The 68,976-nt window shown below is 36.8% G+C and overlaps 2 protein-coding genes across 3 annotated transcripts in view; both read left to right on the top strand.

The window, feature by feature from the left end:
• The window catches only part of EAF2 (ELL associated factor 2), a 45,968-nt gene extending 22,311 nt beyond the window's left edge, over window positions 1-23,657 (top strand). The window contains exons 5-6 of the mRNA XM_007450501.1: window positions 12,125-12,385; window positions 23,472-23,657. Coding sequence (XP_007450563.1) covers window positions 12,125-12,385; window positions 23,472-23,518 — 308 coding nt within the window. The 3' untranslated portion in view covers window positions 23,519-23,657. The remainder of the gene's footprint in view (window positions 1-12,124; window positions 12,386-23,471) is intronic.
• Window positions 23,658-29,547: 5,890 nt separating this feature from the next.
• Window positions 29,548-64,349, top strand: SLC15A2 (solute carrier family 15 member 2). 2 transcript variants are annotated; one of them, XM_007450499.1, is made up of 22 exons: window positions 29,548-29,681; window positions 31,525-31,612; window positions 32,216-32,357; window positions 40,322-40,414; window positions 41,516-41,615; window positions 43,446-43,536; window positions 43,822-43,899; window positions 49,374-49,456; window positions 49,878-49,964; window positions 50,138-50,227; window positions 50,457-50,501; window positions 51,577-51,609; window positions 52,336-52,424; window positions 53,546-53,627; window positions 54,203-54,337; window positions 55,278-55,442; window positions 55,596-55,642; window positions 57,222-57,332; window positions 58,018-58,114; window positions 62,401-62,547; window positions 63,122-63,226; window positions 63,573-64,349. In XM_007450499.1, the coding sequence occupies exons 1-22, from the start codon at window positions 29,577-29,579 to the stop codon at window positions 63,747-63,749; spliced, it is 2,190 nt and encodes a 729-aa protein (XP_007450561.1). In that variant the 5' UTR covers window positions 29,548-29,576; the 3' UTR covers window positions 63,750-64,349. The 2 variants fall into 2 exon arrangements, with proteins under 2 accessions (XP_007450561.1, XP_007450562.1); XM_007450500.1 differs by lacking the exon at window positions 40,322-40,414 and having other exon boundaries at window positions 63,573-64,012.
• The last annotated feature ends 4,627 nt before the right edge of the window (window positions 64,350-68,976 follow it).

Here is a 68,976-nt window from a genome sequence, read left to right as displayed (position 1 = left end):
ATATATATATATATATATATATATATATATATATATATATATATATATATATAGTTGTTTTAACACATTTTTTACCAGAGACGTATTGCAGCCACAGGTGTTAGTTTCTGCAAAAAATCCCTGGTCAATAATGTGTTAAGTTGCTGTTCTCTTAATTTCAAATGTATTTCCAATATCCTGCATTTGTGCTCTCCTTGTCTCACGATTGCTGGTTTTGATATATTTGTGTATGGATGATATCCTAGCTTTACTGTATGTTTCTCTTTATCTGTGAGCTTCTCTTGTTTCTAGTTACGGGCTTTTCTTTTCCACCTAGAGAAGTTTCTTTAGCATTTGTTGTAAAGCTGCTTTGGTGGTGCTGAATTCTCTTAGCTTTTTCATGTCTGTAAAGTTTTTGATTTCTCTGTTGTATCTGAATGAGAACCTTGCTGGGTAGGCTATTCTTAGTTGTAGGTTTTTCCCTTTCATCACTTTAAATATATTGTGCCACTCCTTTCTGGTCCACAGAGTTTCTGCTGAAAAGTCAGCTGATAAACTTATGGGAATCCCCTGTATGTTATTTGTTGATTTTCTCTTGTTGCTTTTACTATCTTCTCTTTCTCTTTAATTTTTGTCAATTTGAATAATATGTGTCTTGGTGTGTTCCTCCTTGGGTTTGTCCTGTATGTGACTTTATGCACTTCCTGAACTTTAGTGAGTGTTTCCTTTCTCATGTTAGGGAAGTTTTCAGCTATTGTCTCTTCAAATATTTTCTCAGGCCCTTTCTCTCTCTCTCTTCTCCTTCTGGGCCCCCTATAATGCAAATGTTGGTCAGTTTCATGTTGTTCCAGAGACGTCTTAAACTGTCCTCATTTCTTTTCATTCTTTTTTCTTTATTCTATTCTGCAGCAGTGATTTCCACCATTCTGTCTTCCAGCTCACTTATTTGTTCTTCTGCCTCATTTATTCTGCTATTGATTCTTTCTAGTGTATTTTTCATTTCAGTTATTGCATTTTTCATCTGTTTGTTCCTTAAATCTTCTAGCTCCAAAAAGCCATTTTTGTCACATGCAGAATTTCTTTCTGGACTCAAGTCTCACAACATAAGATGTACAGTGGCCAATACATGTATGAAAAATGGATCAGATTCACTAATGCTTTCAAAGTTCAAATTTTAAGATTAAAAGATATTTTTTTCTAAAATTTAATAGTTTTATTCTTGCAATGTCTGACACTGTGCAGGGGTTACAAGAGTATGCCTAGAAATGAATAAGCTAAAAGTTTAACATAATTTCAAGGAAAAATGGATAAATTCACTTCATAGTGGGAGATTTTTAGTATATCCCTTCTCAGTAATTGATAGATTCAGGCAAACCCCAGATTAATAAGATTTGCAAAACACCATTAAGAAACTTGAACTAAGTAGATATACATAGCACTTCCACTGTTTGAGATGTATAGGTTTTTCAAGTCCATGTGAAATTAAAAAACAAAACAAAAGAAAACTGACCATGTGCTACATAGCAAAGCATCTCAACAAAAAAAGACATTTTGGGACTTCCCTGGTGGCACAGTGGTTGAGAATCTGCCTGCCAATGCAAGGGACACAGGTTTGATCCCTGGTCTGGGAAGATCCCACATGCCGTGGAGCAAGTAAGCCGTGCATCACAGCTACTGAGACTGCACTCTAGAGCCCTTGAGTCACAACTACTGAGCCCGTGCACCACAACTACTGAAGTCCAAGTACCTAGAGCCCATGCTTCACAACAAGAGAAGCCACCACAATGAGAAGCCCACACACTGCAAGAAAGAGTAGACCCCGCTCGCCAGAACTAGAGAAAGACTGCACGCAGCAACAAAGACCGAACGCAGCCAAAAACAGATATTTTTCTTTTTTTAATTGAAGTATAGTTGATTTACAATCTTATTTTAGTTTCAGGTGTACAACATAGTGATTCAATATTTTTATAGATTATAATCCACTTAAAGTTATTATAAAATAATGGCTATATTTCCCTGTGCTGTACAATATATCCTTTTTAAATTTTATTTTATACATATTAGTTTGTATCTTTTAATCCCATACCCCTATCTTACCCCCACTCTCCCCATGGGTAACCACTAGTTTGTTCCCTATATATGTGAGTCTGTTTCTGTTTTGTTATACACGTTTTGTTTTATCTTTTAGATTTTATATTACACATATAAGGGATAAGATACAGTATTTGTCTTACTCTCTCTGACTTATTTCACTAAGTATAATACCCTCTAGGTCCATCCATGTTGTTGCAAATGGCAAAATTTTGTTCTTTTTATGGCTGAGTAATATTTCATTGTTTATTCATTTATCTGTTGATGGACACTTAGGTTGCTTCCGTATCTTGGCTATTGTAAATAATGCTGCTATGAACATTGGGGTGCATGCATCTTTTCAAGTTAGTGTTTTTGTTCTCTTTGGGTATATACCCTAGAATGGGATTGCTGGATCATATGGTAATTCTATTTTTAGTTTTTTTAAGGAAGCTTTATACTGTTTTCCATAGTGGCTGCACCAATCCACATTCCCACAAACAGTGTACTATGGTTCCCTTTTCTCCACATCCTTGCCAACATTTGTTATTTGTAGACTTTTTGATGATAGCCATTTTGACAGGTGTGAGGTGATATCTCATTGTGGTTTTGATTTGCATTTCTCTGATGATTAACGATGTTAAACATTTTTTCATGTACCAGTTGGCCATCTGTATATCTTCTTTGGCAAGAGTCTATTCCAGTCTTCTGCCCATTTTTAACCAGGTTGTTTAGGTATTTTTGGATATTGAGTTTTATGAGCTGCTTATATAGTTTGAATATTAACCCCTTATTAGTCATATCATTTGCAAATATTTTCTCCCAATCAGGAGGTTGTCTTTTCATTTTGTCGTTAGTTTCCTTTGCTGTGCAAAACTTTTAAGTTTAATTAGGTCCCATTTATTTTTGCTTTTGCTTCTTTTTTCTTAGGAGACAGATCCAAAAAATATTACTACAATTTATGTCAAAGAGTGTTCTGCCTATGATCTCCTCTTGGAGTTTTATGGTTTCAGGTCTTACATTTCTGTCTTTAATCCATTTCAGGTTTATTTTTGTATGTGGTATAAGGAAATGTTCTAATCTCATTCATTTACATGTAGCTGTCCAGTTTTCCCAGCCCCACTTATCGAAGAGTCTGTCTTTTCTCTATTATGTATTCTTGCCTCCTTTGTCATAATTGACCATGAGTGCATGGGTTTATTTCTGTCTATTCTTTTCTACTTATCTATGTGCCTGTTTTTGTGCCAGTATCATGGTGTTTTGTTTTTATAAATTTATTTTATTTATTTATTTTTGGCTGTGCTGGGTCTCCGCTGCTGCACGTGGGCTCTCTCTAGCTGCAGTGAGCGGGGGCAGCGCTTCGCTGTGGTGCGCGGGCTTCTCATTGCGGTGGCTTCTCTTTGTTGTGGAGCGTGGGCTCCAGGCATGTGGGCTTCAGTAGCTGTGGCGCGTGGGCTCTAGAGCGCAGGCTCAGCAGTTGTGGCACACACGGGCCCAGTTGCTCCACGGCATGTGGGATCCTCCCAGACCAGGGCTCAAACCCGCATCCCCTGCACTGGCAGGCAGACTTCCAACCGCTGCGCCACCAGGGAAGCCCTATCATGGTGTTTTGATTACTGTAGCTTTGTAGCATAATCTGAAGTCAGGGAATGTGAAACCTCCAGCTTTGTTCTCTTTCCTCAAAACTACTTTGGCAATTTCAGGTCTTTGTGGTTCCATGTGAATTTGAGGGTTATTTGTTCTAGTTCTGTGAAAAATGTCATGAGTATTTTGATGGGGAAAGAGATATTTTTTCATTTATCTGCTTGGTAGTAGCTAAAATAATTGTCAACAACCAGTACTGGTGAGGATATAAAGGGAAACAAATGTGTGCATACATTTTTGAAGAAACATAAATTGACATATATTTTTTTGTAGAGGAATTTTTCCTGTAAAACACTTAGAACAGGGTCTAGCACAAAGAAACTACTATATAAGGTTTTGCTTTCATTATCATCCTTATTTGCTAGTAACTGTTAAATTTAAAGTGTGCCTATTCCTTACCTAGAAAGTCTAGAAATTTCTCTTATTGTAAAACTTGTACAGATAGATACATAATTACATAGGTATACCTATATCAGTCACATAAGAGTGCTCAATGTGGCATTTTTTTATACTAAGGAAAAAACAGAAAAATCCTAGGTGCACATACAGAAGGGTTTACAATGCTACACATCCCTATTAAAAAAGAGCTAGTGCACATTTTAGTAACAAAGAATGATATCCAAATATATTATTAAGTAAAAATGTTTTTACTTATTATACAATGTGTGTGAGTGTGTATGAACCATTTCTGAAAACAAAATGTGTATATAGTTGCAGATGCATAGACGAACTTGGAAGAATTATACTAAAATGTAAGCATTATCTTTGGGAGTTTGGATTATAGGAACCTTTCATTTTCTATGGTGCAAATTGTTATTTGAATTTTTACTATGAATTTATTATTTTTCAGATAATGATTATTTATTGAGAAGACAATATAATGTAAAAACAATGTTAATATGAAACCACTCATAATCTCACCACTCTAATGCAACTATGTTAATTTCTGCCTATATTGTATATATTTTTAATATGTATTTATTTGGTTACCCTGGGTCTTAGTTGTGGCAGGCAGGCTCCTTAGTTGTGGCTCACCAGCTCCTTAGTTGCAGCACATGGGCTCCTTAGTTGTGACAGGAGGGCTCCTTAGTTGTGACAGGAGGGCTCCTTAGTTGCGGCTCCAGGTCTCCTTAGTTGTGACTTGCGGGCTCCTTAGTTGTGGCATATGGGCTCCTTAGTTGCAGCAGGCGGGCTCCTTAATTGCAGCTTACCACTTTGGTTTCAGTTTTTTTAAAAATTACAGAAGTTTCTTTCCTTTCCAACACATTCTCTTCCTTTCCCTGTCTATCTATGCACATGTCTGAATGTACTCTAAAGGATTTATATACTTTGCTATTCCTTGAAACAGTTTGTATGTGGTAAATTTTTCTAAATTTCTTTAATAACGATAGGTTTGTTCAGTTTCTATTTCTTCAGTTTGGTAATTCATATTTGTCTATTCATTCAGTTTTGGTAATTCATATTTGTCTTGAAAATTATTAGTTTAATTCACATTTTCAAAATACTAGCATAATTTGTCCATAAAATCTCTACAATGTCTGTAGTTATGGCATGTTTTTATTCCTAGCACTGATTATTCATGCCCTTTCTCTCTTTTGCTTAACCAATATTTTTAGAATTTGATACATTTCATTAGGCTTCAGTGAACCAGCTTTTGGTCTTGGTGAGACATAATAAATGTGGTGACTAAGAATGACATCTTCAGAGTCAGAGTACTCTCATTCAAATCCCAGCTCCATCACTTATCAGCTGGGTGGCCTAGGGAAATTTACTTAACCTCGTATTCTCTCTGTGTATGTTTTCTCATTTTTAAAATAGAGACAATAATTAGGATTATTGAGAGGATTAAATGCAATAAATATATATAAAGTACCTAAAGCAATTCCTGGCACTAGGAAGTATTCAAATATTAGTTATTATTTTAATTTTTATTGTTATTTTCTTTTTCCTTTTTTTACTCTTTCATTAATGTATGCTCTTTAAAAAAATATTTCCTTCTTTGACTTGCTTTGAGTTTGCTATGTTTTTCTTATAATTGGATGCTTAGTTCATCTATATTGAATTTATCTTTTGTATGCATTTAAGAGTATAAATAGCTTTCTAGGTATCACTGCATCTAGTAAATGACTAACACTTCCATGGTAGTTAAATTCTAAAAATTTTTGTAATTTCAGTTCTTAGACAATAAATCATTTATAAGAATGTTTTGTGGTTTCCAAATATTTGGAATTTAAGGAAAATCTTGGTCAGGCTTAAAACAATGACAACATATTTTCTGCACATAAATCTTCAATTTGTGTAGGGCTCAGTAGGGATAGTTCATAGCTGTTCTAGGAACAGCTGGTGTCAGCTGGACTGACTTGGGGTCTAGCAGCTGGAATCATTTGAAGACTCACTTATTCACATCTGCCAGTTGTTGCTGGCTTTTGACTGAGACTTTGGGGGTTGTCAGCTGGAAAAGCTACGCATTGCCTTTCCAAGTGGCCTGGGCTTCCTCACAACATAGTGGCTGGGTTCCAAGAATAAGTGTCGAGAAAGGGAGAGTGGAAGAGAGAAAGGATACAGAGGAGTGAGGTCAAAACTTTATCTTTTTAATTACACAGGCTCAGAAATCATGTAGGATCACTTGTGCGGGTGTGTTTCTATGTGTATCTGACACAAAATCTTCATGTATTTAAAGTACAGTTTGCTAGATTTTGACATATGTGTACATCCTAAAATTACAACCACAACCACAATCAGGGTAATGAACATATTTATCACTCTAAAAAGTTTCCTCCTCCTCCTTTGTAATCCCTCTCTCCCACTCCTTCCCACCCCATCCATTCCCAGGTAACTACTGATCTGCTTTATGTCATTATCATTAGTTTGCTTTTTCTAGAAATTTGTATCAGTGGAATCATATAGTATGTCCTCTTTTTTGCATAGATTTTTGCACTAAACATAATTATTTTGAGAATCATCCATTATTGAAGGTTGTATCAATAGCTCATTCCTTTTTATTGCTGAGCAGTAATCTACTTTATGGATATACAGGAATTTGTTTATCTGCTCAACCTGAAGATGGACGTTTGGGTTGTTTCCAGTTTTTGGCTTTTACAAATAAAGCTGCTATAAACATAACATACAAGTCTTTGAAAAGACAAATGTTTTCTTTTCTCCACAGTAAATATGTAGGAGTGAAATAGCTGGATTGTATGATAGGTGTGTATTTAACTTTTTAAGCAACTGCCAAAATGTTTTCCAAAGTGGTTGTACTATTTTACATTCCTACCAGCAGTGTACATCTATATCAATGCTTGTATCAGTTTTAATGCGGTGTGTAGTGGTATCTTATTGTGCCCTAATTTTTTTAAAAAAATAAAAATTTTAAAATTTATTTTATTGAAGCATAGTTGATTTACAATGTTGTGTTAGTTTCTGGTATACAGCAAAGCGATTCAGCAGAAAAACCTGAGTGAACTTTTTGGCCAACCCAATGTGTATACTAGTTTGCATCTGGTAATCCCAAACTCCCAATCCATCCCTCTCCACCACCTCTCCCCCTTGGCAACCACAAGTCTGTTCTCTGTGTATATGAGTCTGTTTTTGTTTCATAGATAAGTTCATTTGTGTCATGTTTTAGATTCCACATATAAGTAATATCATATGGTATTTGTCTTTCTCTTTCTGACTTACCTCACTTACTATGATAATCTCTAGGTCTATCCATGTTGCTGCAAATGGCATTATTTCATTCTTTTTTATAGCTGAGTAGTATTCCATTGTGTGTATATGTGTGTGTGTGTGTTTGTGTGTGTGTGTGTACACACCACATCTTTTTTATCCATTCATCTATCAATAGACATTTAGGTGTTTCCATGCCTTGGCTATTGTAAATAGTGCTGCTGTGAACATAGGGGTACTCGTATCTTTTTGAATTATGGTTTTGTCCAGATATATGCCCAGGAGTGGGATTGTTGGATCATATTCATTGTCACTTTAGTTTGCATTTCCTTAATGACTAATGATGTTGAGTATCTTTTCATGTCCTTATTTGCCATCATTATATTTTCTTCAGGCACAATGTCTATTCAAATCTTTTGCCATTTAAAAAATTGGATTATTTATTTTCTTATTAGACTTTTAGGAATTCTTTATATATTTTGAATACAAGTTCTTCATCAGATACATGCCTTGCAAATATTTTCTCCCAGTCTGTGGATTATATTTTTTCATTCTCTTAACAATGTAATTTGAAGAGCCAAAGATTTTAATTTTGAATACATGCACTTTATCCATTTTTTTCTGGATTCTCCTTTTGGTGTCATATTGAAATTTTTTGCTTAAACCAAGATCATAGTAACAAAGGTTTTCTTTCATGTTTTCTTTTAGAAGTTTTATAGTTTTACATTTAGGCCCATGCTTCATTTTGAGTCAGTTTTTGTATATGGTACATGGTATGTATCAAAGGTGTTTTTTTTGCATGTGGATATTGAATTATTCAGCACCATTTGTTGAAAAGACTTTCCTCATATATTTGCACCTTTGTAAAAAAGAAATCAGTTGTCCATATTGTGTGTGTCTATTTCTGGACTCTTTATTCTGATATATTGATCTATTTGTTTATCTTCATGGCAATACCATATTGTCTTGATAATTGTAGCTTTATAATAAGTCTTGAAACCAGGAAATTTTAGTCCTACGACTTTGTTCTTCTCTTACAAAGTTGTTTTGTGTATTCTAGGACTCTTCCATTTTCATGTGAATTTTAGAATTAGCTTCTCAGTTTCTTAAAGAGCCTGTTGAAATTATTATTGGGATTGCACTGAATCCATAGATCAATTTGTGTAAAATTGGCATCTTAACAATATTGAGTCTTCTGACCCATGAACACAGTATCTCTCTCCATTTATTTAGATCTTTAATTTCTCTCAGAAATGCTTTATGGTTTTCAACATACAGGTCCTTCAAATATTTTGTCAGAATTATCTATAATTATTTAATTTTTTAATAGTTATTTAATTTTCAGAAGCTATTATAAATGCTCTTGTTTATATGATTTTAATTTCTAATTGCTCATTTCTAGTACATAGAAATAAAGCCGATTTTTGTATATTGTCCCTGTGTATTTAACCTTGCTAAACTCACTATTCTAGAGCTTTTTTGTAGATACCATCAGCTTTTCTACATAGACAATCATGTTATCTGTAAATAATGACAGTTTCACCTCTTCTTTTCCAATCTGGATGGCTTTTATTTCTCTTTCATGACTTACTGCACCAATTAGAACCTTCAATACAACGTTGCCTAGAGGTGGTCAAAGTGGAAAACCTCTTGTTTCTGATGCTGGAGGGAAAATATTCAGTCCCTTACAATTATGTATGATTTCAGCTGTAAGCTTTTCCTAGATGTCCTTCATAAGGTTAACTTATATTTCTATTTTGCTGAGTTTTTATCAAGAATCACTGTTGAAATTTCTGCTGTTTTGAGATGGCTTTTATTTTTCAGTTTTTAATATAGTGAATTATATGGATTGATTTTTGAAAGTTTGTATTCCTTGGAAAACCCCACTTAATCATGATGTATTGTCCTTTTAATATAGGACATTTCTTAACCTCAGCAATAGTGACATTTGGAGTTGGATGGTTCTTTGTCAGGGGCTGTCTTATGCATTGTAGGATGTTTAGCAGCATCTCTAGCTTCTACCCACTAGATGTTAGTATCACCACTTGCCCCCAGTTGTGACAACCAAAAATGTCTCCAGATTGCCAGATGTCTCCCTGGGTGACAAAATCATAGCTGGTTGAAAACCACTGTTATATATTATTAAATTTGATTTGGTAAAATTTTCTTTAAAAATTTTGTGTCTGTTCATAAGGGACATTATTTTTTTCTGGTAATGTCTTTGTTGGATTTTGTATCAGTAATTCTGGCCCTAAGGAATGAATTGGAAAGTATTTCTTCCTTTTTAATTATACAGAAGCATTTGTATCGAACTGACATTATTTCTTCCTTAAATAACTGGTAGAATTCACTAGTGAAGTTATCTGTCACTGGAGCTCTGTGTGTAGGGTGTGGGGAGGGTTTTAACTACAACTCAGTTTTTTTTAGAAGATTTATGGATATTCTGGTTATCTGTTTCTTCTTGAGTGAAATTTAGTAGTTTGTGCCTTTCAAGGAATTGATCCAGTTCATCTAATTTATTGAGTTTGTGGACATAAAGTAGTTCACAGTGTTCCTTTCTATTCATTTAATGCTGTAAGATCTGTAGTGCTGTCACCTCTTTCACTCTGGATATTAGTAATTTATATCTAGTATCTTCTTTTTCTTGATAAACCTGGTTGAGTTTGATCAACATTATTTATCTCAAGCAGTCAATTTATGTTTCATTTATTTTCACTTTTTTTTCTGTTGTCTTTCTTGTTTTGTGCTTTTGCTATTTTTTCCTTCTGCTTACTTTAGTTTTAATTTGCTCTTCTTTCTCTAACTTCTTAAGGTACAGCTTAGTTCATTTAATTGAGACCTCCTTTCCCCCCCAGTATAATCATGTAATGTTTCAAATTTCTCTCCAAGCTGTGCTTTAGTTGTATTCCACAGATTTTGATAAGTTGTGTTTTTATTTTCATTCAATTAGACATATTTTCTGAAATCTTTTTGATTTTGTATTTGACCCATGGGTTTCTTAGAAGTGTGTTTAGTTCTCAACTACTTGAATATTATCTAGGTTCCATTTATAAATTTTAAATTATTTTGTTTTGATAGAGAACATACTCTGTATAAGATGATAGAGAACATACTCTGTATAAGATCAGTCTCTTAAAATATATTGTGGAACAAGATGACATAGACTTATCTATTTCTGCTTCTCCCCACTAAGTAAAACTATAAACCCTGGAAATAATGCAAAAGACAATCAAAGGAGAAATCTGAAAGATGGAAAGAGGAAGGTAATCTGGTTAGGGACCCAAGGAAGCACTAGAAGAACAACATATTCAGGGCATCTTGTAACCTCCCCCTTCAGAAGATGGCAATTCAGGCCCAGCATGTCCTGACTCCAGCTTAGTTACAGAAAGCATCTCAGTTAGCTTATTCTTCTCCCAGATTGGAAGGGGTATCCAACAGCAGCAGGCTAGTCAAGACAAGTGTTTCTACCACAATACACAAACACACACACACAAAATGGTAACTATGTGAGATTATGTGTTAACTTGATTATGGTAATCATTTCACAATGTATATGTATATCAGAGCATCATGTTGTACACTTTTTATATGTGCAAGTTTTTTGCCAATTATACCTCAGTAAAGCTGAAAAAATTCATCTCTATGTATTGTGTTGCATTACATGTACTGGGGGAATAAGAAAAGAATTGGAGGTCAGTTTCTAACAAAACAGATTTCAATTTTTACAATTTAAAACGTTCACATTCTTTTTTATATTTTATTTGAGTTACATGGGTAATTAAGTATAATGGCATAAGTAAATATAGTATTTAAGTTTAGATATTGCCTATGTCTTTTACTTTTCATAATCCCAACATTGAATATAGCTCAGCTTGATAGCAGAGGAGCTTTTTATTTTACTTTTTGGGGCGTCTGAGAACTATGTGTATATGTTGTCCAGACATAGGACAGGGAGAAAGAAAGACTACCAGAGAAGAGCTGGGAAAGAAAGGTTTGGGTTCAGGGATGCAATTTTTGCTAGAAAAGTTGACTTTTAAAAGAGATTAATTAATTAATTTATTTATTTTGGCTGCATTAGGTCTTTGCTGCTCCACGCAGGCTTTCTCTAGTTGGGGCGGGCGGGGGCTACTCTTCATTGCAGTGCACAGGCTGCTCATTGTGGTGGCTTCTGTTGTTGCGGTGCACAGACTTCAGTAGTTGTGGCATGCGGGCTCAGTAGTTGTGACTTGCAGCACCTAGAGAGCAGGCTTAGTAGTTGTGGCGCATGGGCTTAGTTGCTCCACAGCATGTGGGATCTTCCCGAACCAGGGCTTGAACCCATGTCCCCTGCATTGGCAGGCGGATTCTTAACCATTGCACCACCAGGGAAGTCCTGACATTTTTTTTTTAACTCTTGGTTGGTTAGTAACAAAGACCACACTCAAGCTCTAACAGTAGGTGAGTTGGTGTCAAAATCTAAAATGCCAGTTTCCAAGCAGAATTTTAAAACATATATGGTCACAAGAAAGTGTTAGAAGTGATTATTCCTGGAGAGTAGGATTAAAGGAACTTGAGGAGGGGGTAAGAAGAGGGATTTTACTTTTCATTTTCTACTAGTAGAGGAGCTTTTTAAATAAAATGCTTTAAATCTGTAAATGTATGTTTAGTCTTATTTATTCCCCATCAAGTTTGTTAGAAACTGATACATTCAAATTTTATTATATTTATTTAATATTTATAGTTAATATTTATTTACGCTAACTATTAACTTCTGTTTTATTTTCAGAACTGAAGGCAGAAGCTAGTCTAATGGACCAGATGAGTAGTTGTGATAGTTCATCAGATTCCAAAAGTTCATCATCTTCAAGCAGTAAGGATAGTTCTAGTGATTCAGAAGATGAAGAGTGCAGATCCTCTCCTTCTGATCCAGGGAATTATGTCTCAGAACATCCTACCATGTCTACCATGCCACAGTGCAGGATTCCTGAGATAGTGGCTGGTCATAATAAACATCATGACAGCAATGGCCTCCTGATGAATACTTTAAGTAAGTATACATAAGCCTGCGTAATTGGAAAAGTAAGAATTCACAGTGGAGCCATACTGATTATGGTCTAAAATTTGCATACAGAGAAAGACTTCTTTTTTATTCATTTGACAGTATTACCCATTACCTTCTTTTCTTCAATTTATTTTTTTATACAGTAGGTTCTTATTAGTTATCTGTTTTTTACGTATCAGTGTATATATGTCAATCCCAATCTCCCAATTCATCCCACCAGCACCATCGCGCCCCACTTCCTCCCCTCGGTGTCCATATGTTTGTTCTCTAAATCTGTGTCTGTTTCTGCCTTGCAAACTGGTTCATCTGTACCATTTTTCTAGATTCCACATATATGCGTTAATATACGATATTTGTTTTTCTCTTTCTGACTTACTGCACTCTGTATGACAGTCTCTAGTTCCATCCACATCTCTACAAATGACCCAATTTCGTTCCTTTTTATGGCTGAGTAATATTCTATTGTATATATGTACCACATCTTTTTTATCCATTCATCTGTCAGTGGGCATTTAGGTTGCTTCCATGACCTGGCTATTGTAAATAGTGCTGCATTGAACATTGGGGTACATATGTCTTTTTGAATTATGGTTTTCTCTGGGTATATGCCCAGTAGTGGGATTGCTGGGTCATATGGTTATTCTATTTTTAGTTTTTTAAGGAACCTCTATACTGTTCTCCATAGTGGCTGTATCAATTTACATTCCCACCAACAGTGCAAGAGGGGTCCCTTTTCTCCACACCCTCTCCAGCATTTGCTGTTTGTAGATTTTCTGATGATGCCCATTCTAACTGGTGTGAGGTGATATCTCATTGTAGTTTTGATTTGCATTTCTCTGATAGTTAGTGATGTTGAGCAGCTTTTAATGTGCCTCTTGGCCATCTGTATGTCTTCTTTGGAGAAATGTCTATTTAGGTCTTCTGCACATTTTTTTGATTAGGTTGTTTGTTTTTTTAATATTGAGCTTCATGAGCTGTTTATGTATTTTGGAGATTAATCCTTTGTCCGTTGATTCGTTTGCAAATATTTTCTCCCATTCTGAGGGTTGTCTTTTCATTTTGTTTATAGTTTCCTTTGCTGTGCAAAAGCTTTTAAGTTTCACTAGGTCCCATGTGTTTATTTTTCTTTTTATTTCCATTACTCTAGGAGGTGGGTCAAAAAAGGTCTTGCTGTGATTTATATCAAAGAGTGTTCTACCTATGTTTTCCTCTAAGAGTTTTATAGTGTCCTGTCTTACATTTAGGTCTCTAATCCATTTGGAGTTTATTTTTGTGTATGGTGTTAGGGAGTGTTCTAATTTCATTCTTTTACATGCAGCTGCCCAGTTTTCCCAGCACCACTTATTGAAGAGACTGTCTTTTCTCTATTGTATATCCTTGCCTCCTTTGTCATAGAGTAGTTGACCATAGGTGCATAGGTTTATCTCTGGGCTTTCTATCCTGTTCCATTGATCTATATTCCTGTTTTTGTGCCAGTACCATATTGTCTTGATTACTGTAGCTTTGTAGTATAGTCTGAAGTCAGGGAGTCTGATTCCTCCAGTTCCATTTTTTTCCCTCAAGACTGCTTTGGCCATTCGGGGTCTTTTGTGTCTCCATACAAATTTTAAGATTTTTTGTTCTAGTTCTGTAAAAAATGCCACTGGTAATTTGATAGGGATTGCACTGAATCTGTAGGTTGCTTTGGGTAGTATAGTCATTTTCATAATATTGATTCTTCTAATCCAAGAACATGGTATATCTCTCCATCTGTTTGTGTCATCTTTGATTGCTTTCATCAGTGTCTTATAGTTTTCTGCATACAGGTCTTTTACCCCCTTAGGTAGGTTTATTCCTAGGTATTTTATTCTTTTTGTTGCAGTGGTAAATGGGAGTGTTTCCTTAATTTCTCTTTCAGCTTTTTCATCATTAGTGTATAGGAATGCAAGAGATTTCTGTGCATTAATTTTGTATCCTGCAAATTTACCAAATTCATTGATTAGTTCTAGTAGTTTTCTGGTGGCATCTTTAAGATTCTCTATGTATAATATCATGTCATCTGCAAACAGTGACAGTTTTACTTCTTCTTTTCCAATTTGTGTTCCTTTTATTTCTTTTTCTTCTCTGATTGCGGTGGGTAGGACTTCCAAAACGATGTTGAATAATAGTGGTGAGAGTGAACATCCTTGTCTTGTTCCTGATCTGAAAGGAAATGCTTTCAGTTTTTTCACCATTGAGAATGATGTTTGCTCTGGGTTTGTTGTCTGTGGCCTTTATTATGTTGAGGTAGTTTCCCTCTATGCCCATTTTCTGGAGAGTTTTTATCATAAATGGGTGTTGAATTTTGTCAAAAGCTTTTTCTGCATCAATTGAGATGATCATATGGTTTTTATTCTTCAATTTGTTAATATGGTGTATCACATTGATTGATTTGCATATATTGAAGTATCCTTGCATCCCTGGGATAAACCACACTTGATCATGGTGTATGATCCTTTTAATGTGTTGTTGGATTCTGTTTGCTAGTATTTTGTTGAGGATTATTGCGTCTATATTCATCAGTGATATTGGTCTGTAATTTTCTTTTTTTGTAGTATCTTTGCCTGTTTCTGGTATCAGGGTGATGGTGGCCTCGAATGAATTTGGGAGTGTTCCTTCCTCTGCAATTCTTTTGGAAGTTTGAGAAGGATGGGTGTTAGCTCATCTCTAAATGTTTGATAGAATTCACCTGTGAAGCCATCTGGTCCTGGACTTTTGTTTGTTGGAAGATTTTTAATCACAGTTTCAATTTCATTACTTGTGATTGGTCTGTTCATAGTTTCTCTTTCTTCCTAGTTCAGTCTAGGAAGGTTATACCTTTCTAGGAATTTGTCCATTTCTTCCAGGTTGTCCATTTTATTGGCATAGAGTTGCTTGTAGTAGTCTCTTATGGTGCTTTGTATTTCTGCAGTGTCCACTGTAACTTCTCCTTTTTCATTTCTAATTATATTGATTTGAGTCCTCTCCCTCTTTTTCTCAATGAGTCTGGCTAAAGGTTTATTAGTTTTGTTTATCTTTTCAAAAACCAGCTTTTAGTTTCATTGATCTTTGCTATTGTTTCCTTTGTTTCTATTTCATTTATTTCTGCTCTGATCTTTATGATTTCTTTCCTTCTACTAACTTTGGGCTTTATTTGTTCTTCTTTCTCCAGTTCCTTTAGGTGTAAGGTTAGATTGTGTATTTGAGGTTTTTCTTGTTTCTTGAGGTAGGATTGTATTGCTATAAACTTCTCTGTTAGAACTGCTTTTGCTGCATCCCATAGGTTTTGGATCATCGTGTTTTCATTGTTATTTGTCTCTAGATATGTTTTGATATCCTCTTTGATTTCTTTTTTTTTTTTTTTTTTTGCGGGACGCTGGCCTCTCACTGCTGTGGCCTCCTCCGCCACGGAGCACAGGCTCCAGACGCGCAGGCCCAGCGGCCATATCCCACGGGCCCAGCCGCCCCGCAGCATGCGGGATCCTCCTAGACCGGGGCACAAACCCCCGTCCCCCACATGGGCAGGAGGACTCTCAACCATTGCGCCACCAGGGAAGCCCTCCTCTTTGATTTCTTCAGTGATCTCTTGGTTATTTAGTAACGTATTGTTTAGCCTCCATGAGTTTGTGTTTTTTACATTTTTTTCCCTGTGATTGATTTCTAATCTCATAGCACTGTGGTCAGAAAAGGTGCTTTGTTATGATTTCAATTTTCTTAAATTTACTGAGGCCTGACTTCTGACACAAGATGTGATCTATCCTGGAGAATGTTCCGTGTGCACTTGAGAAGAAAGTATAATCTGCTGGTTTTGGATGGAATGTCCTATAAATATCAATTAAATCTATCTGGTTTATTGTGTCATAAAGCTTGTGTTTCCTTATTAATTTTCTGTCTGGAGGATCTGTCCATTGGTGTATGTGAGGTGTTAAAGTCCCCCACTATTATTGTGTTATTGTCGATTTCCTCTTTTATAGCTGTTAGCAGTTGCCATATGTATTGAGGTGCTCCTATGTTGGGCGTATATATATTTATAATTGTTATATCTTCTTCTTGGATTGATCCCTTGATCATTATGTAGTGTCCTTCCTTGTGTCTTGTAACATTCTTTATTTTAAAGTCTATTTTATCTGATATGAGTATTGCTACTCCAGCTTTCTTTTGATTTCCATTTGCATGGAATATCTTTTTCCATCCCCTCACTTCAGTCTATATGTGTCCCTAGTTCTGAAGTGTGTCTCTTGTAGACAGCATATATACAGGTCTTGTTTTCGTATCCATTCAGCAAGCCTGTGTCTTTTGGTTGGAGCATTTAATCCATTCATGTTTAAGATAATTATCGATATGTATGTTCCTATTACCATTTTCTTCATGGTTATGGGCTTGTTTTTGTACATCCTTTTCTTGTGTTTCCCACTTAGAAAAGTTCCTTTAGCATTTGTTGTAGTGCTGGTTTGGTGGTGCTGAATTCTGTTAGCATTTGCTTGTCGGTAAACCTTTTGATTTCTGTGTCGAATCTGAATGAGATCCTTGCCTGGTAAAGTAATCTTGGTTGTAGGTTCTTTCCTTTCATCACTTTAAATATGTCATGCCACTCCCTTCTAGCTAGTAGAGTTTCTGCTGAGAAGTCAGCTGTTAACCTTATGGGAGTTCCCTTGTATGTTATTGTAGTTTTTCCCTTATTGCTTTCAATAATTTTTCAGAATAATGAAAAATGATTTTACTTTTCTGCATTTCTCTGTACCTGATTCTGTTTCTGTTTCATAGATAGGTTCATTTGTGTCATCTTTTAGATTCCACATATAAGTGATATCATATGGTATTTGTCTTTCTCTTTCTGACTTACTTCACTTAGTATGATAATCTCTAGTTGCTTCCATGTTGCTGCAAATGGCCTTATTTCGTTCTTTTCTATGGCTGAGTAGTATTCCATTGTATATATGTATGTATGTACCACATCTTCTTTATACATTCATCTGTAGATGGGCATTTAGGTTGTTTCCATGTCTTGACTATTGTGAATAGTGCTGCTATGAACATAGGGGTGCATGCATCTTTTTGAATTATAGTTTTGTCTGGGCACATGCCCAGGAGTGGGATTCCTGGATCATATGGTAATTATATTTTTAGTTTTCTGAGGAACCTCCATACTGTTTTCCACAGTAGCTATACCAACTTACATTCCCACCAACAGTGTAGAAGTGTTCCCTTTTCTCCATACCCTCTCCAGCATTTTTTTTTTTTTTTTTTTTTTTTTTGTGGTACGCAGGCCTCTCACTGTTGTGGCCTCTCCCGTTGTGGAGCACAGGCTCTGGATGTGCAGGCTCAGCAGCCATGGCTCACGGGCCCAGCTGCTCTGCGGCATGTGGGATCTTCCTGGACCGGGGCACGAACCCGTGTCCCCTGCATCGACAGGCGGACTCTCAACCACTGTGCCACCAGGGAAGCCCCGCTCCCATTTGTTTTTGTTTTTATTTCTGTTGCCTTGGGAGGCTGAACATGGCCATTCTAACAGTAAATACGTAGAATCTTACAATCTAAAAATGAGAAGCAGGCATTCTTTTAATAATATAAACCATTTATGGAAATTACTTTCTACTAGGACAAATGAAATAACACATTTAAAAGAATTCATATTTTATTGATCGTATCACATGGCTATAAAACAATGAGAATATAAATAAATAACAAAAATAGTTTAAAATACATGCTTCGAAACTTTGGAGCACATACCTAGTGACTTACACGTTAAAAGGAAATTACAGAGCTTCCCTGGTGGCACAGTGGTTGAGAGTCCGCCTGCTGATGCACAGGACACGGGTTCGTGCCCCGGTCCGGGAAGATCCCACATGCTGCGGAGCGGCTGGGCCCGTGAGCCATGGCCACTGAGCCTGCGCATCAGGAACCTGTGCTCTGCAACGGGAGAGGCCACAGCAGTGAGAAGCCCGCGTACCACAACAAAAAAAAAAAAAAAAAAGGAAATTACAATGAAATTATAAAATATTTTTAATTAAGCAATATCAGAAATATCTCAACAATTTTGGGGTGCAACCAAAATGATAGAGGGAAATTTGTAGCCTCAAAATGTTCTTTTTTAAAAAACATTGAAAATAAATGCATGAAAGTTTCACCTTTAGGAACTAGAAGAACAATAAAACCTTAAAACAGGGAAAGAAAGTATTATAGATTAGAATTGAAATTAGTATAATAGATAGCAAAGAAACATTAGAGGGTCAACAAGACTAAAAGTTATTTCTTTGAAAACTTATAAGAAGACCAACCTGTAACTAGGGCTGATGAAGAAAAAAAGAGTAAAACACAGTATTAGAAATGAAAAAGTGGTTAAAATTATAGTATGTTTCTATTTTTTTCATTATGAAAACTTTACTAATATTTTATCCCAGTATATTTGGCATAAAAATGGATGATTTTCTAGGAAAAAAGTATAATTTACCAAATCTGACTCAAAAAGAAGTGGAAAGTCTGAAGAAACCATTAACAATTAACGTCTCTTCCTCCTTCATCCCATCTCCATATCCCCAAGATGCTAGAAAATTGAAGATAATTTTACAGATGAATTTTAGCAGATCTTCAAGGAACAGACAATTCTTATCTTCTACAAACTGTTTCAGAGAATAGAAGAGTAGGGGAAGCAACCCAATTCATTTATAATTCTAGGGTAATCTCAATATCAAAACTGAACAGGAACAAGACAAAAAGCATTATAGACCAATTTCGCTTAAGAACATGGATGTAAAATTACTAAATAAGATATTAGCAAATTGAATAACCACGGTACTTAAAACAAGCAAGCTAAATCATGACCAAGTAAAGCTCATCACAGAAGTGTAGGAAATGTTCAATATCTGGAATTATATCAATATAATTTACCACATTAACAGATTATAGGAATAAAGCCATATGATCATTTCAACAAATTTGAATTTAACAACAGTCAGTATTTATTAATTTTAAAACTTTTACTGAAGATTGAATATAAGGGAGTTTCCTTAACGTTATAAAAGTTAATCACAAAAAACAAAACTACTGCCAACATTATACTAATAGAGACTCCAGAAGCATTTCCGTTAAAGTCAGGAAGAAGACAAGGAGGACTAATATCATGATTTCTATTCAACATTGTACTGAAGGTTCTAGAAAATGTGGTTAAACAAGTTAAAGAAATGAAAATAAGAATCGGAAACAGGAAATAAAATGATCCTTATTTGTAGACAATGTAATTGTCTATATAGAAAATCCAAAGGAATCCACAAACTATAGAAATAGTAAAAGAATTTAGAAATATTTTGGATGCAACAATGATATGGAAAAATCAGCAGCAATCTTGTTATACAAGTAGTAACCACTTAGAATTTCTTTCAAAAAAATAGTGAATTTCTTTGCTTGATATATTTTATCCAAACTTTAAGTTTCCTAAGAGGAAATAAACCCTTTATTATTGTTACTGCAGTCATCCCATTTTCAACCTTAGCAGACTCAGCACCCTCTTTTATAACATATATTTAAGTCCCCTTTACTATTCTGAAATGAATTTCATAGCTTAATATCATCTAGGCACATATATCTTTGAAAATAATTAATGTAATATTAAGACAAAGTAAAAATAGTCTATAGTAAAGTAATAGATATTCTACTTTGTAAATGTTCAGGCCTGGTGAGACAACATAACAAAGTGCCATATGTTTGCACTTACTTTTAATGAATATATTTGGAATTAAGGGAAGCAAGGCAATATTCAACTCATATGTCAATATTTTTTCTTTTTATTTATCTTGTTAAAATAAGGACTGGAAAGGTATATACATAGATATTCATAGAATTGCGTATACAGATAAGTTTTGAGGTGCTGTACTGCTGACCCAAAGCCAATGAGCAACATAGATATCACTGTGTTTTCAGAAACAAGTTTAAAAAATCTTTGTAAAGGTCTCAGAAAAAAAGTAAAGTCTTCTTTCAGTTTACATGATAGTTGCATCCTTGTAAATTTCAGAGAATTTTATGTCTGTGCAAAAGGATACTTTTAGTTTATAAAAATGCAATTAGTTCTGGCCTTAAAATTATAAACAGACCTCTCAAGTACATGAGTATCCCACTGGACTTTCAAAAGTTTTACAGAATGTAGAAGGGTTCTTTATTGTTCACGATTGGTCCTTGCATTACAAGACGTTTAAGATTCCTAAGTTCCCTGTTCACTAAATGCCACTAGCAATCTTCAAATCACTGGGACAAGAGACCCGTCACGCACATTTCTGTAACATCTCCTAGGGGGCAGTATTGCTCTCATTGAGAAACATTGGTTTAGGTATCTGAATGCATTTGCTATGGGTATACTCTTTTTTCCAAGTCATAATTACCATTTTGATTGAAAACATATTTCCTTTACTAAGCATCTCATATTCAAAGGCTAATCTCATATCTTCAAAACTGAACATTTCAACCAACAGCATGGTAATGCTGTGCTTATAACCTCCGTAGTATGAAGTCTATTAAGAAAAACGGAACTCAGGACATTTGGGTTTGTGTCACTTGAGAAACTCATTTTATAGGCATCACGTCAGGATAAACATTCTTATGCCATACAATAGTTGTATAATAAATAGAAACTTAAGCCTTGAATATAAGAAAACGGTCATGTGAACCAGATGCACAAATGAAGCTTTAGCAGGTTTCTTTATCAAGTGATGTAATTAGTTCTGGATTTCATGCAGTGGACTGAGGTATCTTGCAACAGTTTATATATGGCCTAAAAAGTACTCATCTTAAATTGGATATTAGCTTCAAAATACTCCAGCTTTTGTTGATTGTGGAGTAGTTTAAAAATACAAGAGTTTGTTAACCATTGTAATTTACCACCCAAAAGATTTATCCAATCCTATAGCTTCAAATAAACCCCCTGTAATCAATGACTCCCAAATCTTTTGCGGCTGCAGCCTCTACCCTAAGCTTCAGACTTGTATATCCAATTGCCTATACCATATATACTTGAATATTTACTAGGTATTTCAAGTGTACCTTGTTAAAAATTGAACTTGTGATTTTGTTTTTACACAATCTTGTTCCTCTGGTTTTTCTCATCTCAGTAAATGATACCACCATTTATCCAGTTGTTTAGACCAGAAATCTTGGGGGTCATCCTTCACTTTTCTCTTTCTCTCATGCACTAAGTCCAGTACTGTTAATAGTCTTGTAAGCTCCATCTTCAAAGCAAATTATAAATCTGACTACTTAGCACCACCTTCACTTGAGCCACCTGAGTCTAAGCCAGTATTACTTCTTTTTTCCCCAGTTTTATTGAGATATAATTAACATACAGCACTGTATAATTTTAAAGTGTACAACTGTTTAACTACATACATCCTGAAAAGATTACCACTATAGGTTTAGCTACTATCCATCATCTCATATACATAAAACATTAAAGAAATAGGAAAAAAATTTTTTCCCTGCAACAAGAACTCTTAGGATTTACTCTCTTAACAACTTCCATATATAACATACAACAGTGTTAATTATTTTTATCATGTTATACATTGCATCCCTAGTATTTATCTTATAGCTGGAAGTTTGTACCTTTTGACTGCCTTTTATCTAATTTCCCTTCCCCCCAACCCCCCACTCATGGTAGCCACAGATCTGATCTTTTTCTCTGAGTTTGTTTGTTTTTGATGTATAATTGACCTACAACACTATGTTAGTTCTTGGTACACAGCATAGTGATTTGATATTTCTGTACATTTCAAAGCGATTACCGTAGTCTAGTTGCCATCTGTCACCATACAAAGATACTACATAGTTACTGACTATACTCCCCACAATGTACATTTCATACTTATCACTATTTTATAACTGAAAGTTTGTACCTCACCTATTTCTCTCCTCACCCTACCCACCTCCCCTCTGGCACCTGTTTGTTCCCTGTATTTGTCACTCTGTTCCTTTTTATATGTTCATTTGTTTTGTTTTTTAGATTCCACATATAAGTGAAGTCATACAGTATTTGTCTTTCTCAAAGCTGATATTATATCTTACATGAGAAACTGCATAGACTCATAACTGTTCTCCCTGATTCCATGTTTCCTCCACACCATTATAGTCTATTCACTGATATACAATAGTGTTCAAGTCAGTTGCCTGTTTAAAATTTTCCAGTGAATTGAATTCCCATTACATTTCAAACAAAATCTGAAGTTTTTTCCATGATCTACACACCATGGTCTTCTGGATATCTTTCTGACCTATTTACCTACATTCTCTTCCTCATTCATTCCACTCCAGCCACGGGGGTGTTCTTGCTGTCAGAGAACACAAGAAGCATGCTTCTGCCTTGGGGCATTTGTATTTGCTTTTACCTGAGCCTGGACATTTTCCCCCACCTCTGTATTTTCTTTACTCTCTCTCTACATTTGGATCTCTGTTCTAATGTCCCACCTTGAGGAGGCATTCCTAACTACCCTATTTACAATAGCATCTCTCACCACTCTCCCCAGACCCATCTAAATAGTGTAATATTTATCCCTACTTAGGATAAATATTACATTATATATTTGTTTATTGTCTGTCTCTCCCACTGGAATGTAAGTTCCGTGACTGTAAGAACATGGGTGAATTACAAGATAATCAATGATGAGGTACTCTTAACATATACTACTTAATGACTTTGCCTGAATTTGTAGTAAAAAATTATACATTTTTTCACTCTTCAAAATAGTCTGATCTTCTGAACCACATTTTCTCCTCATTTCCTGATGTAATTAAATCAGTGGTATAAAAGAAGGGTGATGTTGGTATGTGAAAGAAGACTAAACTATCAATAGATGCCAAGTGATACTAAAACTATGCTGAAGATTGGTGGTTTATTTTTTCTTTACAGGTAATATTAATTCTTTGAGTTGCTACTGATGTGACTAATAATCAGATTGCTTATCCTGTAATTTAAAGACATAATGTTGGCTAAACAGGATCACCTTGGGGTTATATTTTGTAAAACATCTATGTTATCCAAAAATATTAAATATTAAAATATTCAATTACTACAGTTTTCCTTTTTTTATTTTAGGAAATGATTTGCAGCTGAGTGAATCAGGAAGTGACAGTGATGACTGAAGAAATATTCAGCTATAAGTATAAAGTTTATAAGACATGTGATAATTTATTTTATATTAGGAATAAAAATTCCTAAGACTGAGGAAAAGGTATCTTAACTTTGATGATAAGAGAAATTTAATCTGATTCAGAATTTTCAGTTGATGTTACATTTTTTACCTTTTATGGGTACCGGCATTTTCATGTGATTTCATTTAATCTTAACAAAACTCCTAGGAAGTTTTACAGATGAGAAAACAAACTTCAGGGGTTAGGTTACTTGCCCACATATTGTTAACAAGTGGCAGATCAGGTGTTCTGAAGTTCAGGTTCAGTGTTCTGTTTTACCACACTGCTGTTTTCAATTGTGAATGGCAAAACTGTTGATTTATAATAAATGTCCTGGTTTTAATTACATCTCTGAGCCTTTCTATCTGATATTCCTTAAATTTTGGTTGAAAATTAAGCTCAAATTTAGGGTAAAGGTGAAGCTAAGTAATTGTTTTAATGAAACAATTGTCCTCTTATCTCACACATTTTATCATGTTCTCTTATCTCTTTGATACTTTTTAATCATTTTCTTATTTTGCTTTTGAGAGTAAAAATAAGCATTTATGTTAATGAGATAATTAATATTTATACCTATAACATTTTTGAATTGGGGGGAAATGATAAATATTATAGTTGACAGTCACTAACCAGCAGCAAGTTTGTTTTTTAATTAATAAACTTTATTTTTAAGAGCAGTTTTAGTTTCACAGCAAAATTGAGCAGAAAGTACAGAGAATTCTTATATACTCCCTGTTCCCACACATGCACAACCTCCCCAAGTATGAACATCCTGCCCCAGAGTGGTACTTTTTTTTTTTTTGTATAATTGATGAACCTACATTCACACACTGTCACCCAAAGTCCATAGTTTACATTAGAGTTCACTCTTTGTGTTGTACGTTCTATGGGTGTTAACAAATGTACGATGACATTTATCCACCACTGTAGTATCATACAGGATAGTTTCACTGCCTTAAAAATCCTGTGCTCTGCCAATTCATTCCTCCACACCCCAACCCCTGGTAATCAGTGATCTTTTTACTGTCTCCTTAGTTTTGCCTTTTCCAGAATATCTTATAATTGAAATCATACATTGTGCATCCTTTTCAGATTGGCTTCTTTCACCTAGTAATATGCACTTAAGTTTCCTCCATGTCTTTTGAATGCCTTAATAGTTCATTTCTTTTTAGCACTGAATAATATTATTACATTGTTTGGATGTACCATAGTTTATTTATCCAGTAACTGATGATAATATAAGCATGAAAGTAAGTTGGCTACAAAGGAACAAAAATCAGTGGGCTTTGAACTATTCCATAACACTACACTAAAAGTCTAACGTTAGTAAAGTTGCGTCAGCACAAGGTATAAGTGTGACCTATGAATTATGTATTCATCAAATATCATCTACAGTTTGGCAAGAAGGCATTCTTAGACATGTCAGAATTCAGGAATTATATCATTCACATATCATTCATGTAATAATTTAGTAATTTCCAATTTATTAAGAGATGAAGCAAAATTACCAACTCAAGAATGGGAAAAATATTATAAAAATATATTCTAAAAAGATTGAAACCTTCTTCAAAGGGACTGACTCAATTCGTAGGAGTAGTATAATATATAATATATATTATTATATTGGGTTGGCTAAAAAATTCATTTGGGTTTTTCCGTAAGATGGTATGGAAAAACCTGAACGAACTTTTTGGCCAACCCAATATTTATTATAAATAAATATTTATTACAAATATATATAATCTTACCTGGGTGGTGGTTGTGTGAGTTACACATATGTAAAAAATAGTGGAGTTTTACACTTAAGGTTTGTGCCTTTTAAGTTATGTTTAATTTTAAAAGTCCACAAACAAAATCAGTAGAAAAAATATTTGCAACATAGAGGGTGGCAGAGCTTTAACATAAATGATATAAAGGTAGATCTTACAAACTTACAAGGAGGGGACAAACAACTCAATAGGAAAAAGGGAATGAATCTGCAGTTTTGAAAATTATAAAAACATTTTTATCACAGCAATCTCACTTCTAGAAATTCATTCTACAGATACATTTGACTTATTTGCAAGGTTATTATTACAGTATTATTTATAATTGCAAAAGACTTAAAATATCTGAATGTGAACCTTTTTTTATTGATTTTTGAAGTGATTTATATAGTCTAGACACAAATCCTTTGACAATATATGTAATATGAGTATTTTCTCCCACTTTGTGGGCTGTCTTTTTACTCTTAATTATCTTTTGGGCTCACTGTTGTGGCCTCTCCCGTTGCAGAGCACAGGCTCCGGACGCGCAGTCTCAGCGGCCATGGCTCATGGGCCCAGCTGCTCCGCGGCATGTGGGATCTTCCTGGACCGGGGCACGAACCCGTGTCCCCTGCATCGGCAGGCGGACTCTCAACCACTGTGCCACCAGGGAAGCCCAAAAAAGTTATTGATTTTAATACTGTCCCATATATCAATTCTTTTTCTTTTATGGTTACCATATTTTATGTCTTATTTAAGAAATCTTGGCTTATCCACAGCCATAAAGATGCTCTCTTATGTTTTCCTCTAAAAGCTTTAATTTTTTAAACTTTGACAGATCTGTAATCTATATTGAATTGGTTTTTATGCATGGTGTGAGATATATTTACACCATGCATAAAAACATGGGTAAACATATTTTTTTCCATGTGAGTATCTAGATGGTGTGTTTTTTTTGTTTTTTTTTTTTGTTTGTTTGTTTGCGGTACACGGGCCTCTCACTGTTGTGGCCTCTCCCGTTGCGGAGCACAGGCTCTGGACGCGCAGGCTCAGTGGCCATGGCTCACAGGCCTAGCCGCTCCGCGGCAATGTGGGATCTTCCCGGACCGGGGCACGAACCCGTGTCCCCTGCATCGGCAGGCGGACTCTCAACCACGGCGCCACCAGGGAAGCCCTAGATGGTGTTTTTTTAGTTAAAAACACCGTCATTTCCCCCACTGCACTGCAGTGTCACGTTTGTCATAACTGATGCCTCAGTATATGTGTGGGTCTTTTTCTGCACTCTGTTCTGTTGTATTGGTTGCCTTATCTATCTTTGTGTCTTTTCCACTCTGTTATAATTACTATAGCTTTATAATAGGTCTCCTACTGGTTAGTGCAAATCCTCCACTATTGTTCTTCAAGACTGCCTTTGCTATTCTTCGCTTTTTGTATCTCTATATGAATTTTAAAAATCAACTTGTCATTTTCTACACTCACAAAACCTGTTGGATTTTGTGTTGCAATTATAGATTGATTTGGGGATTACTGACATTTTTGCTGAGGCTTCCAAATCATGAGCATGGTATGTCTCTCCATTTATTTAGAGCTTTAATTTCTTTCAGTAATGTTTTAAGAGTGGTTAGTATTGATGTCTTAGACATCTTTCAATAGATTTATTCCTAGGTATTTTTTATGCTATTAGAGCTGGTATAATGTTTTAAATTCCCTTTTCTATTTGTTTTTGCTGATATTTAAATACAATTTATTTCTATATGATGATTTTGTATTCATACACCTTGCTAAACACATGTTCTCTTTTAATTTCATATTTGCCTCTTCTCTTGGACTATATTAGTATCTGTCATTTTCAGCCTCCTTTTTGTACATGATTGTAAAATATCACTCTCCTGTCATAATCATTGAGGTCACAAATATTTTTTACTCTTATCACTGATATTTTAGATTCTTTCACTCTATTATTTTTTATCTTTCAAAAGTTTGTACTTATTTCTATTCAGGTGTTGCTTTTCTCTTTGATCTTTTCCCTTTTATCCTTCTATCTGATTTCAACTTAGCAAAAATGATGGTGTACAAGAGGCATCTTGATAAGATAGAAAAGGCTCTAGAATAGGTCTTGGAGGCTGGGAGGCTCTTCTGTAATATTCTTCAGGCTAGACTAGGAAAAGGATTTCAAACCAGTGTTCACCAAATCCCTATTATAAGAATTACCAGAGATGCTTATTAAAAATACAAGTTCTTAGATACCTACTTAGATCTATTCAATAAGACTTTTCAAAGCACAGGCCTGTAAATTGTGTGTGGTGTGTGTGTGAATTGCTGTGAAAATTTGTAGTTATAAGTATATATACAAATATAAATATATATGTAAATATATATATCCCTAAGTGATTTTTAGCATCAGGGAAGTTTAGTTTATGTAGGACAAGATTAAGATTCCTTCCATCTCTGATACTATTCGATTTTATAAATGGTAGCATTGTATTGCCATAATCAAAAGAAGAATTTCACCTAAACAAATGAGTATCAGAGAACCAATGCCAATACTCTAAAGTCTGGTATTTAGGGCACCTATAAGCACAAATGAATTGGTGCCTTGCCTACCGGTGCTATTCCATCTGCTCTGAGAGATCAAATGCTATTCCAGAGGTACAAGGCCAGAGCAGGGGGAGCCAGTGATATAATTAGATCTTAAAAGCATCTGTGCCTCTAGTGGTTAATTTGACTAACAAGTTTTGACTATTCATTTGTTATGTATCCAGAGTCATTAACCAAACTAGGTCAGAAAGGGCAGTATTTCCTGAAAGAATAACTGTAGCTTAATCATTAATGTCACAAACAGAAATGAAATGGACCCTTCTTTGGGTAAAGGTTGGTGGGAGAGAAGCAGGAGGAGGAGTGAATAGAAGCTGGGAAAACATGGTCAAAGTCTAAGATGGAGTTTAGGGAGGAAAGGGTGGAGTTTCTCCTGGTCTTATTTGTCAGTAACTGAAATAGGTAATGTAAGAATTTTATGAGGGAGAGAGTCATAGCTTCTCATATTCTAAAATAAAATAATTCATTCTTCTGTTTCCTGACTCCTTTTTTGGTTTAGTCCTCATTTTTTCTTATTGCTCTCTAGCCATTCTTTTCCTTTTTCTTTTGATTGACATCTAGATGGGCACCCTACTCTCTTGTTCTTTTACCTCTTTGACTTAGCAAAAATAATACTGTCTAAAATGTATCTATCATTGTCATCTCTGTTCTTGTTCCTCCTCTGATAAGAACTAAATATTATATTCTAGAGTCATTTGGGAGTCCATTCACTGAAAATTAAGAAATATGATGTTTATAATGGTTCCTAGAAAATAACTGGCTCATAATTTTACACAAATTAAATTTTATTTACTAATTAAATGATGGATTCATCTTGAAGTGAGAAAATGAAACACAGGGAATGAATTTAGCAAAGAAGAATGATTCCCAAATGTACATCACCAACCCTTTCCTTTTGTTTTCTTCAGCTCCACCTCTTTAATTGCTTATAAGACATTTCTAGTTGAACTTTATTATGCTGAAAACCAAAAATCAACATCTTTTGTATCTCTCCAAATTCTTTTTGGAGATAACTTTCCCTCTTCAATGCATTTCATTTCCCCTACATTGCTATGTTTTTATTTCCATAGTTTCCATTCCTAAGTAATGACCACAGGCATTACTGATAGTAATCTGTAGTGGCATAGTGAAAATTCCAGATCTGCCACTTACTGGCCACATGACTTTGGACAAATTACATAACCTCTTAGGACATTAGTTCCTATAAAATGGGGATAGTAGTAAGAATTAGAACATGTAGATATAATATATATGTGTGTGTGTGTGTATAAACCTTCCCCACAATAGGTGTGCAATAAATAGTAGCTATTATTACCCTGAAATCGATTTCAAAATCTGCTCTAGGTATGCTCCAGGCATTGTGTTCTTAACTAATTTTCACTCATTTGAAATTTTCCAGCATTATACTGTCTCATCCCATGATGTGTTATTCTCACTTCCCTGTGACATAAATGTTCTTTTGAACTAGTCTCTGAGACCCAATCCTTTCTTTTTCTATAGCTTTCTGCTTTGCAGGCGGCTGCTGACGCCTGACACCCATAGGGTTAAACCTAGTTGCTGAAGCCACCCCCTCTTCCCCTCCCAGTCCCCCTTTTCACAGTAGCCTGGCAGCTGTCCCAACTGCCTACCGAAGCCAAATGCTTGAAGAGAGAGAGAGTAAGGAGCCAGCCATGAATCTCTTCCAGAAAAATGAGTTCAAGGAAACTCCTTTTTTACCTGTCTCCCCTGAAGAGGTACCACCTCGACCCCCCAGCTTTCCAAAGAAGCCATCTCCGGTGAGTCCTCAGATTCAGTTCTGTCTCTGGTAGGAACAGACTTACTTTTTTGGTTCTCCTCCTTGGCCCCTGGAGCTTCACGCTGAGCTGTGTTAAGAGTATTAAAAACTATTCTCTCTTGGAGTTAGAATTAACCTGTAAACCAAACCTAAACAGAAGTTTCCTTTAACTTAGGAGAGGAAGCAGCAGAAAGAGGTAGTTAGAGTTCTTCAGTTGGTATCCAGGACTTGGCTGTATTTCATTGTATATTCTGAGTTTCTCTGGGGTGGAAAAAAAGCAATTTGAATGTCCAGGGAAACTTGGCAAGTACTCCTTTCTGGAGAACTGTGTGTGATTGTTCTTTCTTCACCAAAAAAAAATCTCAGCCCTTAGTTTCCCCTGTGCACAGAATCTATGCTGACCACCAAGAGAAGTTTTAGAATAGATCTAGTTTCTTTTACTGTGTTCCAGTTTACAGTGGGAGAAAGGACAGAGAAACAAGGAAGTAATAATAATGTTTTACTTTATACACTTGTTAAAGCACTTGCCAATTCTTATTCAATCCTCATATCAAAATCCTGTAAATGGAGAGGATACAGACATACTAGCCAGTATTTACTGAATTCTTACTACAGGCAAAGAGGTAACTGTAGTAGTATTCTAGAGGTGGTAGTTTCTTTGGAATAACAAAACTGAAGTATAAAGCCAAGTGTGGTGACATGGCCTGGATCAGTATGTTAACACAGCCAGTGACAGTGTTACATAGCTGTAGTAGAAATGTGTTAACTAAACTTCAGGTTGCATGATTCTCGAGCTGTGAGCTGGGAAGGTAATAAGACTAATTTATATTGTCTTCCAAGCAAGTTTTTATCATACGTTAATGTATATTAATATTTTGGAGGGTTGTTTTTATATATCCATGTGGATAAAAGAATGAATACATTAATTTATTTAGTTATATGTTTTCTGGTCCCAAAGAATTTGAGGCTGCTTACAAAGATGTATGTACATCTTATGAATAAGAAAAGGCAATAAAAATCTCATGATAAGATTCGATTGAACCAAGGACACATATCTCCATCCCCCTCTCATATTGGCTGGGCTATCATAATGGGTAAGGATTTGAAATAATACATGATGTTCCTTTTATTCTGACTGATACAGTGCATGAAATAGTGTAGTCCTTTTAATGCCCAAAAGGATTAGCATGAAAATGTTATAGAATCTCTCTTTCATAGAAAGAATGGACATTTAATTTGACAAGATTTAAGAACTCTCTGCCTAAGGTCAAGGTGATCAGTCATCTTACCTTTAGCAATCTGTACTAGGCTCTGTGCCTGGCTTCAGTAGCCACTGAATGGGAAACCTTCATATTGCTAGGATTTCCCCCAGCACAGTGAATGGGGCAAGTGGAAACAGAAAGGTTAATCCGCACAGTGGAGCTAAGCAGGATACTGACATCTGAGTGTGACTGCCTGGACATCAAGTGCTCCATAGGCCAACTCTTTGTTCTGTTCCTGAAAATAAGTATGATTATTCTCCTACCCAGAGCCCCAGGCTTTTCGTTTAGTACTTGTGGGAAGATGAACAGGTCCTGGTGTCTAATATCAAGGAATGCCTGAGCAGTTTCATGTTAAATGAATTGAGGAACAAAGTAATATTCAGAATAGCTTCTCACTGCTAAATCAGCAATGCAGGCACTTTTAGTGTGATACTGGCTGTTTCATGAAGAGCAGGGGCCATTGTTTCACATGACCTGTCATGGCAACTTAAAATAAATGATTTTTTTCTGTTGTGGAGCAATCTAATGGTTTAAACAAGGAAATATAGTTCATGCTTGAACCATTGCCTTTTTGTTTCTTAGAAAATCTGTGGCTCCAACTATCCACTGAGTATTGTCTTCATCGTGGTGAATGAATTCTGTGAGCGCTTTTCCTATTATGGCATGAAAGGTAATTTTGTGTCCTTGAGTCCTACTCTTCTCCACTCACTCTCACCCCATCTTTGTAACAACCTATCTCATATGCACTTATTTCCCTTATCTACTTTTTCTGCCTTCATCCAATTGGTCCTTTCCTTTGGTGAAGACTTCCAAAAAATGCCTCATGGGATTTCACCTACTAACTCATACAGGCCAAGAACAGAAAGGCCAAATGGAAATCAGAACACAGCCTATGAGAATATGAGTGGAAAAACTCTCATCATCGACATTCCATTCTTCATTTCTGTTCCTCGGGTCTATGGGTTATATAATTGCTGGGAAGGAGAAGGAAGGGATATTAGAAGCCCCATGTTATCTTTTGGATTGGCCTAAATGATGCTATGTACACATAGACTGAAGGGAGGAGTATTGCATTTGTATACTAAGCGTAGCCCCATTTACTCCCACAACTCCAAGGGGCCCTGCTTCTACTGCCCAGCAATCACCCCTCATCACTTCACTGATAGGAGTGTTGAAGGTCAAGATCAACTTCAAAGACCATATCAAATGTTCTTCTGCTCCATAAATCATTATAATGCATCTATTTTGTTTTGTCTCTCTTTTTTTGCTTCAGCTGTGCTGACCCTGTATTTCCTGTATTTCCTGCACTGGAGTGAAGACACTTCCACATCTGTATACCATGCCTTCAGCAGCCTCTGTTATTTCACTCCCATCCTGGGAGCAGCCATTGCTGACTCATGGTTGGGAAAATTCAAGTAAGGATGATGGGAGGTCACAGTCTAAGAAGCTGCATGTATTAATTGTGCAGAGACTATCACTTCTAGCCTCTTGCTTCCAAGCAAGAACATACTTATGTCATCCATGACAAATAAGAATCTCTCTCAGACTGACAATACAGAAAGGTTTTGTCTCTTCATTATCAGTTTTTCTAATATTTTTATACCCTTTTCAGTCAGCAGGGTTTTTTTCTTTTATCTAATTTTAATCTACCATTCTGTAATTTAAGACTAGTTCTTGTTCTGATCTCAGGTGACAGAGATTGCTACCCACAAGAAAATTTATAATTCAATGTAGTTATTTGATATACTATCCATCTATTCTCTAGATTGAGTCATCCCAGCACTTTTACTATCTTCTTATGAATCCCTCTTTTTAGCTTTTTTACCATCTCTGTTTCTCTTCTCTAACCTCCTTCTGTAGTTTCTTTCTTAATAATATAATAAATATCTTCATGAATTAGACTAATGGTCTGTTCAGTTCAGTATCTTTTAAGTCTCTGAAAATAGCACCAAGAGATATGTTTGGGATAGTGTTACTTTTGTCCCCTATAACATCATCCTCATGGGCTAGAGATGGCTCTTAGATATCTATCACTCAGGTATTTTCTGTGGACTTGTCATCTATGGAATTGTCTAAATTAGCATTTCTCAAAGTGCATTCTGTTGAAAGTTGGTTGTATAGGATCTAATGAATGTTATGTGGGAACATAAAGCTCTCATAGTCAAATAAGTTTGGAAAATGCTAGGCTGAATAAAGCTAAAAGGGTATCTTTACTGCATAACTTCTTACAGCCTTTAACATGTGAATTCATACTATAAAATATCCAAGAGGAGGTTATGGTATGTAGTATTTTCCAAACTTATTTAACCGTGGAATATTTTTTCAGGATTTCTTGTGGACCTAGTGTTCCAAGGAATCCTCTTTAGTAAACATTGGTTTCTATCTCATTTTGGCCTAGATATATTCATTCTAAAGTTTTTAATCAGCACCCAATATAGCGCTACAACCACAACTAAGTACTAAACACAGTTTCTTGCCTTGGGAAAGGTATGGCAGGTGGCTGAGATCTATGTTTGCTCCTTATGTAGTAGTAGTTACCAAGTCCATCCAGATAGAGGGTTGGCACTATGTGCAGAAAGAAAGTATAAACCATGGTATATAGTCTTCATTCAGTTATAGAATAAAAGACTCACATATATCACGTAGTAATTTTATTTATTTTTAAAATGACTTCCTTTAAGATTGAAAAAGTATAGATCCGAGATTTGGTAAGTAATAGCTTCCTGACTATTTCAGAGGAAATTTAGCAACCTCCACTTGTGCCCTCAATCTCAATCCTTTATGAGGTACTTTTAATTTTTTTTGAATTTATTTTTATTGAGGTATAACTTACATAAAGTACACAAATCCAAAAGTCTTAAATGTACAGCTGGATGAATTTTTACAAATGTATCACCGTCACCTAGATCACTCTCCTTGGTGTCTTTGTACCCTCAATACCTCTGTCCCTTTCCTTCAAATTCTTCCTCAGAGACACTCTTGTCCTGTACCTAGAAGCAAGGGCAAATATGAGACCTTTAAACAAACAAAATTATTGTTAACCTTTCTTTTTCTATCTTCTTTGTCTTATTATCACTACCTTCAGATTTTTAAAAGAATCACTTATTATTTGTTGCCTTCCTTTCTCACTCTTCATTATCTCTCCTTAGGGTACAGTAATGTAATGCATTGCAGTAGAATCCAATTAGATTCAACTTAAGCTGATCGAGTTTAATTCAGTAAATGTTTATTGAGCAACTTCTATTTGTCCAAAGAACCATGAGGGATAAAAAGATGAATAAGACATAATACCTGCTTCATGTTGTTCATATTCAACTAGCTTTAATGCAAAGCAGATTATGGTAAGTGAAATAATATATAGTATGTCGTCTTTTTATCCTATTGAAATTCTTCTCTTTTAGATCACTGGTAATGATCTCTTTGTTATCAAACCCAGTGGTCTTTTCTAAATTCTTATTCACTTTGAATGTGTTTTAACATTTTAGTCTGTTATCACTCCTAAATTCTTGAAACTTCCTAGGCTTCTCTAACACTGTATTTTCTGGTTCTTTTACTTTTTTGGATTCTTCCTCATTTGGCTTTTCTTTTGCTTTTTGTTTACTTTACTCTTTCCTGAATGTAGGCATTTCCGCAGTGTATACCTTTTACCCTCTTCCCTTTCTCCAGATTTTCCCTCAGCAGGCTCTGCGGTGTCAATTTTACCTATATGCTAATGGCTCCTCAAACTCTGTAATCTTAACCTGTCACTCAAGCGCCCTTATGCATTATAACTGCACATTAGCATTCATCTCATAGATATTCCACCTTATCCTTTCTCCTAGCTTTCCTATACTCCCACATCCAATCAGTTTTCAAATTCTGCCAATTCTATTTCTATAATCTCTCTCACATTCTCCCTCCTCAACACTGAATCCCACGGCCATCAATCACCACTACTCTAGTTTTGGTTTTCATTAGCCTCTAAATTGGGCTATTGAAATGGACGTGTACGATGTTTTCATTGCTTCCCATATCTTTTGTTCACAATTGAGTCTATGCACTACTGTCAAATTAATCTTCCTAAAAGAAATCTCTGTTCATATTACTACTCTGCTCAAAAATTTCTGCTAACACACTGTCTACTAATCTCATCCAACTTACCTTTCTGCTCTTATTGTCATACTCCCTTTCAAAAATGTACACTAGAGAAAAACCAAATACTAATACTTACCTAATGATAAACAGGGACATTTCTTTGCCATGTCTGTTTGCATAGTTTCTACTTCATGGAATCTCCTTCCTCCCCAGCCTTCTATGTCCAAATCCTTTAAGGCTCAGTTCAAATTCCACCTATGCAATGGAGTATTCTCTGCCCCTAACCTTTCACCACTAGCCAGAAGTAATCTAAAGTTCTCTGAACTCCTTATTTTTTACCCTCATGTGACATTTACCAAACTCTGTCTTATCATAACTATTGTATATGAATCTAATACCTTATTCAGACACTTAGAAGACAAAGTCTCATTTATATTTTTATCCACAGCACCTAGAACAGTGCCTGGTATATAACAGGCCCACAGCAAGTGTTTCAATTAATAAATTTATTCACCCTCAGATACTCAAATGTAGGCACAAGACTGAGGTAGGTGTGGGCAGGTGTGAAGATGACTTATTTTGTTGTGGGTATTGTGATTGCTTTTTTTTTTTTAATCTCTACTTCAGCTACTTTTTAAAAATAAATTTATTTATTTTTGGCTTAAAACCAGATTCATTTACTATATCACAATTCTGTAAGTGAGAAGTGGGAGCCAGTCAGTTGGCTTACAGGTCTGGGTGTCTCCTGGGTTGGACTCTGGAGAATAATCTACCACCAGCCTCATTCGTTGTTGGCTGAATTCATTTCCCTGTCATTGTAGGTGCTTATTTTCTTGCCATCTTTCAGGTGGAGGTGTCCCCTTTCCTTGACACATTGTTCTTTCCATATTCAGGCTATCAGTATGGTGTATCAAACCCTTCTCAAACTTTGAATCTCTTCCCCTTCTGTTACCAGAGAAAAGTCTCTGCTTTTAATGGCTCATATGATTAGATCAGGCTCATCTAGTTAATCTCACTATCTTACTGTCAATTGTGTCATATAATATAACATAATTAAAGAAGTGACATCTCATTATAGTCATAGGTTCCAGGGATTAGGGTGAGACATCCCTGGTGGGGGGGGGGGCGCGGTGGATTTCAGCAATTCTGCCTGGCACCATGGCATACGACAATAAGGGGTAGTGACAAAGAGCATTCTTATGTCAACATCTGCTTTGTGCCTCAAGAGTAATAGCCTTGATTACCTTTGACACTTGATAATAATAAAAGAAATATTTTAGGGCTTCCCTGGTGGCGCAGTGGTTGAGAGTCTGCCTGCCGATGCAGGGGACACGGGTTTGTGCCCCGGTCCAGGAGGCTCCCACATGCCGCGGAGCGGCTGGGCCCGTGAGCCATGGCCGTTGAGCCTGCGCGTCCGGAGCCTGTGCTCCGCAACGGGAGAGGCCACAACAGTGAGACGCCTGCGTACCGCAAAAAAAAAAAAAAAAAAAATTTTTTTAATAATATGGGAATTTTTATTTGATGACAACATTTTAAATTAATTCCTGAAATAGAAGAACACCAACATTTGTGAAAATATGAGAAAAGTTCTGTCCGTTTATAGTAAAGAAAATATTTCCTCTTTTTGAACAAAGATGATTTTTTGAAGCTCTATAAAAAAAGAAATAGGATTATAAAAATATCTAAGTCCCAAGGTTCCAATACATTCTGCTAGGTGTGTGACTTTCTGGATAGTTTCCTTTTTCCTAAGGAAGGAGCTATTTGAGCATCGTGTAACTTTCCACTATTAATTCTCTTGGAGCACGAAATTATCACCTCTGTGTATCCTCTGCATTGCATCCAGGGCAACTACACTCACATATTAAGGTAGCAGGCCCAGCATTTATCTATAAATTTAGAGCCTTTCTTACTGTGAAAACATCATGGACTAATAAAAAAAACATCTAGGAATTGTTATGAGTTGCCTGAGATACTTTCCCCGTAAATTTTTAAATTATTACTTAATTTTGATATTTCTTTCTTTGGAAATAGATTCTTGTTGATTTTACAAGAAACCATAAATTCTTAAGGAGTGATCAGTCAACTATTTGCTTTGCACTATTTCAAGCGAACGACAATATTACATGATAATAAAGTAGTGAACTTCTTAAATTAGACATGTGCATTAAAACAAACCCTTCCTGGTTGGAAACCCAAGTGACTGTCATTAGCCACTTTAGTATCACAGCAGGTTACACAAATTATTATTACATTTAATTAGCATCCTGACAAGTTGAGGAATTCTTTACCCGCACTCAGATTACACACAGAAAATGATTTGAAAGCATTTCCTGCCGTGAAAACACCAACGCAAATCAAAGAAATCAGCTCCAATCTTATCTCTATCTTGACTGTGTTGGGTCTTCGTTGCTGTGTGCGGGCTTTCTCTAGTTGTGGCGAGCGGGCTTCTCATTGCAGTGGCTCTCTTGTTGCGGAGCATGGGCTCTAGGTGCATGGGCTTCAGTAGTTGTGGCACACGGGCTCAGTAGTTGTGGTGCACAGTCTTAGTTGCTCCGTGACATGTGGGATCTTCCCGGACCAGGGCTCGAACCCGTGTCCCTTGCACTGGCTGGCGGATTCTTAACCATTTCACCACCAGGGAAGCCCTGTGGTTGCTTTTTAAATAACAAAACTCTTTGGGGATGAATTGGTATCTCTTTCTGAGAGAAACTGAGTTGGAGAAAACATGAGTAACTTGTTCTATCGGGGTGTGTGTGAGCTCACATGTACAAAAACAATGATGACAGTAACATAAGTATTTAAAACTCCTCTCCTTTTCTTCAGATGTTATCTTCAGGATAAGAAACATCCTATAACATTAGAAACATCTGAATTTAGTAAACAACTTCTATTAAAAGTGCTTCCTCTGTTTGCAGTCGCAGAATCATAGCTTTGTTAAGAGAAAATGGGTACCCAGGGTCCCTGACTCTTGTATAAGGAACTCCCTATGTCAGGAAAGAGGTGAACGTTTCTTCAGGACTACACACAGGAAAGAGTAGCCAGTGGATATACAATGGAAAATAAAATTTTTAAGCATGGACACTGGCTTTTTATGATTTCTATAAACATCTACTGAGAGGGTTAATTACATGCTCAGATGCAATTTTTGATGCTTAGTTGCTTTTAAGAGAGAATAACATTTTTAGTCATAGTGCCTAGTGTTGGTTTTTACCTTGTGACCTGTGCCTATCACTCTGGACTCCTGATCATGGCAATCAGTAAAAGCCACTCTCTTAAATGTGTTTATTGCCAAATATGCTTTTGTATGTCTTCTCTACAATTTCTGGTTTTGTTTTTTGAGTGTGTCTATAGCATGTCCTTCCCCCACTATTTTTTTTTTTTTTTGTCTCTTCAGAGCTGACCCTCTTTATGCTAGGTCTCTTCCTCTGCCATCAGAGGAAGTATGTATAATAATATATGCCTACTGTACATACTCCTTCTCAGTTCCTAAGCTTTAATTAAAAATGTCTCTGGCTTTTGATATTCTTACAGTTAAATAAAATTTAAAACGTCTTTCTCTTCCCTTTCCTTTTTCCACATTAACTTGTTCATGATAAAACTGAAGGAATGCTGGGCTGTAAGAAAGTGGAAGTTCTAGACCTAATCCTAATACTAATTAGAATGTCACCTTAAAAATATCCTTTGACTTCTCTGGATTTAACTTTCCTCATTTGCAAATGGAAGATTGGTCATCTATCTAAAACAGATCTGTGTCCTGTGGTTGGGATTGTAATGACCCCAATGACTCCATTTCAAATGCAGAATTTCCAAGTCTCTCTTGACTTCTCTCTCCTTCTGTTAAAGTTCTCTGCCATTAACTTCCTGTCTTACATTCTTCACATTCTAGACCAATTCCCTAAATCTTTCACCTAGAAGGTTGCCTGTTTTCCTTTTAAGGCACTTACACTTCTCTCATTCATTTAGTCCAACAACCTGATATTGCCCTGTTCTCCCAACGCAGACTATCACTCCAGCTCAGACTCCTTTTGTTTTTTCTCTGTGATGATTTAGCATAGATCATCTATTTTGCATTCATAATTGTTGGCCTTTTTTTCAGTCCCTTTTTATTCCCTTTCTTTCTATTCATTCTTTTTATTCCAATGAAGGGAACTTTTCTCCATAAGACACTACAAGGTCTTTTGGAAAAGGCTGCCCCTTCCCCTAATATTAGCCCTGGTTTAGTCACTCAGCTTTCTTATCCCCTGCTTCCCATTATAAACCCTCTAAGATCCCTTCCCTGGAGAGCCAACCTAGGAAGGTTAGGCATTTAGAATGAGAAATCCACATTCTGAGATTTCTGACTTCTCCAGCCTCTCTCTGCTACCTTCATTCCATTCTTTATATTCCACATTAGCATATAACACTTCAAAATCACAGAAGTAAGCTATATAATTTCCAAGGTTCCTTCTAGTATTAATATTCTACTTATATATAGAGAGAATACTGGTGTCCTAATACAAATAATACACATTGTATATTTGGTAGTATGCCATGTTTCAGTGTGTATATCTCTACATATGTTCTTACTGGAATTCCTCACTCTTCTACTTCCTGTTTGTCATTCAGATTTTTTTAAAAAAAAGCATAACAACAAGTTCCTATCAACTGCATGAGCTATATCACTGGAAAGTCTGTTCAAAGACCCTGGTTCCTTTCTTACCCTTGGGAAATTGTCCATGAGGAAACTGTGGTGGGGATTACAATTAACCCAAGTGTTCAGACTGAACCTGAGAGCCCTTTACCTCTCTATATATCCCAGTGATTGTGTTTAGAGAAAGTTCTTTGTGTTAACCATCCCTTTTTTCCTGTTTATGTGACATTCTTTCTTGACCCCTATGGATTTCTAGAGCCAAAGACATTCCTTGGAAGAAACCTCAGGTCAAAGTATCCTGTTCTTCTGGTTCTCCTTACTTAAAACATTATCGCTGGCTACAAATCCAACCTGGTCATGACATATCTACACAAGATCGGGGTACTCTGTGTTTGTGTGGGGTTAGTGAGGGAAAAGAGAGAGCAGGTATGAGAAAGGAATGTCCATTATCTCTAACACTACAGGGTAAAGAGTTACTGTCTCTTTTTCTAGACTGTTTGTTTCATTCACCATTATAATTTCTATTTGCATATTTCAGGTAATTCTTTCCTCCTCCACCCCCTCCTTCTGCCGCTCCATTTATCCTGGCACTGAGAATAGTATGAACTTTGAGTCTGTAATTACTCAAATCTCTGAATTCTGTTTGTAGACTGACTGATTTAACTCTCTCAACAGGACAATCATCTATCTCTCCTTGGTGTATGTGTTTGGCCATGTGATCAAGTCCATGGGTGCCTTACCAATACTGGGGGGACAAATGTTACACACGTGAGTAAAATCATGGAATAAACTAAACCACTTTTCCTCCATTGGGCAGGTAAATGTCTCACACATTCATTACAGATGTTTTTCTGTCTTCTTACCAATGATGTCCCTTTATTTTCCAATCTGTTTTAATACCAAATTGGTTAAGGAAAAAACTTTGACCAGTTGAACTCTTTCCTGCTTCATCTGAGCTCATTTGTTTTTATTAAATATTTGGGGACTAGTAGAATGCCCAGTTAGTATCCTTTTGATAAAAACTCTTCATGTGCTTGAAGACATTAAAACCTTCATGCCCTCCATATTCCCTCACCTATTCACCCATCCACACATTGTACCTTTACCAGAGTTAAAAAAAAATGTCTGTGATATTTCCTTATAATACATTGTAGAATTCATTTTCAAAGCTTGGATTATTTCCATTTATGTGTAGTTCCATATATTCCAGTTGCTCTATCCCTCTTTATTAAGCTCTTGATGTTTATGATGCCAGAGACTCTTGATAGATTCTGATATCTGTTGGTTCAGTCAGTAGAGAGGATTAGAGTTGTTCAAGAAGCAGGTCATACATATTCATGTTTATACTGTGCCTATATGTGTATTTTCCAATGAGTTAAGAATTTTGTTTGAAATTTAATAAATATTAGATACCTCCTTATTTTTGTCTCCTCAGAAATCAGTGACACTAATCCTATTAGTTATGACGAGTTTAACATTTTATTTTGTGGTTACTAAGGATATGTGGGATAAGTGTTCACAAGGTCATTCTATTGAAGTGTCCCTTTGACTAAGACAAGATTGAGAACCAGTGCTTTAACTTTGGAGTTCCTTCAGTATCTGCTTCTATCTGTTGTGCACAAGGGGTAAATGAAACTATCAGGGACAAATCTCACCATGTAATGTATACTTTCTGGCAGAAACTCAAGGATTATAAGTGTACCTGAGTCTCCCCTAGGATTGAAGGCATATGGAAAATGCCCACAGTGTAGAAATGTGAAGGAGGTCTTTGCCCTTGTACACATTTTTTTTTCTCTTGTAGCTCTATATTTTATTTCTACAGTTGTGTTTAGTATCAATATGGTTAGTACTCTCACCTCTCCATTTCAGAGTCCTATCAATGGTCGGCTTGAGTCTAATAGCTTTGGGGACAGGAGGTATCAAACCCTGTGTGGCAGCTTTTGGTGGAGACCAGTTTGAAGAAAAACATGTAAGAGTCCTGTAATTTCTGTGTTTTTCAAGAATGTAGAGCAGGCATCAAACGGCAGGTAACCATTTGCCAAGATTGAAGTGATCCACTAGTCAGATCACATCTGAGGAGCTGTGTTCAGTGCTGGGTGCTGGTCATTAATAGAGGGAAAAACTGCAACATTTCAAAGGAAAGTGACCAGGGTGGTAGATGGACTAAAAGATGCTCTTATGAAGAAAGGTTGAGGGAAATGGAGATATTTATAGCCTGGATAAGATAAGAATTAAAGAGAATATCTTAGCTGTCTATAGATATTTGAAGGATGTCAGTAATTAAACCAAAGATCAATGGCTGAAAGCTATAGGAAGCTAGCTTCTGGCTTGATGGGAAGAAAAACTTCAAATAGTTGGAAGTAGCGAGTTTACTCTCACTTGAGGTACTTAAGAAGATACATGGTAATCACTTTGGGAATGGGAGGTGATGAGTAGTATGGAGATGATTTAAGCATCTCTAGCTTTGAGATTCTATGAAAGGGGAAAAGGACCATTTGGAATAAAACAGAATGAGTTTCTCTAGATGAACCTGTTTGTATGATCATTCCTTCTTTTCCTAAATACTTGCCACTGTCAGTGGGAGGGGAAAACAGTATGAATAAAGGTAAAAATGGGCCTGTATAAGGAAGCAGTGACAACTAGGTAAGGGAAGTAGTCTATTCTTAGATCAGCCAACATTTCTAGCTTCTTCTTTTTTCCTCTCAGTTTTCTTTTTTGGCTGTCTTCATGTATTATTCCCTCTTCTGTAGCTAGTTACCATGTTTCTGGGTTTTCACTCTGTTCTTTCTCTGTGTCCTGTCTTCCTTCCTGTCTCTAATCCTTCAGGCCATTTGACTTATTTTATATTCTTTATCTACCTGAGGGTCCATAGATCATAATTGCTTGCTGTTGTTGGAGAAATAACCAACCTCTGGCAAGTGGGATTCTATGCACAATGAACTATACACATAGATTGGTGTAATGAGTTTAAATGGGGACCAGGAGAAGAAGCAAAACACACCATAAATAGAAAATGAGGATTGTGCTGATGTGTCAGGAGATCTGGGGTGTCAGAATGAAGCACAGAAGTGCACAATGAATAAAGCATCAGCAACTGTATTTGAAAATTGCTTCATTTTGTAACTGCTCCACAAAGATATTTCAATAACAGTACAAACCCATCTCCAGGTTTCCACCAGCCATTTCCAAGCCCACAGACATCCTTTTATACTCTTTGGCAGACTTCCCATAAACATTAGGTAAATTATCCTGTTTGACGGACAATTTACTCCACTATCCCATGTTCTAGTCCTATTCCTACCACACATTCCACAAAATCAATTATTTAATTTAGTCACTCAATCACTTAATAAATTCAGTTAATAAACATTTATTGTCTGTAGTATAACAGGTACTATGCTAGTGGGGATTACAGAAAATAATAAGATACAATTTCTGCCCTAAAGGAACTCAACCTACAGAAAGAAACAGACATTTAATGCAAAGAAACTAATATTAGAATAGATATGTATAGGACACAGTACATAGGCATAGTGTACAAGATGATGATTTTTGCCAAGATAAAGGGGTAAAAGAATGTTAAAGTTGCTTGTACTAGGGTTTGAAAGATAGGGAAATGTTTGTCTGGGGTCAGCGAGATATGTGTTAAAATATCTAATATGATATTCACATACACATTCACAGAGGCAGTGCCTGAATCTGTCTCTGTGTATGTACCTCTCGCTTAGTCTGAACATGAGGTACGGGGTGGAGCTAGGAGGCATATTGCACTGATGATTTGGCCTTTTTTTTTTTTCAGGCAGAGGAACGGACTAGATACTTCTCAGTCTTCTACCTCTCCATCAATGCAGGGAGCTTGATTTCTACATTTGTCACACCCATGCTGAGAGGTTGGGATCTTTTCTGAGGGACTCTGTATAAGCTTTACTCAGGCCAGCCAGAAATCTGTTCAAGGCTTCTTCCTGTCCATCTTCTCCTTTTATAAGGGTTTGAAAATCTGAGAGAATTTCTTTTAATCTTGCTTTGTCTGGCCCAAAAGAAGGATTGTGGATTAGGTGATGGGAAGAAAGAGGATGGCTATGTCTATGACCTCAAAAACCTGAGCTTACAGAATAGAACATCAAAGACTTAAGATTCAGGATTAATTTGTTTTGTTTTGTTTTGTTTTCCTGCAGGAGATGTGCAATGTTTTGGAAAAGACTGCTATGCATTGGCTTTTGGAGTTCCAGGATTGCTTATGGTGATAGCTCTTGGTAAGTGCAGTGGGGCAAAGGAAACTAATAGCCACTGATGCCTTCCACATGTAAAGCATGATGTAAGCACTTTACACAAACTATTTCATTCAGTCCTCACACTAACCTATTAGGTAAGTGTTATTGTAGGGGTTTACCCTAGACGTTGGAGATAAATTAACTGAATAAAGTCAGAAACCTCAAAAAAAGTGCCCAAGGTTACATAACTAATAAGAAGTTTCCTAGAGAGCTTTAAAAAAGACTGATCCCTGGACCCTATGTAGGACTAATTAAATCAGGATCTCTGTGGGATAAGGCCTTGGCTTCTGTAATTTTTTAAGTATCTAGGTGATTCTAATGTGTAGTCAAGGTTGAGATGTACTGATCTACACTACAGTATATAATGAAGCAAGGAAAATAATTAATCCTTCCTTTTGAACTAGCTTATTTCATCTGATGGTTATTTATCTGGTAATTGAAAGACTTTTAAAATTCGTTGGGCCTTTTAAAGTAGCTTCTAGGTTTAGCTGTTTCTTTTTTTTTTTTTTTCTTGCGTTATGCGGGCCTCTCACTGTTGTGGCCTCTCCCATTTGCGGAGCACAGGCTCCGGACGCGCAGGCCCAGCGGCCACGGCTCACGGGCCCAGCCGCTCCGCGGCATGTGGGATCCTCCCGAAACGGGGTACGACCCCGCGTCTCCTGCATCGGCAGGCGGACTCTCAAGCACTGCGCCACCAGGGAAGCCCGGTTTAGCTGTTTCTGCCCTGCTCTGCAGTGCTCCCAAGAAGTTTGCTCTTAAGCAAAGAGAATAAGAGGAGTTGGATAAGTAGGGGGAAACTGATGCAACTTAGATCAAGTGGCATTCTCTTTACCACAGGGAACCCAGCAATGGAAGTGGAAGGGGGATGTGTGTGTTGCTTAGTTTACACAGCCTAAGGGGAAACTTGGACATGATTGTTTCTAATCATTGACCTGGAAACCTGTTCTCACTCTGAGCCTTTGGGTGACACCCCCCACTGGAAGATATCCAGTCCAAACACAGAAAGAGCTCAATAGAGGATAAAGAGCCCAGAGACTCAATGTTCCATCTGATTATTTTCTACCGGGGGTGGGGGGGGGTTGGGTGGGGCTAATATTATTATATCAGATTGCAACTCCAATTCCAAGGAAATTTATGCGTAATACCTGGAGCCCTGTGATAATACATTCTCTGCTTCCTTCTCCCTGTGAAGCCAAATATTTTTCTGGTTTTCCTCTGATTAGTACTATATCTTTTTCTCTGGATCATTGCATAATAATATTATTTACATATCAGAGTAATTATGAAGATCAAAAGAGATGCTGTAATGGAAATGTTTAATAAATTATGAAATGTTAAATAAGTGTTAGCTGTCATCACTAGTCAGCTGCTTCAATTTTCTGGGTATGAATAAATAAGTTCTCTGACTTTTCACTATGATTTAATTTATTCATTTGATTTTTTTCACTCATTAATTTGATAGACATTGACTTAATGAGCCATTTATGTGTCAGATTCTGTGCTAGGTATTGGGGTCACACTGGTGAATTAGATAGCTACAGAATTCATGCTTTCAAAGAATTTATTTGGTCCAGCAGGAGGAGGGAGACAGATAAGAAAACAGGAAATTTCAATATAGTATGATCACTGTCACAGCTGGTGAAATACAGAGAAAGCTATAGGAACACATAGGAGGGATATCTGACTAAGACTTTGAGGGTCAGGAAAGAAATGATGTGTAAGGTAAGACCTAAAGGATTAGCAGCAATTAATTCAAAGATTAATCAAAGAAAAGATAGAAAGTGAAACAGAAATAGGACACGGTATCTGTAAGACAAGGAGATGAGAAATAGTATGACATATTTGAAGGCCTTAAAGGAATTCAAATTGCCTGGAGCATAAATGGAAAGATAGGAGAAATTGACAGAAACTAGATAATGAAGGGCCTTTTAACCTACTAAGGAATTAGAACTTTATCAGGAGACTAGTAGGGAGCTTCAAAAGGATTTTGAATAGGGGAATGATGGTTAGATTTTTATTTTTTAGTGGTATTTCTGACTGTAATGTGGAGAAAGAATGGGTTAAGGGTGAGACAAGGATACCCTTTGTCTTGATTACTGAATTTTGGTACTCCCTTAAATTTTGTGCTCAAGGTGAGTGCCTCACTTAGCTCACCCTCCTTGGCCCTGACAGAATTGACAAACTTGATATTAGATGTGTGAAAGTAAGGGAGAAGAAAAGCCAAGATTGAATGTAGGGCTCTGGCTTGAGCAAATGGTAGATAGTAGGGTCATTAACTGATAATAAGGAAGAAGAGGTTTGGGGCAATACCAATGAATTTAGTTTTGGACATGTTACATTTTAGATGTCCTTGGAATATTTAATTGGGAGTATCAAACATTTATTTGGAAATACAGGTTTAAAGTTCAGAAGAAATGTTTCGGCTATAAAGATCTGGAGCTATTAATATATGGGTAGCAATTAATTCATGAAAATAGATGGAATAACTAAGAGATAATAAGAGTAGGGTAAAAAGACAGCAAGGATAGAACCGTGAGGAACACTGGTATTTAAAAGACAGTCAAATGATCTAAGCAACAGGAATTAGAGATAAACAAGTTATGGTACCTATTTGCAAGGAATTTTATTTTCCTGGTGAAGATACAGATAAGTGAACAATGAAGTTCTGTTCACTGTGATAAGTGCAGAAATAAAGATATCTACAAGGAAGTGCAGCAAAGGCATGAGTAACTAGGTTACACTGAAGTTATTCAAATAAAGATTCACAGAAGAAAAGTTGGGGAATGGCTCTCCAGGTAGGAAAAAACCAGTGCAAATGGAGAGGCAGAAAACAGAACATCGTATTTTGAAAAGCAGGGTGATTTCATTAATGCCAGAATCAAATTAAGGGGCAATCTCTATGGCATAAACCTTTAGAATAATGTTTCAAATTTGTATGGGAATGAGTCTTAATGTAATGAAAACTTAATAATGATTATTTTCTCCAATATATAGATTGTCAATTCTTTGTTATGTATTTATATTATTAAATGAGATTTTTCAGTGTTGAGCATACCTTTATACAAGCCAGCATTTACTTGTAAGTTCTTGTATTTCCTTTACAATAAAAATGTGTTAAGGGTCAAATTTTGTATTTGAATTAGGTAAAGGGTTCAACAGTTAACAACAAAAAAAGACAGGCAAAGAGGGGAAACCCACAAATGAGACTAAGAAGGAATGGCCAAAGTGATAGTTGTCCTACCTTGGCTACCAAGAGGATTTCAAGAAGGGACTCATTCAAAGTAACAAATGTTACTGACTGGGAAAGCAAGATAAGGGTGGAAAATGTCCATTAAATATAGCGACAAGAGGGTCATTGATTTGATGATATCATCTATGGTAGATTGGTGGAGATTCGAGACTAATTAGAGTAAATTGGGAAGTGAATAAGAGGGATGAAAGGGAAGACGGTGTTTATAGCTGAAAGGTGACATGGAGTCAAGAGAGGATGTTGAGCATGCTTGAATGTCATTAGGAAGACTCCAGTAAAGAAACATGTTGAAGATGTAAGATAAAACAGTATAATCAGTATGAAAGCACACATGGCACAATTGCCTTTATACAGGAGGAGGAACATCAATCACCCTCACCTAAATAGAGAGAGGAGAGGATGGGTGTGGATACAGAAGTTAATAGATTTGGTGGCAAGAAGTTGAGGGGGTTTTCATTTGAAGCCTTCTATCTTCTTTGTGAAGTAAGAGGCAACGTCTACTAGTGGGAGGAGATGGTAGAGAAACTCAAGGTCCCTACTCAGCTTCTTTAGTTAAGTGGCCTTGAAATTTAAGTGTGAACTTGTCAAGGTCTTCCTTTTATCACTTCACTGTCACTTTTTAGACCAGAATTCCTGAGAATTTCAGCCTCTTTCTAGGATCATTCTTAGTTTCAAGAGCAGTCTATTTCCTGTCCAAAATCTTCCACTTATCTAGATACCTCTTTATCTGCCCACTGGTCTCCCAGGATTAGCATTCTTTCTCTGAACTATTTTTTCTATCAACAATAAGAAGGCTGTGGTAGGTAAAGGGTGCTATTTAGAGAAGCTTTGGGGAAACTGAGAGGATAAAGAAAAAGTGGTAGAGTGAATCTGACTGAGAGGAATGGAGAAATTAGAAAGTTAAGATAGAGAAAAGTAAGGTGATTCAGTCATTCTAGATGTAAGGATATTGGAAATTGCTACTGGTCACTGAGAAAAGCATCTTGAGTAGAAGATCTACTAGAGGGGCATCTTGCTAGAGCTGGGAAGTCCATTCAGGAGGAAAGTACATCTGGGAGGGTACCAAGATGGAGGTTTCCCACGGATTTTAGTTAAATGTAATAAACTTGAAAAAATTTTACTTTTTTATAATTATCAAACTAATATCTCATTGCTGGTAAAATAAAGGAGAAAATAAGAAAATTAAATTCACCTATAGATAACTGTGGAGATGTGGTTAAAGGTTAAAGATGGGCGTTGAGGGGAAGAGAATGAGCTCAAGAACAGAAATAGAACAGAAAAGAATTTTTCATAGGAATAATGAATAGTGGTTAGAGGATAAGGTGCCAAATGGAGAATAATGAAAGGTAAAGTGGAAAGCGGTAGGTTGAGGGGGAGCTCCATTGCAGACAGGGGCCACCTCTTTTTTATCTTTATTACCAGTAGTATCTAGCACAGTGTGTAATGCAAGAATGAATGAATGAGGTGCTTTATGGTGGTTAAGAGTATAGATTCTTGAGTCAGGCCTCAGGTCAAAAATGCAGTTTCTGGCATTTTCTTGTACAAATTGCTTAATTTCTTTAATCCTTGATTCCTTCATGTGTAAAATAGAGTATTACAAATTTTGTCACGTAAAATCAGTACTGAATGTAAAATGCCTAACACTTTACATATAATAATAAATCTTCAAGAGATCATTAATGATAATAATAACCACCAGGATAATAATGAATTTGGGAAGGCCTTCCATGCTAGGAGTTTGGGCTTGTTAGGTAGGTCCTGGAAAAAGGATTTTAAGTTGGCATCAGATAAAAGAAGAAGAGAACAGGACTGAGAAACTAGTTGGTGGCCATTTTGATAATGCAGGGTAGAAGTTGTGAGGTCCTACACAAGAGTCACAGCAGTGGTGATGCAAAAGAGGGGGCAGGCAGGAAATGCACTGAAGACAGAGGGTCAGTGAAAGTTGCTAATATGTCAGATGTAGAGATGAAGAAAGAAGAGTGAGAATTCAAAGGTGACTTTCATTTCTGTGATAACAGGAAAGTCTGAACACTGACCATTTTGGCTCCCATAGTTTTTCTAACTCTAAAGTCAGATAGCGTCAGTCATTTCCCTCCCTTTATGAGATGTGCCAGTTACTCCCATATTTCAGCATTCTGTCCTTAGTGTTTACATACTGAATGTGCGAAATGAGAAGCTAAGAACCTTATTTGTCTATCAACTGCAGTTGTGTTTGCAATGGGAAGCAAAATATACAGAAAACCACCTCCTGAAGGAAACATAGTGACTCAAGTTGTCAAATGTATCTGGGTAAGTCCATGAATTGTTTACCTACCTTTTTCAGTCAAAGGGAAATAGATGCTGTGCTGAGCATATAGGCCTTCAAACATGGCTTCTCTCAATGACCTCTGCTCTACTTCTGTGCTTTTTGGCAAACCTGAGATTAATCGGTCTTCCCTCTGTGCCTCTACTTAACCATTAAGTTAAAAATAATGTAATCGTTTTTAAAAATGGGCAAAAGTCTTCTGAAATGTAGTTATGTATGTTGCCAACAGAAAATAAGGATAGGTAAAATTAGATTTAAAATATTCTGAAATTCAATGCCTGATGAAATCAAAAGGTTGGAGTAAGTCACTTAAGAGTTATGTGTGTTTGAGGGAAGAGATAATGAATTGGAAAAAGCAGGGGATGTTTTTTTGGTCTCTCCTCTGATATCTACGCTCTGCCCTAGTTTGCCATTTCCAACCGTTTCAAGAACCGTTCTGCGGACATTCCAAAGCGAGAGCACTGGCTGGACTGGGCAGTTGAGAAATACCCAGTAAGTTGGAACTGCAGAAACATCTGATGCCTCCATGTAGTCTTTCCTAATGTCCAAACTGATTCCTTCCTGCTGTATTTGACCTCTTCTCTTACTGTTCTGGGCCACTTCTACTCTAAGCAAGAAAACCCTATCTGGCAATTCAGCCTGTTCCTTCTCACCCCTTCTTGCAGAGGCAGCTCATTATGGATGTGAAGGCACTGACCAGGGTACTATTTCTTTATATCCCATTGCCGATGTTCTGGGCTCTTTTGGATCAGCAGGTAAGAATGGAGACACAAAAGGGAGGGGACATGGGAATATATATATATGTACAGCTGATTCACTTTGTTATACAGCAGAAACTAACACACCATTGTAAAGCAATTATACTCCAATAAAGATGTTAAAAAAAAAAAAAAAGAATAGTTCTTTTGAAAGCTACCCCTTCTTCCTCCAGCCCCTTCCCTCTCAGAGAAAGGAATTTCTTTTAATAGTATCTGTTTGCCCTAGGGCTCACGATGGACCTTGCAAGCCACCAGGATGAATGGGAATTTGGTGAGTAGAAGAGATTTTTCCAGAGAAGTCTATCATTTTCTTTATAATCCATATTAAGGAGAAATTTCTTTGTGTTTTTGCCTGAAAACTGACATAAGATCATAAGAGATGTGCCTTTAGCATGAAGATACTGAGTAGGCAAAGTAAAGAAAGCAAATCTAGAAATAAAAAACAGAATCTTATCTTTAGAAATCAGAAATGTAAGGATGGAAATATTTAAATGTATACAAAGAAGCATTGAGAGGATAGCAAATGAAGTGATAGAGCCTGGGGAAGTGGATGTTTTCTTCCATTTAAGCCTGGCCAGGGCACAGCAGGTTTGATTGCTGCTACAACACAATTGACACCATCTCTTAGGCAGGGCTAACAGCAGAGGACCCAGAGGTGGGAAATTTTGTACATGGATACAGAAATAACGGGAAGATTGTAAACATTATTTCCTCTTTTTCCAATTTCCATTCATTGGCAAAAACTCTTCTCTCATTTGTTCCCACTTCCTAGATTATTGTATTGTTTTTCGATCCTCTCAGTTGTGAAGAGGGCAGGGTAGAATGATGCCAGGGTTTTATGATGCCAGTCTGTTTGGAGCCTGCTTAATATAATTTCACCTTTTTCCTTCCCCTGGCTGTCCAGGATTTACCATGTTTGTCCTCTTTTTGACCTCCTGGAGAACAACTTCAGAAACACTGTGTGTCAGTGGGAGTCTTCACCCTAACCATGATGTCTTGTCCGTCATATTATTACCACCTACGACTGCAGTTACTGAGATTAATAAAGAACATACTGACTTTATTCTCTTTTAAGTTAAAGAAAGCATAGTGAACAGAAAATAAGATTCTCCCTTTAGCCCATCTGCCTTCAGGAGACATAGCCTAAAGCCATTCCCAGTCTCTTCCCCCCCACACACCCCACGCCCACCCCTGGCATACCCTTACAAGGATAATAGTGATCCTGAACCAAAGACCTGATAGATTTTACCTTATGCTTCTCACCTGCTAATTAGCAAGATGGTTGATCTAGGCTTTTTTTTTGTCTTTAGGCCACCATCTTAATGTGATTTGTTATCATGTTTCAGGGTTTTTTTGTGCTTCAGCCTGACCAGATGCAGGTAGGAGACTTCTCTATAGTCCCGGGTACTTATTTCTTTCCTCATCTACACCATTACCTGTAGTAGTAGGATTACCAACCATAATTTGATGTTTTTTTCCTTGTATGCTAAGGAGAGCTAAACATAGGGATGAAAATATTCTCTTTAAGCCCCACACTTCTCTTTCACATCCTCTGTTAAGTAAGTAGCTCCTGATCGACTCCAGGGAGACTGAGTTTTGAGCTCACAGGGAAAATATAAGCACTGGATTTTTTTCCATGTCAAGTATCATGGAAATATTGTCAAAGAAAGTATAAGGCTTTGTTGTGTGAGCAACAAAATCAGAATCTCTGTTTATTGGTGACTCCCAGGTATTTTTTAAAACTCTTGTTCAACAATCCCCAGTTCTTTCTTCTCTCATTCCTTTCTCCTGGCCATGACATTTTTCCCTTGGCTGTGGTGCTGAAGAAGTTAAGTGAAAATGGGAGGGGAAAGCTCCCAGTTGATTGACAGAAAAACAGGTTCAGAGTGAAACTGGTTCCTTGGGATATTTGGAAGATAATGTGCTATGCAGGGGAAATAGAGTCTTGGGTGTAAAGAGACTGAAGGATGTGGAATCATTCTGTACATAGTATGATGAAAGTGTGTTTGGATGTGAGAGAGAGTGCACACATGCAAATGAGAGCACATGCTCACACTCATGATAGAAGAACATTGTAACTAATCCTTTTTACCATGGTGTTACAGGTACTAAATCCCTTTTTGGTTCTTATCTTCATCCCATTGTTTGACCTTGTCATTTATCCTCTGGTCTCCAAGTGTGGCATTAACTTCACGTAAGTGCTCACTGTGCCTATGTTGCTCCAAACTGACTCAACATTTGCCCAGTTTGATAAAGAGTCAATATCTTTTCTACTTAGTGATGATTTGTTTTGATTTATCATTTTTCTGCTTCTGTTTATCCATGTTAGATTAAACGCCTGTTAATACTGAAGGACGGGAATTAGATCTAATTAATTCTTATGATAGAGAGTCCAAGCCATTACTGCAGACTTACGTATGTGATGTTGAAGAGTTAGGACTATACTTCATGGGAAGTCAAAAGTATGTGAGATTAGGCTCCTAAACCAACTTGTTGCTTTGTTCTTGAAAGTTGCCTCTTCAAAGAAGTCCAATGCCTTTGAGGATAACTAATTCCTTTAAATCTTCCACTGTCCCTATGAAACAAATGGGGGACCTCATAAGAGTGGGGATAGAATTGTCCCTAATTACTGCTTTCCCCCCGCTTCTAAACAGAAGTGTTATTCTTTGTAAAGTTTGACAGAGGAGGGTGTTAAGTCTTCTCTAATTTCTGATTTAATAGCAATTTCCTTTTGATAACCACTTACCATATTCAGATGACCTTTTGTCATTTACTCATTCATTGAGCAGTTTATTGAGTTCAGCACCAAGTGCTATGCAAATGTAAAAGCACAAATCTTGCTCTTAAGGAGTTTACTCTTTAGTAAGGAAGCTAGAAAATATGCAAGGTTAATTATTGCAACAAGGTGAAATATGTTAAGTGCCCTAAGAAGGAAAGCAAAGTGCCAGGGAAATGCAGAGATGGAAGAGAGAGGCCAGGGTCAAGAAAGACTTCTGAAGGAGAGGAAAAGGAGGTAATAATATATAGTGACTGGTATATGGTAAATGTTCAGTAAATCTGACTATATTACTATTATTTTTTGTTATTATGACATAATGAATTAAAAAAAACCATAAGCAAAGATAGAGGGAAAAATTTGGTGCATTACAGAGAACAATTCAGTATAACTCAAGTAAAAGTAGAAAGAAGGTTATATGAAGGGGAGGCAATACTTTGAAAAGTAATTGGGACCAAATTAGCTAAGCTTAGGGGGTTTAGATTTTATTCTTTAGAGTCTACAGTTTAGCTATAATTGTCTCTTTCTTTCCCCTATAGATCACTTAGGAAAATGGCTGTTGGTATGATCCTAGCATGCCTGGCCTTTGCAGTTGCTGCTACTGTAGAGATAAAAATTAATGTGAGTACAATAAATCTTAAGCCATGAGGGCAGGACCATACCTATTTTGTTCACTTTTCTGACTTGTTCAATCCTGATTCCCTGGGCCCTAAGCACAGTACCTGTTTTAAAGAAGGTGCATAATAAATGTTTGTGGTAAATGAGTAGATACAGGGGTAAAGCAGCAGTGCAAAATGAAGCCCACCTTCCACCTGAGTGATTCAGAGTATATTGTCAAGGAATTTCCAAACACCGGTATCCAAGATATATAACCATCTTTTAGATAGCTTACCAGGCACTCAAACAAATAACTTTTGGCAGATTGAATAGCCACTATTAGGGAATGATGTATGAGGCCACAGCTGAGTCAAAAGGCATGGAGTTTGTTACCTGGCATCAGTGCTTGCTATATTGAGCTGGTGTTTCCCCCTCCAAACTGCCTTCAGAGTTTTCTAAGCCAAATGCTCTTTAGAGGTAGGAAACTGTGTCCTCCTGACTAGATGAGCTAGGCTGTCGAGAAAGGACTGAGGTATGTGTTTTCATGGTATCTGAAGGGTTATTTGTTGGTAATTCTAACATGTGTTCTCTGTCCTAAGGAAATGGCCCCACCCCAACCAGATTCCCAAGAGATTTTCCTACAAGTCTTGAATCTGGCAGATAATGAGGTGAAGGTTACAGTGCTGGGAGATGAAAACAACTCTCTGTTGGCAGAGTCCATCAAATCCTTTCAGGTGATGTATGGACTTGAATGAATCAGAAACACATTCAGATTATGTGCCAAGGCAGCAGCATAATACAGTGGTGAAGAGCATGCACTTGGGGAGTCAAACTGCCCCAGTCCAATTCCTGATTCTGCCGTTCCCTAGCTATAAGACCCTGAACAAGTTTATTTGATCTCTAAGCCTCAGTTTTAGCATCTGTAAAATGGCAATAATTTTTATGTCATAAGCTGTTGTAAGGATAAATATTATATGTAAAGTGCTTAGCATAATGTCTGGGACATTGTAAGCTCTCAATAGGTTGTAATTTGTGTTATTATTTCAAACTGCCTTGTAACACACACCCTGTGGAAGAGTTTGGCTTGCATATTTTCATTACTATATTATACATATTCTGAAATATTCATTTAAAAATATTTTTTAAACAATAAAAGTAATATATGTTTATTGTAGAAAATTGGGGAGTATGTCAAAAGATATAAAAACCACCTATAAATCCATCACATGGAGATAATCATAGTTAGCATTTTTGTATAAATGAATAAACAAATTTTTAAAAAGTGTTGAAACACTATATGCTGTATTGACCTTGATTTTTTCTTAACATTAACCGTCATAAGCATTTTCCCATGCCCTTAGGTAAACTTTGAGAATGTGATTTTAATGGATACATAATATTCTATTCTGTGGATATAACATGGCTTAGTAAAATACTTCCTTATAGGTATTTAATTTTTTTTGTTATTATACATAATTCTATAATGAACATCCGTACTCATAAATCTTTATTCAAGCCTCTAATTACTCCTATGGTATATTTCTAGAAATGGAATTACTAGGTTAAAGGGTAATGTTGAAAGTATCTAATGAGGTCACCTGCCCTGGGTTACTATGAGATTGTGATGTCCAAGATGGGGTAGAAGGTGAGTGTGACAGGCTCTTCATTCTATAGAAAATGCCACACTATTCCAAACTCCACCTGAAGACAAAAAGCCAGAATTTCCACTTCCAACTGAAATATCACAATTTGTCTGTCTACACTGAGCATTCTGTGGAGGAGAAAAAATGGTACACTCTGATCATTCGAGAAGATGGGAAAAGTATTTCTAGCATGATGGTAAGTTGAGGAATGGCCTAGTTTCCAAATTATCTTAGAGTACAATGACTGGGCTCATCAATATCTTACCAAGGATATGAATGATGATCAAAGTTTCTGATTATCAGTTCCCTCTTGTCAGCTGTAACTGATGTTTACTTCCCTCTATTGTAGGTAAAGGATGAAGAAAACAAAACAACCAATGGGATGACAGCCATGAGGTTTGGATGCCAAGGAGACCCAGGCCTCTCTGTTCTCTTGAATCTTGGGTCTCTTCTGATCTGTGGGGCTTCACATGAAGAGACTTCACATTCTACTTGTCTTGTACAGGGATTCTCTTCCTAAAATGTCAAGAGAATTAGTGTCAGAAGGCATTTCCCAGGGCAGTGAGAAGCATAGATTCAAAACCAGGTCTTTTGGCTTGCTTTCTCATGTGGTATTCAAAGATGACCCTGTATTTATGTACCCGCCCTGTGCTCTGCAACATAAATCTCTTCTGCTGAATTTTATCCACTTATCTTGCTCTTAGGAAAATAACTGAATTCTTTCCTCTCTGTGATCACCAGAGAGAAATTTAGAAGTAAGCAAATAATCCTCCCTTCGTTATTGGTAGTTGAATATCTTTTATAGTTACTGTGTTTTTTAAGTAAAATTTAAAATAAACCTATAGAGGCCTCGTCGTTTAGTAAAGGCAACACACTTGAAGTCAAAAGACTTGGTTTTGAATCTATATAAGGCTGAAAGTCTTGTTAGCCTGGGACATTTACAGAAATGGAGCCTTGAAGGAGTCACCTGCTCACTGGGGCAGGAATCTGACATGAAATAGACAGATGCATGTGCCTATGGCCATCAAGATTAGATGGTTGCTGTTGAGAATAGCATTTTAGAGGAGAGCTTTCAATAAAAAGTTTGAATTTCACTGAAGGGTGGAACAGTCATAATAATCTGCTTTTGCATATGCAGCTTCAGAAAAAGTAAACAGATGAAAAATAAGTAAGACAACAATGAGGATAGGACTTCCCTGGGTCAGAGAGCAATGGGAACCTCCAGGAAGGATGAAAGGGAGCAATTTCTAGGTTAGTGCAGGATGATTGAATGTCCAGAGATCAATATCAAGGATTTTAGAGGGAACTGCCCTTCTAATCCCATGGGCCAGGGACCAACGCAAATGCTACCAGAAACCTAAACTGAGGGAGCAATTTAGCGGCCCGGGTTCAAAAGACTAGAAAGATGGTTCTGGAAGAGTCCAGGGTTATCTGCAGACCCAAAACAATGATAGCTCAACCTACTGTGGGCTGGGAGTCTGAGTTTTGCATAAGTCAAATCAGACTTCATTTGTAAGAAGATAAAGTATCAGTTTTATATAAATACTGGTATGTATTTATACATACACACACACACACACACACACACATAATTATTTTTCTTAGTGGAGTCTCAGTTGATGAATTACACCATTAGAAGACTGAAAGAAATTAGGTGCACCTAAGGTGGGTTAGTAAGGAGACTCGGACTGCCATGGGTGATCACAATAGTGTCATCCCAGCTGAAATCAGGTGAGAGTGTGGCAGATAAAAAGCTAATACCTGAGGAAAGAAAAAGTTAGGGACAGCTAAGACTACTGATTGCTTCTTACATGTGAGTTCATTTATTCACCCAGTTAACAATATACGTCACGTACCTTTTATGTGCCAGCCACTGTTCTAGGCACTAGGCATATAGCAGTAAACAAAACAGAAAAGGCCCCTGCCCTTTTATCAGGTGGGAGAGTCTGATCTGTAACAATGTCTCTACCCTTAGGTTTGTTAACACTTTGCATGAAGAGATCAATATCTCCCTGGGTACAGATACCTCCCTCGGTGTTGAAGAAGACTATGGTGTGTCTGCTTACAGAACTGTTCAAAGAGGAGAGTAAGAGCATTACCCCTGTAATTTTACTTTTATCAACAACTGTTTTTTAAATGCTTTCTTTGCATATAGGTGGGAGGATTAGGTATATCTCAGCTAATTTTAAATATACACAGATTCCTGCTCTCTTTCGACCTTTGCCTCCTTCCCTCAGTCTGACCTTTTTCCGCACAGATATATCGAGACCACGCTTGTTGTAAAGGCCATACTGTATAGTCAACAAGGCCATCTCTGGGAGGTTTGCCAGTTTATTATTGGCTCCCACTCCTACCCTTTGGTAACTCCTATTAACACCTCGTTCGAGCTTATCCTTTCAGGTTCACTGTTTTATGCTGTTCCACTAATTCATAAGACTTAGAAGAGAAAAATTCGTAAAATTTAGATGAGAAGACTTAGAGTCTGAAGTTCACAAAAGAAGACAGTTTGTGCCTTCTGCATTCAGGTTTAAGGTTAAAAAAAAATTAGCCAACAGACAATGAAAAGCTCAGATCGGGGTAGAAAAAACCTGGCATGAAAATAATTCACCCTGAGACTCCTCTCCTCAAAGAGAAATGGTAGCTTTGCTGATTGATTCACCATCAGGAGAGAGATGAAATCACTCTTTCGATGAAATCCCTCTTTCCTCCAGAGATGGGAATGCTTTTCTAAACTGTGATGTCTATTCTAACCTAAATTTGTCCTGTTCCAGATATCCTGCGGTGCCTTGTAAAACAAAAAATGAGGACTTTTCACTGAATTTGGGTCTACTAGACTTTGGTGCAGCTTATCTGTTTGTTATTACTAATGTAAGTAGCTCATGGTCACCCTTACTCTCTCCTTCCATATATCTGTATCTACATTTGTGTCTATATAACTATATCATATCTATATATATAAATCTATATCTATCTGAATCTGTATCTATCCTGGGACCCAAAGAAGACTGTGGCAAGACAGCATCACATACTTATTTCTAGTGTAAGGTGATAGTTTCTATAGTGACTTTAGAAAACCTACTAAGGTCTTCATGAGGACTTAAAAGAGATAACACTGGCAACAGGCACAGGGTCTTGGGGAATGGTAGACATAATTTATCTTGAGTCATTGCTATGAGGTGACATGGTCTGCTGCAGTCTCATTATGGCCCCAAGAAAACAAAAATTGTTTGACTGACTTCTTGACTGATTCCACATGTGGGTCTCCTAGCTCCTTGGAAACATCTGCTAGCATATCACAGTCTGAAATACCAAGACTGGTAACAAATGTCAATTTCTACACAAAGTTTGGGGGGTGAATTAACTGTGCTCCACCAAAAGCAATTGTCTCAGCACTAAGGACATGACACCTCTGAATTTTAATTCTGATGTGAATCTTGCTTCTAATTTTATTTCATTACTTTTTTTGTGTGTGTGTGGTACGCGGGCCTCTCACTGTTGTGGCCTCTCCCATTGCGGAGCACAGGCTCCAGACACGCAGGCTCAGCGGCCATGGCTCACGGGCCCAGCCGCTCCGCAGTATGTGGGACCCTCCCGGACCGGGGCACGAACCCGTGTCCCCTGCATCGGCAGGCGGACTCTCAACCACTGTGCCACCAGGGAAGCCCTATTTCATTACTTTTGACATTGTATTAAATATAAAAAGAAGACAGCGAATAAGAAAAAGATGGAAACTTTCTAGAAGTGTGATGAGAATAATCTGTAAAGTATTTTTATTTTAATTAATTAGCATGATATCTTCAGTATGCCATTTTTTATTACAGCTTTATTAAGATATGTCATATACCATACAGTTCACCCACTTAAAGTGTATAATGGTTTTCAATGCATTAACATACTCAATATATATTGTATATTCAATACATATATAGAATATATTTTCAGTAATATATGTTCAATGGTTTTTAATAAATTCACAGAGTTGTGTAATTTTAGAACATTTTCATCATTCCAAAAAGAAGCCCCATATTCATTAGCATTTACTCACTATTCCCTCCCATACTCTCTAGCACTAGCAACCACTTGTTTACTTTCAGTCTCTATAAATTTGCCTATTCTGCCTATTTCGTATAAATGGAATGTTATAACATGTGGCCTTTTGTGTCTGGATTCTTTCATTTAGCATATTTTTTAAGGTTCATTCATATAGCATACATCAGTACTTCATTTCTTTTTATTGCCCAATAATATTCCATTGTATAGGTATAACACATTTTATTCGTATATTCATCAGTTGATGAACATTTGGTTGTTTTCACCTTTTGACTAAAATAAATAATGTTGTTATGAACATTCATGTACAAGTTTTTGTGTGGACATATATTTTCACTTCTCTTGGGTGGAGTTGGGTCACATGGTAACTCTATGTTTAACCATTTGAGGAACTGCTAGACTTTTCCAAAGTGAACGTACATTTAACATTCCCACCAATAGAAGGTGGCAATTTTTCTACATCTTGGCCAACACTTGTTTTTCTATCTTCTTAATTATAGCCATCCTAGTAGGTATTTCATTGTGGTTTTTATTTATATTTTCCTGATGACTAATGATGTTGAGCACCTTTTTATGTACTTTTTGGCCATTTGTAATCTGCTTTGGAGAAATGTCTATTTAAATTCTTTGCCCAGTTTCTAATTGGGTTGTGTTTTAATTATTGAGCTGTAAGCATTCCTTATATATTTTAAACATAAGTCCATTATCAGGTATATGATTTGCAAATATTTCCTCCCATTCAATAGGTTGTCTTTTTAACTTCCTTAATGGTGTCCACTGAAGTACAAACATTTTTAATCTTTATGATGTTCAATTTATCAATTTTTTTCTTTGGTTGCTTGTGCTTTTGGTGTTACATCTAAGAAACCATTGCCAAATCCAGTGTCATGAGGATTTATGCCCATTATTTTCCTTTAAGAGTTTTATAGTTTTGCCTCTTATATTTAAGTCTTTAATCCATTTTGAGTTCATTTTTGTATATGATGTGAGCTTGGGGCTTAACTGCATTCTTTTGTATGTGAATATCCAGTTGTCCCAGCACAATTTGTTCAAGACTCGTCTTTTCCCGTTAAATGGTCTTGACATTCTTGTCAAAAGTCAGTTGACCAGAAATGTGAGGGCTTATTTCTGGATTCTCAGTTCTATTCTATTGATCTATATATTTATTCTTGTGCCAGTACAATAATCTCTTGATTACTGTTATTTTGTAGTAAATTTCAAAATCAGGAAGTATGAGTTTTTCAACTTAGTTCTTCCCTTTAAAGATTGGTTTGGCTATTATGGGTTCCATGAATTTTCATATGAATTTTAGGATCAGCTTAGGATCAGAAGCCAGCTGGGATTTTTGAGAGGGATTGCACTGAATCTGTAGGTAATTTTGAGGAGTTTTGCTATCTTAACAATATTGTCTCCTGGTCAGTAAACATGAGATGTTTTTCCATTTATTTAGGTCTTCTTTAAGACCTAAATTTTTCAACAATATTTTGTAGTTTTTAGAGTACAGGTTTTACATTTATTTTGTTAAATTTATTCCTAAGTATTTTATTCTTTATTTTGCTGTTGCTAATGTAATCATTTTCCTAATTTCATTTTTAGATTGTTCATTGCAAATATGTAGAAATACAATTGATATTGATCTTGTGTCCTGCGACCTTACTGAACTCATTTGATAGTTTTAATAGTTTTTTAATGGATCCCTTAGGACTTTCTACATACAAGATCCTGTCATCCGCATAAAGAAGCTTTACTTCTTTCTTTTCAGTGTGGATGACTTTTATTTCTTTTTCTTGACTAATTGCTCTTGCTTGAACCTCCAATACAGTATTGAATAGAAGTAGTGAGAGTAGACATCCTCTTAGGGGGAAAGCATTCAGTCTTTTATCACTAAGTATGTTAGCTGTGGGGTTTTCATAGGTATTTATCAGGTATCAGGTTAAGTTCCCTTCTATTCTTAGTTTGTTGTGGGTTTTGTTTGTTTTTTACTATGAAGGGGGGAGGTTGAATTTTGTCAAATGCTTTTTCTGTGTCTATTGAGATAATCATATGGTTTTCTATTGATACGGTATATTATATTAATTGACTTTCTGATGTTAAACCGACCTAGCTGTATTAGTTTTCTAGGGCTGCTGTAACAAAGTACCACAAGCTGAGTGGCTTTATCAACAGAAATTTATTTCCTTATAAAGGCTAGAAGTCCAAGATCAAGATGTTGGTAGAGCTGGTTCCTTCTGAGAGCTGTGAGAAAGAATCTGTTTCGGAGCTTCCCAGGTGGCGCAGTGGTTGAGAGTCCGCCTGCCGATGCAGGAGACGCGGGTTCGTGCCCTGGTCCAGGAGGATTCCGCATGCTGCGGAGCGGCTGGGCCCGTGGGCCATGGCCGCTGGGCCTGCGCATCCAGAGCCTGTGCTCTGCAATGGGAGAGGCCGCAACAGTGAGAGGCCCGTGTACCGCCAAAAAAAAAAAAAAAAAAAAAAAGAATCTGTTTCATTTAGCTTCCTTTAGCTTCTAGTGGTTTTCTGGCAGTATTTGGTGTTCCTTGTTATATAAAAGAATCACTCCAGTCTCTGCCTTCATCTTCTCATGGAGTTCTCCCTGTATGTTTGTCTATGTTCAAATTTCTCTTATGAGGACAGGACACCAGTCACATTAGATTAGAGCCCACCCTAGAGACCTCATTTTAACTTGACTAATTCTATCTGTAACAACCCTATTTCTAAATAAGGTCACATTCTCAGGTACTAGGGGTTAGGACTTCAACATATGAGTTTTAGGGGGACACAACTCAACCCATAACACTTGCATTCCTGGTGTTTTCCTTCTGTCTCTCATATACTGCTCAAGATAGAGGCTATATATATTGTTTCTGAATGCCAGGATAATAAGCATCTAGAGTAGAGATCATATATTAGAGGCCTAAGGGCCCAGTTCGTCACGTAGTCCTGTTTTGTTTGGTCTGTACAGTCTTGGCAAAAAATGTGTAGAAATTGCTTGGTAGCACAAGGATAAAAATACAATGAGGGGATGGATATAAGACCATAAAATGTTTTAGGCCAGGAATATTTACTTGAGACTCCTGACAAGCCCATTTCTTCTTTCCCTTACTAAGAGCACCAGTCAGGGTCCTCAGGCCTGGAAGATGGAATATATCCCAGCCAACAAAATGTCCATCGCATGGCAGCTACCACAATATGCCCTTGTTACAGCTGGGGAGGTCATGTTCTCTGTCACAGGACTTGAGTTTTCTTATTCTCAGGTAGGTTTTTGCAAGTGGAAGGTGGAGGTGGAGCTGTTGCTCAGAGGATGGAGTTTTAATCCTGGCACTGCCTTAATTAGGTATGTGACCCTGGCCAAGGCCTCCATATTTTTTGGCCTTAGATTCCTTATGGTCCTGAACAGAATATCAACTTGACTCCTAGGATAATGGCAGGCTGGATCCCTGTGCTGTTTGGAATCCAGAAAAGGATACTTAAATACTAAGAATAAGGGCTATGGAATCAAACTGCCCACATTCAGATTTTGGCTGCACACCTAATGTGTAACCTTGAGCAAGTATATCTCTCTAATGCTATTTTTCTTTACGTATAAAATAATAGTAATAGAACTTATCTCTTAGGGTTGTAATGAAGATTATATGATATAATGAATTAAAATATTCAGTTAAGAGCTCCATCTTATTGTTACTCTGAACATTATTACCATCCCCTGAATCAATGTGATAGCTGAACTTAGTAGGGGAAGTTTTTGTGGGAGAAGTTTTCTGGATAGATGCATGGGGCATGAGGGTGGTGTAGGGAGTTTGTTCACTAACAAATTTGTGTCCTCTCTAGGCTCCCTCTAGCATGAAGTCTGTACTCCAGGCAGCCTGGTTGTTGACAGTTGCAGTTGGGAACATCATCGTGCTTATTGTGGCACAGTTCAGCAGCCTGGTACAGGTATGGACCTAAGGGAAGCAGGAGCACGTGTCTACCCAAGGATTTCCCTCCAACTTCCTCTGCTCTCTCTTCCCCCTCCCCTCTGTCTCCCACATTCCCCACTCAGCCCTCTGACTTGAGATGGATTAGATACCCACAGACTTTGCCAGAAAAATAGACATGTAAGTGGCAATAATGACTACCATAGGCCCATGCAAGGAGAGGCCAGTGAGCCCTGTCTTCTCCTGCCAAAGCTCTTCCTAAACAGGTGACCCTGGGTAAATCTGCTCCCCAGTCCTCGTCCTATAAAGATCCCTTTAGTTTCAGGTTCTCCATATTCTTCTCTTATATGTATTTCTTCCTGCAGTGGGCCGAATTCATTTTGTTTTCCTGCCTCCTGCTGGTGGTCTGCCTGATCTTCTCCATCATGGGCCACTACTATGTTCCTATAAAGCTAGAGGATATTCAGGGGTCAGCAGATAAGCAGATTCCCCAAATCCAAGGAAACATGATCAACCTGGAGACCAAGAAGACAAAGCTCTAATGACTCCCTGGACTCTGCCCAGACCCCAATTCCTGACTCTGATCTTGGCCATCACCATCTTTAAGCATTTTTTACTCCGACTTTTGGTTAGAAGAGAGAAGTAGTGTCATATCTGAGCTAATCTCCTCTATTTTTCTCCCATGATAGAGGCAGTTCTAGGACTGGGTTTTTGAGTACATTATAGCAAGGCCCCTGAGACTCTATGTCTTCCCGTTTCTCAGTGAACTCGGTAAACCTTGTGTAGTGTTGCTGAAGCTGGCCTGCTACCTCCAAATGGCTGTGAAAAACACAAATGTATAGTTGAGGTTAGTCTCTGTGCTTATCAAAGTTATGTAGGAATTGTTTTACCTGCCATTTAGAACTGATGACCCCACTTTTTGAAGTGCTGATTTAGAAGCAAAATTGCAGAATAACAGAGAAATGGTATTTCAAGTTTCTTCATTAGCAGTGTAATTGTACTGTGTACAAGGACCTCAAGAATTGGTATGTCTGGTGTGATCTGGTTCTGGCTTCTCAGGTATCCAGATTTGATAGGACCGTAGTTAATTTTTCAGTACAGATAGTAGGAAACAATGACATTTTATTAACACATAGGAGAAGATATATCTTTCTGATAATTACAGTATTTTGTCTACTAACCCAAATCCCCTTTCTCACTACTGATAGATATTTGGAAACCAAATTAAAGATAGTAAACATGGTTCTGGAAAAGAGAACAAGTATAAATTGGAGAAGTCCTGATGAGCCATTTCTTCTACAGTATACATTCTTCTTAGGGACTACAATGTTTCAGCCCTAGAGTACGCCCTCCTGTGGACAGCTGTGTAGACACTAATAATTTTCCACCCCTGCCTTTTCAATGTTGTTGGGCCAGCTTTGTCTTATTATTACATCATCTTGCTTATTGCAACAGGTACTTAATAACAATAGTATTTTTATGAATATAACTTCCTTTTGTATTAGTACTTCCTTCGGCCTCAAAGTAGTGGATCTGTTTTGATAATTTTTCCTGTTTTACTTTTCCCAAAATTTTTAAATGCCATTTCTTCATTTAGGCCTGGATTTTCCTGTTTATTAAAAAAAAAAAAGTTATATTAATACTCTAGGTTTGAGCTTCTAAAATGGCAGTGCTCAATGGGGGACATGGTCCCATATCAGGATTCTAACAAAATGTGGGGGTTGAGGGAAGGAGTGGTAGAACATGACAGGTTTTTGTTTGTTGCTGTGTTGGTGAAAGAAGTTGAGAAATATTACCTTGCACACAATGAATGAATCAGTGGACAGACATGGGAATATCGTGACTCTACAGTGTATTGCTGGGGGAAAAGTTCAGAACAGTTGTCCTAGAGAGCCTCATTTCCATTGGTTTTGCTCTATTATTCTCATCTAGAACTGTGTTGAGTTAGTCTCACGTTGTAAATGTAACAAGGAAAGTTGCTTCAGTTTCCCAAGCTTTAATACTCTAGTCTTAGTTACCAAGTTTTCCGAAATACCGAAGTGACAGCAACACCATCCAGTTTCCACAGATATCTTAATGTGAACCTGACTGTGCTTCTTCAGAAGATTCTCTGTTCATTTTTGAGCAGCTTTAACTCAATCTGTTCTATGAACTATTGTTTCAAGAGATAGTAACAGTGCTCTGTGAATAAAAGTTTTTATGGATAAATAACTTTTGGAAATGAAGCATATATATCTTCTTAACATTTGCATATTAAGGATTCTGAGATATCCTTCAGTAAAGACAAAAGACACTTTGTTTCGTTTCACATGGTATACTGTTTTGCAGAACACTGACTTGGGAAAAACTGGCAGGAAATTCTTCCTTATGTTGAACTGAAAGCTTTCTCTTTGGAACCTCCTACCATTGGTTCTTTCCTTTATGGCTAACAAGAATAAGCATAAACCTCTCTTTTATGCAGCAGAATTTCTGCTATTTGGAGAGAATTTTCATGTCACCTCCCCAGTCATCAAGTAAGTATTCATCAAGCTAAAGATTCTCAGTTTTTTTTCATGGCTCTTCACAGGGCGTAGTCCAGTCCTTTCACAACTGTTTTTCCACTTCTGAAAAATATCCTTTCTGACATGTAACAGTGGGTCAGAATCCCTCTTAATATGTGATATCTGAAGCCAAATATGTATGACATTCCAGAATTGGTCGGACCAGAAGAACTACAACCTGCTTTTCTCCAAACAATACACTTCTGTTAATGTAGCCTTAGGTAACATTAGATGTTTTTGGCAACTTCATCACAATGTAGGCTTACATTTTAATCACATGGTTGGTTAAAACCTCAAAATTTTTTAAGAGAGTTATTTTTTTATTCAAATACATCTTTGAGTTTCACTATATGCCATTCATTGAGTTAGGTGTTGGAAAAACAAAGATGAGTAATCTGCTATACCTGTGTGCAAGGTTACCTCACTTATCTTGACTAGCTGTCAAGATCTTAGAGAGTACACAGGGCTTGAGGAAGTAATGGAATACTGAGGAAGAGCAAGAAGGACAGTATGACAGGACTGGAGTAAGTAAGGTGTAAAGAGGTAGAAGATGCAGCCCCAGGAAGCTAGGGACCAGATTATGTGGGGCCTGTGGTCATGATAAAACATTTTGATGTTATTCTAAGTGAGCTGTGAAACCGTTGGAGGTTTAGAATATGGGGATGACATAATCTGACATTCTCTAAGATCAATTTGGCTGCTAAGTAGAGAATTGTCTGTAAGCAGGAAGGAATGGAAGCAGGGAGTCCAATTAGTAGATATTTATAATAGTCCAGGGAAAACATGATTGTTATTTGGCCAAGGTGGTAGCAGTGGAGGTGGGGAGAAATGGCTTGACTTGGAATAAATTAAATTATCTTTAAGGTAGGACTGACACGAATTGAATATGGTTTGCATATATGATTTGAAAGAAAGAAATCAGTGCTGACTCTTAGATTTGAAGGCTCGAGTAATGAGGATGAAGGTGCAATTTTCTGAGAGTAGGGAAGACTAGGGCAAGAATAGATTTGGGGTGTAAAGTAACTAAGAGTTTTGTGCATGTTGAACTTCAGATGCCAATAAGGTATCCAGTTGGAGATGTTGAGCTGGCAGTTTTTTGAGTCTGAAATTCAGTTAAGAGCCTGGAGCTGGATATATAAACTTGAGAGTCATCAGCATATAAACGGTATTTAAAGGCGTAACACTGGAGCAGATATCCTAGGAAGTAAACGTATATAGAGAAGAGGTTCAAGGTCTAGTCCTGGGGTTTCCCAACATTAGAGATCTAGAAGAGGAGGATCCAGAAAAGGTGATGAGAATGAGTGATTTATGAAGTAAGAGGAAAACCAGGAGAATGTGATTTAATTATACATTGTTTATTACAATAAGATGAAACTAAAATGAAAAAAAAAAATCTTTGACCTAAAGGAAGCACATGTTCCTCTTAGGAAACCTGGGTTCTGGTAATTTCTATGTAAGTTTACCTGAATTCTTTTGCCTCCATGGTTTAATTCAATTTAATGGAACTTTTTTTTTTTAACCTGAGAGACATTATGTCAGAAGCTATGGGAGAAATAAATTGGAATAAATAGAGTCCCTACTCTTAAGGAGTTTGCAGTAGGAAGATAAGGCATGTACCTAAATAACTATCATGTAAATAAAAATTAGTGTAATAAATTTCATTTGTTTAGCATTTTACTTTTCACATGCATTATTTCAATCCTGTTTACTGAAGACAGAATGTCACCTATACCAAGGAAATTACAAAATGTTACGAAAATTCATAAGAAGGAGAGATTACTTCTGGCCACGGGAATTAGGGAAGGATTCATGGAGTAGATAGTGTATTAGGCTTGACCTTGAAGATGACTAGAATTTGGACATGGAAGCAAGGGACAAGACAGCATTGCAGGTAGAGAGTCCCTCACAAGCAAAGGTGAAGAGGCAGGAATACAAAACATTGGGAAAATGATGAGTAGCCTGATTTGTGTGGAGTAGAGTGTGTGCAGAGTAGTAGTGGGAGATAAGGCTGGAGAAGTATATAACAATATGTTGGAGTCTTCCACATCCATAGACATAAACATTAACACCAATTCTTTGGCTCCTTTTTAATGCCAGTGATCTCCATTTTACTTTATCTAGGGTAACTCAGTCATCCTCAAACTCAACTATATCTTAAATTTAAACATACCTTGAAAGACTCTACCTCCAAAATCTCCAATTTTGAGATCTTCTATCCTTCTACAACTTTTCCTCCCCGTCTCTATTGAACGCATTGTTCATCTTCATTTTAACCTCCATTGACACATCTCAGTTTTCTCATACTGTGTGCTAGTCTGGCCATGAAACTAGCTTGGACCTTATGGTCAATTATTATAGCTCCACATTTTAATTATGCATTTGCTACCACAGAATTTTTGGCCTTCTTCACCTTCCAACGTCTTTGCCAATCTCTTCTACCACTAGGCACATATATCCATTATTTCTATTCCTATTTTTGGATTGCCTGGGAGTGCAGGAAAAAGTCACAAGACTATGATTATGTAGTTCCAAATTCTACATCATTTACCCATTTTCCAAATTAGGAACTTAGGCATTTTCCATGATTCCTCCCTCTGCCACTTCACACATACTCAGTTGATCAACAAGTCTTGGAGATTCTACTTACTTAGTAGGCTTCGAATCTGTCCACTTCTCTCCTTTCCCACTGCCACTATACCAGTTAAAGCCACCATCATATCTGTAGATTATTACAACAGCCTTTTAAGTTTACTTTTTGGCCTCCAATTTTTCCTACATTACTAGCAATATGATCTTTCTTACAATGTAATTCATATTGCTTTATTGCTTAAAAGCACTTCATTGCTCCCTATTCAGTCTAAACTTCTAACTCCTCAACAAGGCCATCTGACCTTGTCCCTACCTACCTAACTAGTCTCATCCTGCCATTGGCCCTTGTCAAGTTGCACCCCCCCCCCACACACACACAGAGATCTGATGAGATCTTAATTGGGATTTTATCACATCTATAGGTCAGTCTGGGGAGAGTTGCCATCTTTACCGTACTGAGCCTTCCCAACCTTGAATAGTTCTTTTTTAAATGTCATTCCTTTTACTTTCTTTGGGTTTAATTTGCTTTGCTCTTTCTAACTTCTTGATATAGATACTTGGATCATTTCTTTTTTTTTTTTTTTTTTTTTTTTCTGTACGCGGGCCTCTCACTGCTGGGGCCTTCCCCATTGCGGGGCAC

The sequence above is a fragment of the Lipotes vexillifer genome, unplaced genomic scaffold (genome assembly GCF_000442215.2).
Source record: "Lipotes vexillifer unplaced genomic scaffold, Lipotes_vexillifer_v1.1 scaffold1106, whole genome shotgun sequence".
NCBI classification, from domain to species: Eukaryota; Metazoa; Chordata; class Mammalia; order Artiodactyla; family Lipotidae; genus Lipotes; species Lipotes vexillifer.
Note: the sequence above shows the minus strand (reverse complement) of the source record. Positions and strands in the feature narration are given on the sequence as shown.

Coding starts and splice junctions, on each gene's coding strand:
- SLC15A2 (XM_007450499.1), top strand. CDS start 29,577: ATGAATCTCTTCCAGAAAAATGAGTTCAAGGAAACTCCTTTTTTACCT. Junction 55,643..57,221: donor AATGGGATGACAGCCATGAG/GTTTGGATGCCA, acceptor CTCTACCCTTAG/GTTTGTTAACACTTTGCATG. Junction 58,115..62,400: donor ATCTGTTTGTTATTACTAAT/GTAAGTAGCTCA, acceptor TCCCTTACTAAG/AGCACCAGTCAGGGTCCTCA.